We start from the raw sequence: 60,948 nt of genomic DNA, 5'->3' as shown, positions 1-60,948 counted from the left end.
TTTTTTTTTTTTTTTTTTTTGTATTTTTGCACTTGGAATGGGTTCTAAAATAAGTGAACTCGTGGAGTCTGATCCTGCAAACACTTAAGTATGGGAACAAGCCCACCCAGGCCAACTGCCCTATGGAATTATCACAGGGAACAACTCCAACCAAGCCACTCATGGGATTCCAGGCCAGATCCAGTGGCCATGGTAGCCACTGGGACTTTCCACTGACTTCCCAAATCGGGAATCATACCCTAAATATCTGCAGGATTTGGCTCAAAACGACACCACACTCTTGCTTTTTGTTGGGGTCAACAAGATCCTCCCAGCTCTGCCTGCCCCATGGCTGGGAGTGATGCAGGATATGGGATGTGGGATATGGGATGCCCCCACGCTGGGGCCCCTCAGGGGGTTCTGCCCCATTGAAGTGTTTGGAGAAGGAAGTGAGCTCCAGGTGGGAGCAAAGGTGGGGAGCAGCTCCGTGGGGTGACAGCTGGCCCTGGCCATGGAGCAGTGCTGCAGAGCAGTGCCCCAAACACATTCATAGAGTTGTTCTCTAAGTGCACAGAGGGCTGCGTGTACCCAGCTGCTTACAACTGCTTCTTTGGAAGAATTCCAAATACCTGAATCCTCTTTTATTTTTCCTTTCCCCCCCCTATTTCTTTCTTGCAGAATGGCGCTCGCGCTGTGATTTCACGCAAATCCTGGAACACCAAACCAAACCATCGTCATTGCCCTGTGGGTACGTGTAAGGAATCAACTCCTGGTTCACAGTACATAAGCACTTTTCTGACCATCAATTAACATCTTTCTTTTTGTTGGTTTTTGCTTCTTTTGGATTTGATTTGTTTTGTTTTGTTCATCACAATCTCAACCGTTCTCTGGCATTGATGTATGATCTCTGGACTGGCAGTACTGCGCCACTGTAGGGATGATCACAATAATGAAAAGAACCAGAACTGTCATCAAACAGATTTCCAAAAAATCATATACACCGGACCATGACACATTAAAGAAAGTCTTCTGTTTGAAATATCTGGAATTGGCCTATTCATAATAGCTACTCTCATATTTAAGACAGACAAAGGAATACTGTAGTTGCAAACTCCAAAAGCTTCCCTGAGAACCGTTTTTCCATTGCGCTTTCCACTGGAGATCCAGAACTGCTCTTCAGATTTCTTTCAGAAAATAAAAATAAGCTACTTTATAATACTTCAGAGTTCCCATGCCCAGTGGATATCTGAACACTTCGGGGTTGAGAGGCCCAGCACAGGTTCAGATTTACAGGTAGCTTGCAGCTCCAGCACTTGTAGCAACATAGAACATAACTCATGTGTGAGTAGGTGATCTGGACATACGACCATAGACAACATGAGGGTTTAAGCCAGTCATACACTAGTCTTGGATCAGACAAGACCCTGTTCTTATAACGTTTTAACCCTTGGATCTATTCTGCAAGAGCAAACAACTCATGGAAGATGCCTGCTCTTCACCTGCTACCAAGCCCCACAGCCTACTGGAGAATTTAACCTTCCATCCTGATCTGCCTTGTGGTCAAGGTGGAAAAAAATCCCACTTTTCTCAAGAAGGTCCAAAGTTAAGTAAACGAGAACATTGAGTTTGATCAGTTCCATGTCTCAGAAATGGCCTCTTGGTTACATTTTGGTCCTTTTTTTTTTTTTCTTTTTTTTTTTTCATTCATTAAACAAGTTTTCTGACTTGTAAACCTGAATACTTGGAGGGGAAGTTCCATCTTACAGTCTGTTTGCTTGCTGCTCTCCATCCCGCAGTGCTACACCTGGATGCCCTTGACAGCTTGCTTGATGCTCTCCAGCAGGTCCTTGTTCTCTGGGTTCTGGTAGCACTCCTGGTTGGTGTACATGTCTGTCAGCGTGTTCACATAGGCATCAAAGTTCTGCTCACTAATTGGATCCTTCAGCCAAAAAAAAAAAGTCAAATAAAAGCATTAGGAAAAGCAGGACAAGGATGAGAGTCTTTGCAATAAATCACTAGCATATTTTAGTGCTCAGAGAAGTTGTGGATTCCTTAAAGTGCTCAAGGCCAGGCTTGGAGAAACCTGATCTGGGGGAAAGTGTCCTTACCAATGGCAGAGGGCAGTGTGAGTTTTAAAGTCCCTTCTGACCATGTATCTCTGTTTGTACAGACAGCCAAAGGTCTCCATGTCAAAGCCTTTTTGTGTGCAGTGCTGCATCTACAAGAATCTCATCATCGCCCTAATCCTGCCAGATTTTAACCAGGTCCTTAATTTTATGCACTGGCCTTGTGGAGCTATTAACAGCATCAGGTAAAGTGTGTGCAGGCAGCCTGACAGGCTGGAGGCTGAATTAAGGCATGGAAATGAAGGGCTGGAGGACAACAGGACTGCTGAAACATCACTGAGGGAACCAAAGGCAAAGTCAGGTCACCTTGGGCTCACAGGTGCCCAGCACAGCTCTCTGCTGCAGTACAGCTTCTGTTTTCGAGGGGCATTGCCAGCATCTAACTTGGGCTTAATGGAGGAAAAAAGAGAGGGAGAAGGAAGAAAAAGAACAGGAATAAAATGAGCATAAAAGTCTCATGGGCATCATTTAATTAGAGTTGCCTGAAACCTTGAAAAAATATTTGCTGAACAGTTTATTTGACCTGTATGTGTCAAATACTTTACAAAAAAGCTCTCAGCGAGTGGTTTTCTGCCAGTTAGGCAGCTGGGTGAATACTATCCAAAACTGCTCTGCTGGAGGATGGCTTCTCTCCAACCAGCCTGAATTTAAATACAAACCCCAATGAAAAGGATTCCCAAAAAAAAAAAAAAAAAGAAAGAAAAGAAATGAAAAGGGAAAAAAAAAAGGATAGAAGAAAAAATAAATCAAAAGCTCATTCCTCTGATCATTGCAATGGTCTTTATGAGTTGTAAGAGGACGGCTTCCTCAACAACACGAGCCCCACCTCCACACACCTGGTTTTGACAACAGTAATTACATTCCTGGGAATAGAGAGAAGGTAATTAATAGCCTTTTGTGGTTTTACTATTTTAATGCAGTCTTTTCATTTCTCAGTAACTCTCTGGTAACATGCTGTGGGCTGTTAGACCTTGTTAAATTAAACAAAATACACTCTCTTTAAGAATGCTATTCTTTAGCTGCCAGCTATTCAAAACTGAATTGAAACTACCTGCATTGTAATAGGAGCTCTAAGATCTTTCTGACGTTGAAATCCAATCCCTCCTGATCTCTGCTTGTGCTGTCTTAGCCTAAAAGGCACTGGGTGCCCTTGATAAAGTTTCCTATTTTGTGATAGTGCTCCCAGATGTAATGAGACAGAACAATAGATAAAAAGGGAGATCAGCAGAAAATGACAACAAAAGGGAGATACAATGCAAGCTTCAGAGATAAGGGAAAAGTACTGATCTTATAAAGGACACATAGGTGTGTGGAAATAAATTCTCCCACTCTTTCATTGTGAAAAAGCCTTATCATGAATTGGGCTTGGCACAGCTCCCTCAGTGACGCCGGCTTGGGCTGAGCACTGTCAAAGTTTCTTACCATGTGCGGAAGGCGGATGTTGGCAAGACTTTGGATGAGAGCCTGGCTCAACCCTGAGAGCTCCAGGAACAGGGCTTCATTTTGCTCCTCTATGATTTTGTTTTCCTCCTCAATGTTCTTCAGGTTCTTCTCCATGGTGGAGATCTGTGGGGCAAGGAGCATGGCAGGGTTACCAACCCTCACCAGCGCACCCACCAACACCCACCACCCCTGGGCTTGAATGCATGGCCAAGGACACAAACCTGGGACTGGAGTTTCACCATGGCTGCTTCCATCTCTGAGTTGGATTCGTTCAGCTCACTGATCTCCTTGTTCAGCTGCTTGATCTCCTCATCGTTCTCCAGAACTGCAGGAGGGAAGTTCATGGGCAGTCAACAAATGCTCTTGGGAAAAGCAAAAGTGTTGGGCTTTCTGCTGAGCCCACCCTGCTGCACTGTCCTTACCTTGGCTTTTACATCCTCAAAACAGGACGTACCTCTCACCTGCCTTTTCCTTTCAGATTTTTTTATAATTAATATATTTATTATCACAGTTAAATGATACTTGAACAGGTCAATATGTAAATGCAAAAGCAAAGGACAGGAGAGCAGTTGGAGTCCAACACATGCCCACACCCGGCAAGGTTGATTGTCCAGGACAGTCAGGTCACTCTCTCTTATCCTGAGTTTGGAATGATGCCATTTAAAAAACTAATGCATATCTTGATGAGAAATTATGAGGTCCATAAAATAAAGCAATATTTCTAGAGGAGTGCAGGTATTTATAGGTTCCAAACTTTCAAGTTCAATGCTTGAACCTTGTCAAATACCACAGAAAGCTTAGTAATAGCACTGGAAATGCAAAGTGCCATTGCTAACAAAATTCCAGATCCAGAAATATCTCAGTATTAAAAGCCCTGAATAGGTGGAAATCTCTGAGTGACTGCAAGGGATTTATAAAAATGCCAGTGAATATATGGAAAAAAAAATCTGAATTTCAGCATTACTCCTTTTGGCTTCTTTATTGTTGCTCTCTTAAAATGTGTGACTCAATGAGTGAGACTGGTACCATGCCAGCACAAACACCCAGAAAACACAAGGAATGGGTCTTCAAAGTACATGATGTCCTTGAAATCTGTGCCCAGATTTCAGCTTAAACCTACCCAGTCTAAAAAGAAAAAAGATCTATGGGCTCAACACTCTGACACACCTGCAAAGCAAAGGAGTGAAAAATCTTACCATCGCTGGTCTTGAACTTTGTGTTGAGAATTTCATCCCCTGAGAGTTTTCCTTTCTTCCCAGCAAAAGTAGCTCTTGGACACCCTGACAAACTGAAAAACAAGTAAAAATGGGTTTCATAAACTCTCAGTATTTATAGGTGCTTATGTTCCCAACATAAGAATATGTGCCATTTGGTGGAATTCATGCTGTGAGACAGTTCTCCTAAAAGCTTTTTATGGTACAGAGGAAATTGCTTTATGAATAATGCCACAAAATGCCCCATTTATAAAGTGAGAGCGATTTTCTTTAAGCAAAGATTAAAAACACATTGCTTCCTAAAAGAGGAGGTGTGCCAGGTGAGAAGGGTGAGATGAGTTTTGTTTTCTTGGGCACCAAGCTCCTATTTGTGGTGCTCAAATTCTGTTCCAGCATGCAAATGGAGATTTAGATTTAAGGTTAGGAAGAAATTCTTCCCTGTGAGGGTGGTGAGGCCAGAGCTGCCCAGAGAAGCTGTGGAAGATTGCTGGAAGTATCCAATGCCAGATTGGACAGGGCTTGGAGCAACCTGGGACAGCGGAAGGTGTCCCTGCCTGTGGCAGGGGGTTGGAATGAGATGATCTTTGAGGTGCCTTCCAACACAAACCATTCTGTGATTCTGTGAATATTAAAGCAACCACACCTTTTCTCCATTCAGTAAACTTCAACTTGACTCAAGTCAGCATCAAAATCACCAGTTTTTGAGCCTCACATGAGGAGCTGAACACTGCTCAAGCAGCATCTTGAGGCAGGTAGGTTTGTCCACAGCAAAACCATCCCGCTCACGCTGACACAAACCCCAGGATTTACCTTCTGTGAGTGAGGAAGCTCCCGTTGGCGTGGCCAGAACCATCACAGCCTGGAGTGGGGCAGGTTGGGCCTTCGTTCTTCAAGGACTTCCAGGAGAAGGAGGAGCCGTTGAGCGATCCCTCCTTCTGCCTGCGGGCGGCCAGGGGGCACCCAGAGGCGCTCCGGTGAGACGCGTACTTGCCGCTGATGTGTCCCAGCCCGACACAGCCCGGAACGGGACACCTGGGCACAGGGAATCACCCAAAGTTACATCAAGGGCAAGGAACAGAAGGAAGGAATAAAGAAAGGAAGGAAATTATTGATGAGCAGGAATGAAGAAGCCTGGGAAGAGAGCGTTTGTATTTGGGTCTCGTCTGGAGTTTACAGGAGAGATACTTGGTTGATGGAAGTAGCAGATGGGATATTAAGAGCGACGAGTGCTCCTTCAAAAGAGCCACAGAGAATCAAGGAGAATTCTGCAGGAGGGAAGTCTGTGGAGGTCACGTCACATACGGCAAAAGTAGGTCCCAGTGGTGTCAGAAAGCAGGTGTCTGGTGCCTCACTGGGGACAAAAATGGCAGGTTGGGCTGCCTGACATGGGATCCTGATATACCCCAAGGCTTACACTCACACTGAAACATCACACACGTACTGCTGGCTCTGCCAAGTGTCACTGCTGATGAACCCAGGCACATCTCTTATCACCCTGTACCAGCACAGTCAACACAGCACTGGAGCCCTGTCTGTGCCCTTGGGCACACATCCCTCCCCAGGAGCCAGTCCCTGAGCCAGGAGCTGTTCAGGCTGTGCACAAACAGCTGAATCTCTGTTCCTGCCAGGAGGCCATCTGAGGGGTTTCTGAGCCTGCACCCCATCAAACAGGACAAATCACCCTGCAGCCACAGCATGGCCTCACTTGCCTCCTCCTCCTCCTCCTGGCTCACATCCTGCCTCTGTGGGGAGATCAACCCACGCTCTCAAGGGGATAAAGTGGGAATTATCATCAAGGCAGCACATGAGCCCGGCCCTTACTAGGCTTTTGCCTCTTTATGGCCAGCTGAAACACACAGTAGCTGTGAGGAGCCTTGTGGAAGCACCAACACATCTTGTGCTACTGCCAAGCACACGAGTGGCTCTCTAAAAGGCACCTCTTTCCTCCCTCCTCACCTAATGGCATTCTCCTAAATCCTGGCATCCTACAAGCCCAGTGTATTTATCAGGGTTTCTGCTGTGGGTTGCATTTGTTTTAAAAATGCTTGTCAATTACAAATACAGTTAAAAGTTTATTACTCAAGGGAGGTTACTCAAAAATAGGGGAGGTGGAAGGAGGTAAGAAATGACAAAAATAGCCCCCATGTCCTTAGTTTGGAAGCAATTAGGGACTTTGAGGCTCTCCAGCAAAAGCATTCGCGGAGCTGCTCCTGAAAATCGCAAGCTGCATTTCACTGCAGAAATTATTGCCCTGATTGTTTACATTCCACACAAAAGGGAGATGACAGCAAAAGGGGGGGCCCTACACCCAGCCTTTTCCCAAGATAATTTGAAAAATGCTGATCTCGATTTTAATCAGCTGCAAATGCAGCACAATTCACTTATAATATCCCTGCCAGCAGGATCCTCAGTAAATTCATAACATCATTGCTTTTATATGATCACGAGCAAATTACTGAATCCTCAGGAGGAAAAGGAGAAGGGGGAGGGGGGGGAAGAGCAAGAGAGGAAGAGACAAACCCCAGCATTTCATATGCAGCCGTTACAGCCCAACCAATACATATTTTACACCGTTAATTTAACTTTTATTACATTTTCATTGTTAAAAAATAAACCAGAGCCTTATTCTGCAAAACAGCTGCCTTGGACTTACTTTAATTTTTTTTAACATTATTATTATTTAATGGGAGCACCAGCAGTGTTTGATCCATTAGACACCTGTGGATGCTTCCTCTGTATGGGCTGGGCTGAAGGTTGAGGTGATCTGTTCAATCACATCTGCAGCAAATTACTTGAAGGATGAACAGCACAAACAACAGGGACTAAATGACTTTCTCCTCAGTGATGATGTGCAAAACTTGGTCGGGTTCCAAGTGGAGTTCAGTGCAGACAGAGGAAGGATTTAGAGCCAAAGCTCCTTAAGATAAACCTACACAAGGCACACCTTGCCGTGGGTGGTGGGACAAACACTGCCACAGGCTGGGGGGAGGCACCAGCCAGGGATTGTTGTACCACGTTGTTTTGCACATCTCAGATGAGCTTCTGCTTCTCCTGGGTCTACTGGAAGGGGGGGGTTGCTGTCTGGGCCATGGGATGTTAGGGAATGCCTCCTCCTCCTGGTGCTGCAGCGACCCTAACAGCCCATCTCACATTTCCTGCACCCATGTCCAGGGTTCCACCAGGACCTGTCTGGGGAGGGATGGCACCAGCTTTCCAGGAGTCAGAAAATCCAGCCCCATTTGGAGCCTGGAACCTAGAGAATCTGTGGATTCCCCCACCCCTGGAAGTGTCCAAGGCCAGACTGGATGGGTCTTTGAGAAATCTGGTCTAGTGGAAGGTGTCCCACCCCATGGCAGAGGGTTGGAATGAGGTGAGATTTAAGATGCCTTCCAACCCAAACAATTAAATTATTTCTTGCAACTTTATCCTCCCAGTGTTTGCATCTTTAGGGTGGATTAGGAGAAACCCAGCCCCTGGTGAGGATGCTGGTGGGGACCCTCACTCTGCTGGGGGTGTCCTGCCAGCCCCCACCATGTGTCCCATAACAAAACAGCCACATAGAAACTCCTTTCTCCTTACAGTGGGAAGAGAAACCGCACTGGGGAAACTGCTCTGTCCTGCCCTGAATGGGAAGGCACAAATGAGCAAAACCACAGCTTCCCCAGCCCCACAGGCACATGTTCCTGGAGGAACCATGGAGAGGGGTGACCTCCCAATTGGGAGCTCCAGCCATGGTGAGAGCAAAGGTACAGCCAACAGTTGCACATCACCAATTTGCTGCCTGCCCTTCCCTTCTCTGTGTCACTGGTTAATGGCACAGCCTTGCAACATCCCCAGCAATTCAGTGTATTTGAGCCAAAAGAGGCTTTTTTCCTGCAGATTCTCGAGTAGGTTGCTTAATTTTTAATAAACTCTGCAAACTCCTGCTAATTATCACATGGCTCATTTAACTGAGAGGCTTTCCTTCCTGTAGACTGAGGAGGAAGAACAGAGCAGATGGCTCAAATACCATCTTTTTCTGAAAGGTCCTTCCCCCCCAGCAGGCACATCCCAGCTTCCCACAGCCCCTGCAGGGTTCTTCCACCCCCACTGGGTCCTGCTTTGGCTCAGCCTCTGCTCCAGACCAAAACCTGGGCACATGGAGATACCCACCTCAACTTCTCTGGAGGGCAAGACCTGCCCTGGGAGTGAAATATTTTTTTTAAAAAAGCTCAATTTGGAGCCAGTCTGCTGAGCCAAATGGGGGGTTGGACAGATATGCCAGCACTCATGGGCAACCAGAAAGCCTTGGAAGTGGTTGATAATTTTTTCCATGTTTCTTTTTACCACCTTCCACCTGCACTTGCTGGGTGAGTATACAGGCTTCAGAAAGGCTGGAGATGTTCTGAGGTAACAAAAAACACAACCAACCAAACAAATAAAACAATAGGATCCAAGAGTCAGTGCTGCCTTTCATATCCTGTAGCTGTGTAAGGAGATACAGATCCCAGACCCCACATTCTGAGCCTGTGATGTTCATACTTGCTAAAAGTCAGGACAAATGGAATACACAGCTCATGAAAACTATAGAGGTGGATTAAGCAAATTTAAATCTCTATTCCCCACAGAAAAAAATCCCCTGGGACGTTTTGAAAATTTCAGCCAGAGGCAACAAAGAGAGGTTTTTTTCAGTTCAGTCCAGGATTTGTGCTTTCCGAGATGCTAAACCTAGGCGTAACCCTAACCCTAGCCCCAGATAGGAAAAGCAGCCGAGGGTTAGGGCTGCTTGGGAGGAAAAAGCTGTGGAGGCAGGCATGTTGGGGCAGTTTTGCACTCCCCTTGAGATGACTTTCACAGCTGCAGTGCGCCTGGGGCTCTGAGCATCGTGCTTTCTGAGATGCTAACACTAGGCGTAACCCTAACCCTAACCCTAGGCAGCCTAGGGTAAGGGCTGCTTGGGAGGAAAAAGCTGTGGATGCAGGCATGTTGGGACAGTTTTGCACTCCTCTTGGGATGCCTTTCGCAGCTGCAGTGCACCTGGAGCTCTGGGCTTTGTGCTTTCTGAGATGCTAAACCTACGTGTAACCCTAAACCTAACCCTAGTCAGCCTAGGGTTAGGGGTGGTTGCGAGGAAAAAGCTGTGGAGGCAAGCATGTTGGGGCAGTTTTGCACTCCCCTTGGGATGCCTTTTGCAGGTGCAGTGCGCCTGGAGCTCTGGGCTTTGTGCTTTCTGAGATGCTAACCCTAGGCGTAACCCTAACCCTAACCCCAGGCAGCCTAGGTTTGGGCTTCTTGGGAGGAAAAAGCTGTGGAGGCAGGCATGTTGGGGCAGTTTTGCACTCCCCTTAGGATGCCTTTCGCCGCTGCGGTGCACCTGGAGCTCTGGGCTTTGTGCTTTCTGAGATGCTAACCCTAGGCGTAACCCTAACCCTAGCCCCAGACAGGAAAAGCAGCCTAGGGTTAGGGCTGCTTGTGAGGAAAAAGCTGTGGAGGAAGGCATGTTTGAGCAGTTTGCGCTCCACTTGGGATGACATTCGAAGCTGCAGTGTGCCTGGTGCTCTGGGCTTTGTGCTTTCTGAGATGCTAACCCTAGGCGTAACCCTAACCCTAGCCCCAGACAAGAAAAGCAGCCTAGGGTTAGGGCTGCTTGGGAGGAAATAGCTGTGGAGGCAGGCATGTTGGGGCAGCTTTGCACTAACCTTGCGATGCCTTTCTCAGCTGCAGTGCACCTGGAGCTCTGGGCTTTGTGCTTTCTGAGATGCTAACACATGGCGAAACTCTAACGCTAACCCTAGGCAGCCTAGGTTTGGGCTTCTTGGGAGGAAAAAGCTGTGGAGGCAGGCATGTTGGGGCAGTTTTGCACTCCCCTTGGGATGCCTTTTGCAGCTGCAGTGCGCCTGGAGATCTGGGCTTTGTGCTTTCTGAGATGCTAACCCTAGGCGTAACCCTAACCCTAGCCCCAGACAGGAAAAGCAGCGTAGGGTTAGGGCTGCTTGCGAGGAAATAGCTGTGGAGGCAGGCATGTTGGGGAAGTTTGCGCTCCACTTGGGATGAGATTCGCAGCTGCAGTGCGCCTGGAGCTCTGGGCTTTGTGCTTTCTGAGATGCTAACCCTAGGCGTAACCCTAACCCTAACCCTAGGCAGCCTAGGGTTAGGGCTTCTTGGGAGGAAAAAGCTGTCGGGGCAGGCATGTTGGGGCAGTTTTGCACTCCACTTGGAATGAGGTTCGCAGCTGCAGTGCTCCTGAAACTCTGGGCTTTGTGCTTTCTGAGATGCTAACCCTAGGCGTAACCCTAAACTTAACCCTAGGTAGCCTAGGTTTAGGGCTGCTTAGGAGGAAAAAGCTGTGGAGGCAGGCATGTTGGGGCAGTTTTGCACTCCCCTTGGGATGCCTTTCGCAGCTGCAGTGCGCCTGGAGCTCTGGGCTTTGTGCTTTCTGAGATGCTAACTTTAGGCATAACCCTAACCCTAGCCCCAGACAGGAAAAGGAGCCTAGGGTTAGGGCTGCTTGCGAGGAAAAAGCTGTGGAGGCAGGCATGTTGGGGCACTTTTGCACTCCCCTTGGGATGCCTTTCGCAGCTGCAGTGAGCCTGGAGCTCTGGGCTTTGTGCTTTCTGAGATGCTAACCCTAGGCGTAACCCTAACCCTAGCCCCAGACAGGAAAAGAAACCTAGGGTTAGGGCTGCTTGCGAGGAACATGCTGTGGAGGCAGGCATGTTGGGGCAGTTTTACACTCCCCTTGGGATGCCTTTCGCAGCTGCAGTGCGCCTGGAGCTCTGGGCTTTGTGCCTTCTGAGATGCTAACCCTAGGCGTAACCCTAACCCTAACCCTAGGCAGCCTAGAGTTAGGGATATTTCATAGGAAAAAGCTGTGGAGGCAGGCATGTTCGGGCAGTTTTGCACTCCCCTTGGGATGCCTTTCGCAGCTGCAGTGTGCCAGGAGCTCTGAGCTTTGTGCTTTCTGAGATGCTAACCCTAGGTGTAACCCTAACCCTAACCCTCGACAGCCTAATGTTAGGGATATTAACTAGGAAAAAGCTGTGGAGGCAGGCATGTTGGGGCAGTTTTGCACTCCCCTTGGGATGCCTTTCGCAGCTGCAGAGTGCCTGGAGCTCTGGGCTTTGTGCTTTCTGAGATGCTAACCCTAGGCATAACCCTAACCCTAACCCTCGACAGCCTAATGTTAGGGATATTAACTAGGAAAAAGCTGTGGAGGCAGGCATGTTGGGGCAGTTTTACACTCCTCTTGGGATGCCTTTCGCCGCTGCAGTGCACCTGGAGCTCTGGGCTTTGTGCTTTCTGAGATGCTAACCCTATGCTTAAACCTAAACCTAGCCCCAGACAGGAAAAGCAGCCTAAGGTTAGGTCTGCTTGGGAGGAAAAAGCTGTGGAGGCAGGCATGTTGGGGCAGTTTTGCACTAACCTTGCGATGCCTTTCTCAGCTGCAGTGCGCCTGGAGCTCTGGGCTTTGTGCTTTCTGAGATGCTAACCCTAGGTGTAACCCTAACCCTAACCCTAGGCAGCCTAGGGTTAGGGCTGCTTGCGAGGAACATGCTGTGGAGGCAGGCATGTTGGGGCAGTTTTGCACTCCCATTGGGATGCCTTTCGCAGCTACCATTCGCCTGGAGCTCTGGGCTTTGTGCTTTCTGAAATGCTAACTGTAGGCGTAACCCTAACCCTAGTCCCAGACACGAAAAGCAGCCTATGGTTAGGGCTGCTTGGGAGGAAAAAGCTGTGGAGGCAGGCATGTTGGGGCAGTTTTGCACTCCCCTTGGGATGCGTTTTGCAGCTGCATTGTGCCTGGAGAATACTCTGCCATGGCAACGACTTCACAATGCACAGTTTATTCAGTGTTACCAGATCCTGACCCAACTCAGTGCATGGTAGTTTCTACTCCATCAGTCCTTGCCTGTCCATTGCTTCCCAAAAACCTTCAATGTTTTACTTGACTGTGCAGTTTTACCCTCATTTTACCACTGCTGTGGTTTTCCATAAATCATACAAAGCACATCTAGCAGAGGAACTGTTTGTGCCCTACCAACCTACCTTTCACATCTGCAATAAAACTACACTATTACCTCCCCACCACCCAATTTTTCCATCAGATATAAAAGTGCAACACCAAAACACAGCAAAGAGCTTTGGCAGAGGATGCTCAAAGCGGCACGAGCGAGGAGGGAGGTGGGGTGGGTGCTGAGTGATCCCCCATGTGAATCTGTGTGAGGTGAAGAGGAGGGAGTTACAAGCTCTGCTCAGGAGTTATTTCCAGACTTACTTCATCAGCTCTGGGTCTTCTTTATCATCCTTTGTCGGGGTGATCTTGATCCCACTTTTCTTGGCACGAGGGCAGCCTGACAGACTGTGGTTAAAAAGAGAAGAAAGGCCTGTCTCACTGGCAGAATCTCTGCATTTGCTATTCCCCCTCTTCAGTCATCTTTCCCTTGAATTTGGCACAGTGTTTTTGATCTCTCTAGCTTTGCAGCTTCACACCACGAGGAGAAGTCAGAAGGAAAAAAAATAGTAAAAAATTGAGGGAGATGGACAGTAATTAATGGTGTCTAGATAAGACGATATCTGCTAACAGCCTGCAATGTTTAATGGAATTGTTGAAACAGAAGGCTCAGATCTGTGCTATAAATGTTCTAAAGTGATAATAGAAGTCATAAATAGGTAGCAATATTAACAGGAACATTGCATCAGCTAAAATCTGACCCTTTGTCTTTTATTCTGTTGAAAGGAGCTTCTAATCAGATTCTGAAAACATCAGAAAAAAAAAAAAAGAAGTCAGATTAAAGAGATGAAAATAGGCTTCAGTTGTCAGTAACATTAATGTTTTATTCAGAACTTTACAACTCTGCCCACTGCAGGAAAAAAAAAAAAAAAAAAAAAGAAAGCAACACAGAAAGAGACTAGAGAGAAAATAATTTAAGGGAGATCTTACCTTCTATGTGATGCATAATTTCCTGTTATGTGACCAGAGCCATCACAACCAGGAGTAGGGCACCTGCAGAGGCAAGGGAGGCTTGGATTAGCCTGGGGATGTGAGCAGGGGATCAACACTTTGTGACAGCTCTTCTCAAAGAGAAATCTGGGCACTGTCAGCATGAGCAGGTTTTTCCTTCCTGCCCCTTCCCCCTCTGTAAGGACAAGATTTGGTCTGTAATATCCGTGGTACTGAACTTGGTGCACCACTGCTTGATGATTGACCACTGCTTGTGACATTGGAGAGAAACACCTTGGGATGTTGGGAGCACAGTGAGGAGCTGCTCTCCCATGAGAGGACACAGGTCCCAGCCTGTGTCCCCACCCTCGTGAAGGGGACAGCTCAGGAGCTGATAATGAGTTAAAATGCCCCTCCAGGACAATGTTTGTCATCTTTAGGAAGGCATAAGGAGACAGCAAGGGCCATCCAGGGCCAACCCGATGGACCCAAGCAGAGACCAGAAAAACAGCTGACAGCTCTGGACTGCAGGGCCACCATGGCCACCACGGCCACCACGGCCACCACCAACAGAAGGTTTTGGCTCAGTTCTGGGTGACCTGGGGAGCATAATCTCAGTGAGGGCAAGTGGGCAGCCCATGGCAGGAGGGTCCACAGAGTGCAGAACTGGCCAGTGCTTCTGATGGCAAATGATGGAGAGACAGGAGGAAAAAGGTTAGGTTGGCTCTGGGAGCCCTCCTTCCACAACACCATGGGCAGGGGACAGGGAAGTCAGCAGGGGACAGCCTGTGAGGGTCCTTAGGCTGGGGACCCCCGGGTCACCACAGTGCCTTTGGGTGCAGGCTTTGCCCCTCAGCTGCTGCCTTACAAAACAGGCACATCACTAATTTTCTGCCTGCCCTTTCCTTCTCTGTGCCACTGGTTAATGGCACAGCCTTGCAGCACCACCAGCAATTCAGTGTATCTGAGCCAAAAGAGGCTTTTTTCCTGCAGATTCTCGAGTAGGTGCCTCCGCGGCCGTGAGTTTCCAGGTGAGCATCCAGAGCTCTCCAGCAGAGGCTGGAGGTCGCTGTTGTGGTCACCCAAAGCCGCTCAAAGGCTGGCGGGGCTGCGAGCCCACCCGGCGGCACGCAGGGAACGGCCCGAGCTCAGCGCCGCATCATTAACGGCGAGGGATGGAAAGGAGCACAAAGATCGGCTCCGGGGCTGTAGGGGACGCGGCCGACATAAAAGTTGTCATGGGGACAAGGGAGAGAGGCGAGGAGTGTTTGCAGAGGATGTGCACGCCAGCCTGCCAATTAGCCAGGGCTTTTTGAGTCAAGTGATTAAGGCCGGGGGAGGGGGTGTGCCGACAGGATATTTTTCTGAAAAATCACTTTGCCAGGATTTCTGCTCCTGGGAAGCTTCATCTTCTCCCTGTTTTGCTGCTTTGGAATGTGATTTGGAGATTGTTTATCCAGCATGTGAATTGTTTTAATTTAATGACCAATGATGGTCCAGCTGTGTTGAGCTCTGAGGAGTCACGGGGTTTTCTTTTCCATTCTTGTTAGCCTTCTGCTGTATCTCTTCTCTCTTTCTTTTAGTATAGTTTTAGTATGCCATTTTTAATATGATATCATAAAATAATAAATCAGCCTTCTGAGAGCATGGAGCCAAATTCTCATCTCTCACCTCGTCCTGAGGACCCTCACAAGCACCACAGGGGTGTGCAGAGGAAATGCATGGTGCTGCCACAGGACTGGGGGAGATGCTCACTGCTACTTCTGAGCAAAACTCAGTGCACATCAAGGAGCTTGCAGAGCACCCTTTCTCCTCGGGGGAGGGGTTTTTTGGTGTCCCCACTTTATCCAGCCCTGTTTTTAAAGCCACTGGTGCCTGGTGTGGATGGCTGGTTGGTGCCTGCAGCAGGGCAGGGGTTGGTGTCTCCAGGACATGGCAGTGAAATGATGGTGATGCACGGGCAGCCCCTGAGCACAGGGCCCCTGAGAAAGGCAGGATGCTTTCCCTAAAGCTGGACAGGGCTCTGAGCAGCCTGATGTAGCTGAAGATGTCCCTGCTTACTGCAGTGGGTTTGGCTTTTAAGGTCCCTTCCAACCCAAACTATTCTGTGGTTCTGCACTGCTGCTCTGCCCCCTGAGAATCGGGGGAGGAATGGTTTCCACAGGTGACTTTAGTTTGGCAGCTTGGAAAACAGCTTTTTTTAAAATGTCTTTTCATTTTGTTCAGAAAATACCAAAATTCTCCTTTTTTCAGCAGCTCTGAGGGAAACTATGGTGTTTGCAGGTCACTGAATAACCTCTGTTGGCAAAAAAATTGGCACCTCACCTGGGATAAGAGAGCAGGGACATGGCCTGGTCCTAGAGGGATAACAGGGAAGCTCAGAGCCAGGAAAACATAAGTGCACGTGGGTCTGGTGCAGTAAGGGCAGGACACATCCAGCAGAACCTCAATGGGGGTGCAAATTCTTCAACTCGTTTAGAAATTGCAAGTTTGGGAGATGACTGGGATATTTCCCAGCTCTACACTGTTACAGTAGAAAGCAAAAATATTTCTCTGTTGTTTTAGCTTCAGGATGGGAGGAAATTATGAAAACACTAACACCAAACTCTTTCTTCCTTTCAGGATTTTTAAAGAGAAGAGAGAAGTAATTTGATTTTTATTTTTAATTATCTGGAGACAAATCATACCAACAGAGACCTTTTATTGCATGTTCCAGCCTGGAGCTATTTTTTTTATATCAGGGATATTAACCCCTGAAATAGAATTTATAATAGAAACACTGACATGGTCTTATCTGGAGTTCTGAAAAGCTGTGACTGTGCAATCTGTAATATCTCAAAATCCCTTCCTCCCTCCTCTGCTTCCATCCTCACCAGGACATAGGAAAAAAAAATCAGTTGTATTTGAGGAAATAAGATTAACAAGCCTTTTTTAGGCCAGAAATCTCCTTTTTTATACAGTATTTTGATAAAAAGTACTGACATCAGATGTCAGAGGGGAACACAGCAAGGCTGGACATGATGCTCAGTCTCAGGGATGAGCCCGTTTGCCTTTAGTCTGGCCCTTACTGGGAATGGCCATTGCTCCTGAGAGCTTTTAATATCTTTAACACTAATTGTTTGATCACTTGGCTGTTCTTTCAAACTGTTGGAGAAACACCAGATCATCACAGCTCTTTGAAGAGCTCCTTTCAGAATGTGTATGGTCTATAGTGTGTGATTAAGTGTACTTAGCACTAATCACAGCAGTCCTTGCCATCCACCAGCAAATTCTATTAATATCAGCTAATCCTGCCACTTTGTCCACCTCTGTTATGAGGAGCAGGTGGTTAACTAACACTTTTCCTGGCACCAGCCCCTCACTGGTGGTGGGGCACAGAGAAGTCCTGGAGCCACCACAGAGGATTTGGGACTTTTTCAATGGCCTTAGTGACCAGTGGGGCTGCCACTGGCTCACCTGTGGCTCCAGAAACCCCCGATGGCACACAGGGCACAGCACTTTTGGGTTTTTTCATGATCACCCTGTGCAATGTAAAGCCCTTCTTGAGGCTTTACCCTCAGTGGAGGCTCCTCAGTTAGGTCAGTGTCTAAATGGTCCAAAAACTGGATTCAGCAAGGCTGGGAACCCAGAGGAGACTCAGCCTGCAAGGATAGGCTGGGCCCATGAAAGAGATTATGAAAAAAAATTCTCAATGGACTTTTCGCCAGAGATGCAGATTGAGTGGAGAGGGTTGGGGTCTCCCCAGTGTTCCCAACTAAATACAATTTCACCTTCCTTTAGGGAAGGCAACCTAAGAGGGCGTTTGGGAAACCCACCTGTGAAGAATAAGCTCCTACTGAAAAGGAGGAGTTTGGAGCTGAATATGGGATTCAGAGGAAGATACCTGAATGAAACTGTCAAAACCAGGTTCCTCCCTTCAGAGGCAGCAATGGGAATGGGGAAGTTTGGATTTCTGTGAGCCCTTGTCCACTGACTCAGGATCTGGCCTCACCAAGCATTTGCTCACTCCTTCTTTCATTCCCTCACAAATCATGGAAATTAAGAGAAACCCCTCACACTACATCCCAAACAGCCCCTAAAATGTTGCATAAAAATAGCACCCCAGGTTCTCCAAAAGAGTTGGCTTTGCTGTGTGCTGGCAGTGAGCTACCAGCTGTGCCTCTACCCAAAAATAAATCCAGGCTTTGGATTATTTGAGATGGACAAAAATGTTAAATGAAAAGGGTTATGGCCCAAATTAGGCAACAAGAGCTTGGGAAAAAACGCCAAGTGAAAAAGAAAATAGCATGTGTACAATGCCCAGAGGAAACCTGCCAGGCATCCAGGTTATTTCCAATCATTGCCATCATCCCCCTCCCCAAAATTATCCTTCCCTCATGCCATTGCCTCTTCAACGCAGCAGCTGGAAGCTGGACTCCACCAGAGCTCCTTGCAGGCAGGTTTTGATCAGCTCTTTGAAAGGAGAAGGGAGGGGATGGAAAAGCAAAAGCAGAGCAAGAGGTGTGGGGGCAGGAAGGGAGAAGAGAGAAAAAAAGGCTGGAAACAAAGAAAAAAAAGGAGTTCCAAGTTGAGCGCAAACATACTTGAGGTCAGCAGAGTGGGCAGCCATGAGGTTTCTGAGGCTCTTGTCAGCAAGAGGACAACCAGAAAGGCTGAAAGAGAAGAGATGGAATATCTGGATAAGCAAAAAAAAAAAAAAAAAAAAAAAGAAAAAGGAAAAAGAAAAAAGGGCTGGGGCATGGGGAGGGAGAGGGGCAACAGAAGGGGGGAGGAAACAGAACCACAGAACCAAACTATCTACATGGTCACAAAACTATACCAAAAGAAAATAAAAGTTGTTTTTAAAGTTCAAACCGCACAGAAAATGTCAACCCACCTGCGGTGAGAGGCATAGTTCCCCGTTATGTGTCCACTGCCATCACAGCCTGGGGTTGGGCAACTGGGCAACAACAACAACAAAGAGCATAAGTGTGGGAAAGGAATGGATTCCCCAAGACCCATGGGTGGGCAGAGCCAGCAGCCCCCTCAGGGCCTGTCTGGGGTGTCTCAGTCCAGCCCTGCTGCCAGACCCCTGACACCAGCCCCATCCATCAGATCTTGGTGCATGTTTCTGTGTTGGCATGGATATAAACCAGCTGCTCCCCTTTCAGCTCCCCTTCCTGCCTTCTTACTTCTAAAAGATCATAAGGATCCTAAAAACACAATTAGAAAAAAAAAAAAAAAGAGAAAAAATTGTCTCAAAGGCAAAGAAAGTGTTCAAAACCTTTAGTTGATGGGAGAGCTTGGTGGCAGTGGGGGATTGACAGCCTGATGGGTGGCACAGCCTGACACACCTGGCCACCCCTGGCTGGGGCTGCCAGGTAGGATGATTCCTGCCATGCTGAAGCTCTGGCTGCAGGAATCATCTTGTTCAGATTTCAGATAAGGTGCTTCAGATTTCAGCTTTCTAAAATGATTTTTTTTTTCTCCCAGCACTTACAGCTGCAAATAAGGGACTGTTTGCTGCCAGAAGGGAATGACAGTAACCTCCGGCTGTGCCTGGTGGTGATGGACAGATACAGGTGAGGGGCACCTGCCTGGAAGTGGCACAAGAACTGCGCCCAGACACAGAGCATCAGACACAGCAGGCGAGTCTGCTCCTGAGTGAGCTACAGCTTATTCATTACAGCCCTGGGCCAGAGAGGAACAAGGATATTAAATGGAGAGGGAAGGCTCAGGGCTGCCCATGACACCATTTATTTATTCCAGGGCTGTTTCCATTTAGGAAATTTCTCTACCATCACAATAAAATTAAAGCACAGGAGGACTTCAGGGCTCTACCTCAGAAATTGCTGTTCACATCACTGGTGGGTTTTTAAAAACCCTTTAGATCTTTGTGCAAGGCAGCTGATCTGAGCTTTGCTCAATTAGGGAAGATGCTGCTGCTGCTGCTCTGCCCCCACAGATATCTTCCCTGCCTGGCTGCTCCCTCAGCCTCCTGCCTGCAGATAACGAGTGGGTTGGATGAGATCAGCAAAACAGTGCCCACCAACTCCCTGTGAGATGTGTGGGAGGGTCAGATGCACAGGAAAGAAGCCAGGAACAGCTGGGATGCCTGGGAGGGGAAATCTCCACATCACAACCTCCAGGCTGATCCTGACATGCTGTTAGACCAGAGCCAGGTCCAAGCTGCCGTGTTTGGCTCAAACCCTTAAACATTAACCATTCCTGTGGGAATTGGTGTGGATGCAGAGCCATGCTCCATCCAATAGGGCAGGTCTGGGTCTGTGCTTCCACCCACACGATGGACAGACAGATGTGAGCTGGGTCAAGGTCTCTCTCCAATGTTAAATGCAGCACAACTGCAAACTTGCTGCAGCCTCAGGTCACATTTTGTGTTCCTGCAGTATCACAGTGCTGGGACCCATTGCTCTAAGCCAGAAAATCCTGTCTTCTCAATAAGACATCTTGTGTTCAACATCCTCTTCAAGAAGGTGCTGAGTTCCCTTGGGTGCTCTTGGCTCCACAACATCAGCCAGTGTCCCAGAAAAGAGGATTAGGATATTGGGTAGGTGCCATCACCCTGCCAGAAACACTCTTGCAGGAAAATACCAGGAAAAACTGGCCCTGAAAGGAGTTTCCCACAACCCTGTCCATGAATCCAGAGCACGAAGCTCTCAGGTTCCTTTCATCACTGCAAAGTAATGTAGGAACATATTTTGCCTCATTGATCAGCAGTTGTAGGAGGATGAGTAAGATCAATCACAGCAGGAAAGGGAGCTACAGTTCTTATTTCTGTAATGTATTTTCTAATTTTGTTTCCAACCATCCTGGCTGAGTACATATTAATAGATTTTGGAGGAAGAGACAAGAAGGCAGGACTTACGTGAGCAGCTCTTTCTTGATGTCCTTGGAGAGGAATTTCAGCTTGAAGTTGGTTAAAGTAACTTCACCTGGGTATTTCCTCTCTTCAAAGTTCTCCTCTGACACTTCTTGCTCATCAGCTTCCGAGGAGGCAAAAGAGTGAGCAGCAGGCTCTGACTGCAAGGAAAAGGGCAGAGTTGTGGTGTGGTAATTGCTGCTGAGCTGTGGTGGGAAAGAATCCCAAGTTCATGGCAGCTAAGGGTTAGTGCCAGCAGTCCTGAGCTCCCTGCAAGCACTTCACAGCACCCAGCCCAGAGATCCAACAGACTGTAATTTCCTGGGTTTTTAGGAGCATTGTATTTAAACCACGTATGTAAAGGGATTTACACGTGGCTTTCCCAAGGTCTTGAAGAATGAAGATCAGTGCAGCCCTCTCACACTCTTCCTCAGCAGCCTCCCCATGGGCAGAGAGGCAGGTGATGCTCTCAGAGCCAGAACCCCTCACCCCAGCTGGAGGTCATGGCTGGATTCCCCCCGTGCAGGATTAATGTCAGTGCCACGCAGGGCTGTAGCTGCTAATGGCAGATATAAATCATTCTGAAAAAACATCACCAGAAGCAACACTGCTGCAAGGGAGCTGACAGGATTGAAAATGAAGAAAACACTGCAGACCCAGGACAAGTAAAATGGTGGGTGCTTCCTTTGCAAGGGCATCCCAACAGATCCAAGAGCAGCTGCTTCCTGCCTGGTTGATATCTGATAGCACTGACAAAGCCAGGGATATTTCTTTCCTTGGCTCAACGGACAAACTGGGGGTTCTGGGCAAAACAGGACAACTGTGCAGGCAAACAAGGCATTCAATGTCCCCTGAGCTGTTATTCAAGCATCAAGAGGCACAGCTCACCTCCTCTGGCTCCTCTTCCCGCTGGCGGTTTGGTTTAGTGTAGTCAATGGGCCCATCCCATTCGTCCTGGCGGGAGGTCTGGCTGGACTGGGGGGAGGTCATGGTGCTGCTCGTGGCACTGGTGCTGTTTTGGCGCTGGGACACGTCTGGGGACTTCATGCTGGGACTACTGCTGCAGCTGCTGCTGCTGGGGAAGGTGCTCTCCCGCTTGCGGTGTTTGTTCATACTCAAGTCCAGAGTCCCATTTTCATCCACCTCAATGTCCATGGACTGAAAGGTTGGAAGCACAACCAATGTTAGCAGCTGCCAGAAGGTCCCCATGGGGATCTTGCCCCTGTTTGTCTTTTGCAGTGCAGTGGGCAGGTATTCATGTCCCATCCTCTCCGCAGTCAAGTAGTACGAACTAAATAAAAAGGGTTGCTATTTCCTAAATATTTCAGGAACATGTCATGCAAAGGCACCCCTCTACTAGAATGGTTTGGGTTGGAAAGGACCTTAAAGCTCAACTCATTCCAACCTCCCTGCCATGAATGGGAACACCTTCCACTATCCCAGGTTGCTCCAAGTTCCATCCAACCGAGCCTTGGCGTTTTGACTCAGTTGATTGAACACAGGCATCTAGTGACACTTAGGATACCTCATGGCATCCAAAACATTTGCCCAGGGTTGGGAGTGCTCCCTGGGATTTTGGGAAAACCTATGTTCCTCTGAAAAACAGCTGGAGATCAGACTGGACACAAGAGGGGAACTTCAAATGGCATCAGATACAGATCAGGGAATGACTGAAACCAGCTCTGAGAATCATGGAATTACAGAATTGTTTGGGTTGGAAAAGCCCTCAGAGACCATCATGTCCAAAGATTCACCCAGCACTGCCAAGCCCACCACTAAACCATGTCCCCAAGTGCCACATCCACATGTCCTTTAAATCCCTCCAGGAATGGTGATTCCACCACTGCCGTGGACAGCCAGTTCCAGGGCTTGACCATCATAAATCTTAAATATTTCCTAACATCCAGTCTCAGCCCAAGACTTCTCTTGGGATTGATGCCCATCTCACACGGGTAATTTGAACCACGAGGCACCTCCACATCCCCCAAAGCGCCAAGATTCCCTCCTCCAAACCCAAAGTGGGGAGCCAAAAGGTGATTTTGCATGAGTGCCTGCATTGCCTCTATGATGCCTTTCTAAAATGAAAGGAAGGGTAAACCAAGGTGTCTCTCCCATCCTGAATTCCAAGTTTGGCCCTTGGGCAGTGGCTCCTGGCCACATTCACCCACCTTGCCAGGGGCCTCTTGCTGCTTGGTGCTGAGATTCTCAGGCATCTCCCAGCAGCGGGTGGAGAGGTTGAGGATGGCGGTGGCCGCCATATGCGCAGCCTCAGCGTCGTGGGAGTAGTCGAAGCCTGTGGAGGAAGATGAAGTGCTCTTCACGTAACTGCTGGAGGGGCTGTGGCTGGGGGAAGAGGCCTTTGGAAAAGGTTTGGCTGGAATAAAAAAGAGAAGGAACAACACAAGGCTAATGTATAAGTGGCATGAGCAGCAGGGGTGGTTAAGTCAGTGTGACACGGTTAATGTATGCACAGTTCCTGGGGTTATTCCCAATCCAGGGGCTGGTTTGTTGCCTGGGACGTGCAACAGGAGCTGTGCTGGCTGCAGCTTGTGCTTGGTGTGAAAGGTTAATTCATTAACTGACTCTGCCATAAATACCCAAAACACAAGTGCTTTTCTTCATTAGAGCTGCTCCTCGGTGGAAGCAGTTAAAGGAGAAAGCTTAGAGAAGCTTCCTGACTCATTTTTTATTGTTCTCTCTCTGTCCATAACTTTTCTGCAGGGCTGCCTTGCAGGGAGATTTCTAGTAGCGTGTTTGAAAACTTTAAATTTATAAAATTACATTAATAGAAAGAGCATGGTCATAAAATATGAGCTTCCAAGGATGACACTAGTGAAATATGGATTTTCTGACAGCTGACATATCATTTAAATATGCCAGAGTAACAGGATTTATTGCACAGCTGCACATAGCCACGCTGCTGCTCTGCTCTTGTATGTCACAGCAGCAGCAAACCGGCCTGGAGATGAAAATTTCTCTTCATGACCTGTGAAATGAAAATATTTCTCAGGGTGGTCACACAATAAAACTTTCCCTAATAATAAAAACTAAAAATTCCCAATTAATACAACTTGAAGCTGATCCCATTTAGGGCCCCTCAGTAGTTTCAGTGGGTGCAAACAGGAGATCATCTGATTTAGAACAGTCACGGGATTGTACTCTGAATCAATTATCAAAATCTTCAAATCCTCAATTCATTCCACCATCCTCTTTCTGGGGGAAGCCATCCCCACTTTAGTGGGAGGCTCACCCAGGGAAGACTCCTAAGCTTTGGCCTGAGCATATCAAAACAAAGCCAACCTCAGTTGATGCAGCCACGGAGAGAAGTGATTTCATTATTCCCATTACAAACTCGTAATATAAGACACTATAAAATACTAATCTTCCCCAGCCCTGCTTTCTTCCTCGTTGCGTGCGTATATAATGCATATTGACATTAATGGGAGTTACGCACACACATGCGGGGGAATATAAATCCCTCTGGATGAAGATCTCTTTAAAATAAGTTCTCAGTGAAAGGAGCAGATTTCCCTGCTATGATTGGCAATCATATTCATCCTGTCGCTTTGATTAACTCATTGGAGGTTTGCCCACATGGTTATTCTTGTGTCTGGCTGCTTGTTTTCCTGTCCGGTTTAATCCATGTCTTCGAGGCAGGGTGCGAGTATTTGCCAACCCAACCTGACAATATCCAGGATCGGGAGATGCCAATTTCAATTTCACACCGTAGGCTCAGCGATGCTTTTCCATTTCATAAGTATTTCTAGCACTAATAGACTCGCAATCAGCAAATTAGTGAAATAAGTGATGAGAAAAAATAGAAAGGATTATCCTAGTGGGTCTGCTGGAATTATTTTTGTCAGTACAATTACCCTGAAAATTCTTTGCTAATATTGCAAATAACACAATCTATTCAGCGAGAGAATCACTTGTACTGGGAAACAAATTACTTTTCCATCAGCCCTAACCCAGGATGACAGTGGCAGTTGTGCTCTCTGGCCTCCATCCAATTTCATTGTCTGATCCTGTACAGATTTAGTACTGTAATAAAGAGCGCTCCCATTGTAGTGCAACAACCGGGATGCTTTCAAGTACGAGCACTTTTTAGAGAGCAGCTGCATCAGGATTAAACAGGATTGTGGAAGTGGGATTAGCCAGACAGAAAGCCCTCTTGAGGCCGCTGACTTCTACAAAATGGGCTCTTAAATATTTTCTTTTGCCCCTCAAAAAATGTCTTGAGGTGCACAGTTCGTGTCAAATAGCACATTTGCAAGGGCTGTGTCCCCATGCAGTGTCCTTTGGCAGCCCAACCCCTCAGGGTTTATTCAGTCATTTTGTTTTCACCCCAAGTTATAACCAGTGCAAAGTCCTCAGAACAGAGCAGAGGTGGGTGGCTATGATAGGAAAGAGCTGGAAGAAAGAGGTGGGTGATCGATAGGTAGAGCTGGAGAGCAGAGCACAGCAGGGAAGACAAATGGGGGGAGTGGGTCATATATAAGATGGAAGAGAAGAAAACTGTAATCCATTTAGCTAGATGAGGAAAGCCAGATCAATAGATATGAGCTGCAAAGCAATGGGGACCAACTGAGGACAACTGTGTAACTTATCCTAGCTCGAGACATCACTCAGATTAATGTTCCCACCACAGTTCTTCCCAAAGCCAAAGAGACTCTCTTCCAAACAAAGATTTCCCTGCAGCCGTGGACTCCCCTCACCATCAGAAGTGCCCACCTCACCCTCCCCATCCCAGGAGGGTCCAGCAGCTCGGCCCCAAGAGTCTCCCATCACCCCAAACCACACAAGGCTCCCAAGAGCATTGCAACATGCTGAGAAAGGCAGAAAATGCAAAGACCAAGTCCACCCCTGCTCCCAACTTACATTTAAAGGCTTTAGGTGAGGTTTCGCTAGTCTGAATCTTTGGGGCAAGCATGCGTTTGCCAAAAACCTGAGCATCAAAACTTGCATAATCGAAGGTGACCTTGGAGTACTTCTCCAGCTCCTTGGCCAAGTTGGCCCGGGGGGTTGCTGGGACCATGTTGGGCCTGTAGCTTCCATACTGAGGGATCTCCAGTTGCTTCACAAAGCACATAGGCCTGAGGATGAAACAATGAACAGCAATTATTTCTCTTTACCTTGACGAGGTGAGAGGGGACCAGACACAATGGGCGCACGGCTGCACCTTCTTCCTAAAGGCTTCCTGGGGACAAGGAGGCAGTGACAGCCCATCTGCTCTCCCTCAACAAGTCTACATCTGATCTGGATCTCTCAGACTCCAGTTTTATTTTTCTATTCTTTTCTACCATCATTTTTTCCCCATCTTTTTAAGCAAAACATCAAGTTGTCAACCTCATCCAGCACTTGCAGGCTGTCATGGTGTGGCAGCATTTTCCAGAAGAGAACAAACTTGGGCAATAACTCCCTCATTGGACCCCATGACACAGGGTGGCACACAAAGGCATAAGGACCCCAGTTCAGCTCAGCTCCCTGCTGCAGGTTCACTGCAGAGGCACCAGGGCCTCTCCCCTGCCTCAGCTCCTCCTAGAGACCCGCTGCTACGGGGCTGCCTATCATGAATCAATTTGTCTTGCATATAAATTGTATATAAATGGCCTATTGTTATTCTCCTTCCCGTGACCTCTTTCCACCAGAGAGTCCTCGGAGCGGGAGCTCCTTGGAGCATGGACTGTCCTCGTGACGCGCTCAGAGCGCTCTGCGCGGGCTCCGCTGCAAATAAATAAGTAATCGCTCTAAATGGCCTTTCCAAAGTAGCTAGAGCTGGAGCACCAGGGTGCCCAGCAGTCCTGGGGAGCAAAGAAATAAATGAATCAGAGCTCGATGCCTTTGTGGGAGGGCTGCTTGGGGCTCACACTGCGGTTTTTATCCTGCTCTCGTTGCAAAATAACCAACCATATTCCAATCCATCTGTAGCCTCGTGAATCACATCAGCTACGGAAGCCAGCATCTATCAGGGACATCCTTAATGGGAGACAGCCCTTTCTCTTGGGAAGAGAGAGATGGGCAAAGTATCAAAATTAATGTGACTGGTTTGGAAACGAGCGGCAGGTTCCTCTCCTCTGAAACCTGCGGGCTAAGGAAGAAAAGCAGGTGGACTTTAATGCACAACTGCCATGGAGTGATTTGTGTGTAGCCTAAATCTCCTCCTCCTCCTCTTCCTCCCCCCTCCCAGAGCCCACCCTTCTTATAATGCTGATATAATAACCAGCCCTTGCTGGCAGTTTGTGCTGCGGAGCAATCGGCACAAGTGCCTTCTGCTGCACTGCTAAAACCCTTTGGCCTGTAGCCTCAGCATTAATTGATGCTACAGAAGCAATTCATTGTCCTCAATGCTCTCCCTGGGATCATCAATTAAATATCTCCCCACCTTGGCGAGACCTATGATCATAATAACAGGACTCAGCAGTATCAAAATACAGCTGGAGCTATGGCTGCTGTTCCTGGGAGCAAGGCAGGGCAGGGAGGGCTGGGGCAGGGTGGGAACATGGAGCTGAGCCTTCCTGTCCCCCTTACCTGAGTATCCGGTCAGAATTGGAGCTGGTCTTCGCAGGATCACCAGACTGGGTTTGTTGCTTTTCATGTGATTTGGCTAATTTCTCAGCAGCAGCAATGGGGCACCCAGATAAACTGCAGGAGTTGGTTGGGTTTTGGTTTTTATTTGAAGGAGAATAAAAAGAGAGAAGGAAACCAAGCATGAAGAATGAGCATAAAACCCTTCACTTCACGGACCCATAGCTACACCAAGCCTGTGAGAAAAGTGTTTGCTTCCTCTACACTGAGCAAGTTCTATAAACAAGACAAATTCACCTTGTACCTCATCAACACAGAATCATGGAATGATATAAAATGTTTTGGGTTGGAAAGGACCTTAAAGCCCAACTCATTCCCTGCCATGAACAGGAACACCTTCCACTATCCCAGGTTGCTCCAAGCCCCATCCAACCCAGCCTTGAACATTTCCAGGAAGGAGCAACCTGTGCCAGAGCCTCACCACTGTCATAGGGAAGAATTTCTTCCAATTTAACCCTGTCCTCTGTCATTTTGAAGCCATTTTCCCCCCTGCCACCCCGTGCCTGTGAAAGAAGAAGCCAAATCCGGTACCTCCTGTGCGTGTTGCGGTTGCTGTTGACGTGACCCTGTCCAGTGCACCCAGGCGTGGGGCATTTCAACACGTTCTCGTGCATCGCCAGGACTTGGGAGCAAGAAGGGGAAGGGGAGAAGGGAAGGGAAAGAAAAACAACTTAATAAAAATCAGAGAGGAAAAAAAGAAAAAAAAAGAGAAAATCATCAAGCCTTGTACACTGGTTTCCTAGAAATCGGGGAATGTGAAATGCTGTAATTACAGTTTGCAGAGGAAAAAAGAAAAGATTTACAAGGCAGCAGTGCCCAGGTCAGCACTAAGTTAGCATCTCTGTGCACAGCCTGGGCTTTCTCCCCATTTTCTGATTGCAATCCAGTTTCCCCCATCCAGCCCCTTCTCCCCACCCCTGTTTTGGAACCAGGTCTTCAGTTTCAGGTAGTTTTAAGTGATTGAAGTTGTAGCTCTGCTTTTATCCTTAGAACTAGTCTTTGTTTGATTTTTTTTTATTTTTAATCTTCAGGATTATTGCTTCCTGCAGTGCTGACCTTAAAAGTAAAGAAAATAATTTGATCTGCAAGCTTTTGTAAAGCCCACAGCTTGTGCTAGTTATTTATTAATATTTTTGCTTGCATTCCAGACTGCGAAGATAACTGTCCTTTCTCCTTGTTTCTTCCAGTTCTGTGTTTATGTCAGGTCTGCAACCTTTGAAATTACTGCTAAGGAAGGGCTCCTCTTTCTTTTGGTCTATTATGCCATTATCGTAAACATACAACATTGATTTTTATGTATCTATACAGGGAAAGTTATTTAGGATGCTGGTAGAGAGGTGGAAATACAATCTCTCTCTGTGCATATGTATATACAAAAATCTGTTATGAGGATGATAAATATTTTCTGTAGAATAAGTGAATCTTGGTATAGCCCTTTGGGAATTCTGGAGAGATTAGGACACAGGAGACTCAGCAATCCTGCACATCCTGAATCACTCATCACTCCTCTTCTTTCCCGCATGGCAACATATTTGCACAGCAAGGCAGAATAATATCCATTTTTTCCCAACATGATGTCCCAAGTAGGGAAAAATGTGCAACTTCCAGTGTAAAGATGGGCACTGCTTAACACACCTCTGGAGATGGGCAGGCGTTTTTAAAGCCCCTCTTTGATTTTCAGAGAAGGGATCTCATTCTCCACAGGATGGTGCTAAAAATCCTCTAAGAAGGACAGGACTTCCAAGTAAATCCCCATCATGTTTCCTGTGATTAGCAATAACACTTTGGTGGATGCTTTGGTGGATAACAGCATCCAGGGTCAACTTGGAAAAGCACCATGCCACGCCAAAAACTTCTGTTATACTCCAAGGAATAACATCAGACTTGATGCCATAAAACTCATAACGTTTGAGAAATTCCCCCAAGAAAATTAGGCTCCAGACTAATTGAAGCAGCCCTTGGTGTGCCACCATGTACTCACTCTCGGGGGGGATCCTGTCTTTGTGCGGACAGCCGGAGAGGCTGCGATGGTGGGGGTAAAGTCCCGTGACGTGGCCGGTCCCATCACAGCCAGGAGTTGGACATTTGATTTCTCTCTTCTCGGGCCTCGAAGGATCTAAGAATTGTGAGGAAAGGGCAGAGGGAAGAAGGTTAGTGGATTTGGAGGGTAAGAAGTGAAAAGTGCTGAGAATTGTTCTCACTGCCTTTCCAGTCAAGCAGGGGGAAACCTTTGGGTTTGGAGGTTTTTTTCCTGGAGTGGGAAAAGTAACACTGGAAGTTTCAAAAATTGAAATCAGTAAAGTGATTTTAGGAACTAACACAGCTCAGAGCATGGAGACACTCACAGCGACTGAGCAGGCAGCCTGGCTCTGAGCTAGGGGATGCTGAAGTTCCTGCCCTCGCGTTTCTGTGGCCAGACTCCTACCACTACTTTAAAACCCACTTGGATTTTCAACCAGCCCTTCTGCTCAGGCTGAAATTTTCAAGGTTAACTGACAGTTTAGCCAAGCAATTCCTCTACTCAGAGGAATGAGAGGGATGAACCCTTGTGACGGTGTAGAGGACACCATCATCTTATGCATTCATTGTTGACCTCAAGGATGTCCCCATCCCTTTGGGCATTGAGGATTTGTGGGCTGTGAACTGCCCCCACATTGGCCTAATGGTCCATGCTGAGCAGACAAGTTCAGCTCTTCCACCAGGGATGGGAAGGAGGGAGACACACAAAGGTTCTTCCCGTACCTTTGCCGTAGTAGCTCTTCCGGATGCTGTCCAGCGGTTTGTTCTGTTTGTCCTCCATCTGGAAGTGCTTCACATGCTCTCCTGGCAGCCGGCTGGGCTCCCGCACGATTTTCACCTGCTCGGCTTTCAGGGCAATGGCTTGCTCCAGCAGCCCCAGGTTGCCCCTGGTCATCATGTCGTACATCTCCGACTCATCCGTCACGGCTGATTTCTGGGAGCGGGCATCATCGTCCTTGTCGTCATCCGACCGGACCTCCACGATGACTGAGTACTCGGGCTTGGGGCTGAACTGCCCTTCACAGTGGCTTTTCTGGGGGTCCTGAGAAGTGTGAGGAGCTTCCTCGCAAATCACTTCAGGAGCCATCTCCTCCTCCTCTTCCTCCTCCTCTTCTTCCTCTTCCTCCTCCTCCTCCTCATCCTCTTCCTCCTCTTCCTCTTCCTCATCATCCTCCTCATCATCATCCTCCTCATCCTCTTCTTCTGCTTCAGCCTTTTCCAGTTTGCAGGACTCCTCCCCGTTCGTGTCGTCCCGGGGCTCTGGACACAACTCGCTGCTGCGCTCGCTGGTGACCTCGATGACCTCCTCCGCGTCCTCCGTCTGGATGATGATCTCCTTGTCACACTCCTCCTCCACCAACTCCTCTCCTGCATCCTCATGGACCAAATGCACAACGTTGGATGCTGGCTTGGAGCCCTGCAGCTCCGCTTCGGGCAGCTGCCCTTCGATGGCGAGGGTTTCCTCTGCTATTTGGCCTAAGTTTAGGAGAGAGTTGGCGATTATTTCTTGGTAGCTGCTGTAGTTGGCCTTGCTGGGCCCAGATGTACTTGTGGCTGTGTTTTGTCCGTAGTGGGTTGATTTTACTGGGCTTCTCTCTGAAGGGTGGAAAGAAGGAATAGAAAGAAGAGGGGGAAAAGAAAGAAAAGATGGAAAAAAAAAAGTGAGGAAATGAGAAAAGGAGGAAAAGAGGAAAGGAGTAAAAGAGAAAAGGAGGGGAAAGAGAAAAGAAGAGGGAATAAAAAAGGAGGCAAAGAAAGTAATTATATAAACTCATTAAATACAACTTTTGTTTTGCTTAAACTTAATTAAAAGCAGAGCCTGGAAATTGCACCTCTGAAGCTTCCTAATTTATTGAATTTGGGGATGGCAGGTGGAAAGAGGATTTCCACATGCAACTCAGGTGCACCATCTGCCCACTGCCACCCCTAATGTCTGTGCTCCCCAGGCCAGGGCTCCAAACCAGTGAGGAAGGCAGTGTCAGGACCCCAGCTGAAAATCCATGTCCTTCTCCATATCTTTTTCCTTCCACTCCTCTGCTCTTGGATAGTGGCCAGATCTGTCCAGGGAGGAGGGTCCTGCTGAGCCTCTCATGGCACCTGTGTGGGACCCCCATCACACAGCTCTGTGCTTTCCGTGGGTCTGTCCCTAGGGAGCATCCCTGAAGGAAAAGCTCTTATTTTTAAGACACTGGAGGCACTGTGCCTTCTCAGCTTAACTCGAGCATTGTCATTGTGCTTCTACCCAACAATGGGTCCCCCAGTAACTGAGGCACCCATCCTGCACATAATCCAGAGGAGCTACAACTTCTGGCTGTTAACCCTTCCTGCTCTTTCTTCATCTGCAGAACACAGCTCTGCATCAATAATGATGAAGCACCTTCTGCTGCCTCGGGGCTGTGGGTCTCCTCCTGCTCCATGGCCTCTGCCTCGTCCTCCTCCAGCATCCCTTCTGACTCATCAGAGCCAGACTCCTCCTTGGCCTCGGCCTCCTCGCTGCCGTCGCTGTCGACGTTGTAGCCTTCATCCAAGGCCAGTTTGAGTGGGTGGGATTTCCTCTTGGACACCAGATGTTCCGCCTCAGCATCCTGAAGTTTCCTCTTCTTGGCTAGAGGGCAGCTTTGTAAACTGCAGATGGGATCAAGGAGCAGAGAGGAGGCATTGCTGAGTGAGAGAGGCCTGGATACCTCATACCAACCAGTTAGGCAAATGTAAGTGGAACAAATATACAAAAAATGCTACCAAAAAAATCATCCAGTACCCCAGATTTTTAGCTGGTTTAACCTCTGTGGCCACATGTGCTCTTGCACAAGGTCTTGAATTTGTGCAACTACATCAACATTTTTTCACACACAAATGCTGGGATGTGGCATCCCAGGACTAATGCTGGTGGTGGGCACCATGAAACCAGCCATAGGGTGTAGAACGAGCCCCTGGGACACATTCACCAACTGCTCCAATTTCACAATTCATGGGGTGATGAAAACCCTCAGTTAAGGCTTGCGTGACCTCCAAGGCAGCCAGTGTGTTCTCATTTGCCTTCCCAATCCATAGAGACACCAGGCAGACCAAAATCTCTGCCCATCAGCAGCTCCCACCAACCCCAGACAGCTGAGTCCAGCACTTCTGGGCAATCTTGTGGTCTATAGGAAGGCTGCTATGAGTCTGGAGAGCCAGATCTCCCCAAGATCCCTTAGGGACTAATGGAGAGCCAGAAACAAGAAAATTTGGAACAGACACGTTAGACTGCTGCTCTGAACCAGATTTTCTCCAGTGGACACCTGTCTTTGGCTCTGTTGCTCACATTTTTCCATCCCCACTACCTCGAACCCCACCTCACCTTCTGTGTCTCGCATACTTCCCACGGATATGTCCTGAGCCATTACAGCCTGGGGTTGGACAGCTGGGGAGGGAAACAAACAACCATCAGGAACAGCAAGAGAGCTCAGAGAATTAATGAGGATTGTATCACCTACAGTCAGTTAAACAAGTCCTGTGCCCAAGGAACAAGCTAACTGCAAGCAGGAAGTTAATTTCCTTCAAATGGTTCTGTTTGTCCCTTGGAATTCAAAGGGAGGAGGGCAAGACAGCAGTCTTGCAGTTTGCTAAAAATTAATGAAATTACTCACCCCATTTAATTAGATGAACAGTTTGCTATAGTTTTATGAGTGTGTTTAATTAAAGATTTGCATGTGTGAGAGCAAGCTTTTAAAGGCAGTCAGCTACTGCACTCTGCCTCCCTGCTGCTACTCTCCAGTTTTCTTTTTCTCAGGAGGAAAACATGGGATTTTCCCTTATCTGGTGGCTTGTCAGGGAACTGGGGCCACTTACAGTAAGAAATGTGTGTGTTTTGGGGAAGAGCAGACTGGGACTTCCTCAAAGAGGTTTTAGCCAGACACGTTGGATGGAGATCCCCAGGACTAAAATCCTCAAAACCTCACTTTTGGGGGGAATGGATGGGATTTAGGTGACAATATCTCCCAAATCCCTGCAATTCTTTCTTGCTGTTCTGCAGAAGAGGATGAGTTAAAGGCTTGCAGGGAGTTCTGAGCCTGCTGCTTCCACTGCTGCCTTCACTTGAGCATCCCTCACACGGGACCACAAGCCTCCCCTGCAGGGGTAATTAGTCCCAGCGTCAGGAGCTGCAAGGGCTCCAGATAAGAGGCATTAAAGCAAACATTTTCTGGCAAAACCAGATTATGACATTGATTATAGGATGCCCAAGTGACTTGCCTGATGTCTGAGGAATTCTGGAGTTGTGTAGGATTAATAACCTCATTTAGCAGTGTATCACCCTCAGCCTGGGAAGCTGGAAGAGCTAATGAAATCTCTTGATGACAGTGCAAAGGGAGAAGGCATCACCAGCCCAGAGGGGATCTCGCCAGGCTGTTACTCTCAGACTAAAAACATGGGATAACATTAAATAGTACCAAGTGCCAAGTCAGGCTTTAGGGACTGGGAGCTTTGCTCTCAGCAGAGCTCAGCCCTTGCAGAAAGCTGAGGACACAGAGGGTCTGGCTGCACTAATGGGTGCAGCAGCTCTGGGAGCACTGGCAGGTTATTTATTAATGGTTTAACTCCCTAGAATACAAGTCAGATCTTTGTGTTCAAAAACCACAATTCAACCCAAAACCAGTCAGGACAGCACTGCTGAGCTGCCAGGAAAGTAAGAATCCTTCCTTCAGGGAGACTGACTGGCTTTAGGTTAGCAAAGCAAATGCTGAGAGGGCAATTGGTGGCACCACATCCCCTAAGGGGACACAGTGCTCTGGGGAGGTGGAAGCTGCCCCTTGTGGCTCCTCCAGATAAGTCCCCCCTTCCTGCTGTCCCCTTTGCTTGTGACCTGGCTTGAACCCATGCTGCTGCACATCCTCCAGTGTCATCTCTTGTGGGATGGCTCCCAGCTCTTCCGGCATCCACACACAGCCCCAGCCCCACCACACCTGGGGCCTGGCCTGACAGCCATGGTGTCCCTTCTCCAGCAGGACACTCGAGGTCATAGAAAACAAGATCTCATCCCACTAACATGTGCAACTGGAAGGAGAAGCTTCCCTCTTTGCTGCTCATGATCTGAAAGTCTATTTAATTTTAATTGTCCTCAGGCCTGACTGAAGCTGCTCTGTCCCAAGCAGCCCCAGCCACAGTTTCAGTGACTGCACACCAAAAGACAGAGCAGTGTTTATGTCACCAGTGACTTGCCTTAAAAAGGCCTTTTTCAGTGGCAAACAGGAGCAGCTCTGATGAAGATGTTACAGGCTTTTGTAAGTTTTCCTGTATCAACTAAAGCACATTACCCATCACCCCATTTTTAATGTGGTTTAATGAAGCCTGCATTAAAAAGTTTGTAGGAAAGAGACAAGTGGTTCAGCATCGAGGTTTGCTGAAGCAGGTGTCGATTTGGGATGTTTCTGGCTTCACTTTGTTGATTTAATGCCTTTAAAAAGCACCAGCACAAAGGTGATGCTCTACACGCTCTGGGCCAGGCTTTCCCTCCCCACTCTCCTTTGGGGAGTTTTCGTGTATTTTGGCACGAGTCCCGAAAGGGGAAACGGGCTTCGAGGTCTATTAAAGCTGCTCTCCATCTCTCAAGAGCCACCACACCGAACAGCTCCCCCCCTCTCCGCTGCCTTCATCTGCTTGACAAAAGGGCTTCTTATTGTTATGCAGACGATGCCCTGCTTCCAATTAGTCGATTAATCGTCCAGTTATTCAGGCAATTAGGTGACAGCTGCAGAGATGGCTTTGTGGAGCACTCTGTCCTGCCCCTTAGATATGTCACCTGCTCCAATTACCACCTCCACTCAAGTGTTCAGCAATAAAAGTTGGAGAAGGGGCATGCCCAGTGCTGGCTCCTCCCGGCTCTCCAGAGTAATCTGAGAGTGGAGGAGCAAACTGCTCTGAAATTGGGTCGGTTTAGGTGCAATTACTCTTAGACACACGCGGGAGGCTGCAAGGAGGGGCAGCGCCTGCTCTTAGTGCCTGCCCAGGTTAAAGGCTCCTACCTCTGACATAGGTCCCTGTGCAAGGTTTAGTGGGAGCTTGCAGGTGGGGGAGGCTGTTACATCTAACAAGAAGCTCTGGAGGCTGCACAGGCTCTGCTCCTGCTCTTTTGGCTGCTGCTGTTGGCTGCTGTTGGCATCCCAGCACTGCTAAATGAGTGACAACAGGAGCTCGGTGACTGAGCAGAGGACGGGGGGCTGAAGGAGCATCCAGCACCAGAAGTGATGTGACAATATGTGGAGAAAACCTCTGGTTAGTAGGATGGTGTCCCCAATGATCCTGAAACACAAGCCCTGGGCATTAGGTTTGCCTGGGGTTTAGATCTGGGGTGGGACAGTGGGTAGCTGGAGGGTCTCCAGTGTAATGTCATCCATCCAGAGCTGCAGTTTATTTCTTTAACTCCTGTGATTCCCCTGATTTGTAGTCTAGTGGTACCCTGAGGACTTGGACACAACCACAAGCAGAAGCCCCCCAGCAAGACCCCATTAGTCCCATGGGTTTGCTGCCCTCACCCAGGTTTCCCAGCTGAGGGGCTTTTCTCAAGCCAGCCCCACCATGTGCCTCCCTCATCCCTCCCTTGGCTAAGGAGGAGCAGGGTCCTTACCTCACCTCCTGGCCGATGAGCTCCGTGGGCACTGGGCAGAGGGCAGGATGCAGCAATGGAAACAAACACAAAGTCAGAAACAAACCAGGGGTGCCTGGCCCCCCAAGACTGAAACTCTCCTGCCAGCAGCTGGGTTTCTGTTTCCTCCCTGGATATCCCATTTGGAAAAGAAAGGGCCAATGTCTCCTGTTGTCCTTTGTTGCATGCCAGCCTGTAGCAAATCATAATCCTGCCTTGTAAATCCTCACGCCTGTGCTGATGTTCAAGCAGGTGAGTGCACACTGGCAGCATCAGGGACTGCCTCTGTTCTTTGAATCCGTGATGACTTTGAAGTCAGTGGAACTATTCTGACACACATACATGTAACTCAAACACTTCTAAATAAAGACTGAGTTTTCTAATGCCTCCATCTCTCTTTCTGCCCTTTAAAGCTGCTCATCAATTTCTTCTTTCACACTTCACAGCTGTTTTCCTGCAATGGCCACATTCACCTCTATAACACCAGCATCTTTCTCCTCTCCCTGTCCTATCAGACTGATGCCAATGCTCAGATGCATGGTGGGGTTTTGTTACTTGGGGTATAGGGTAAACAAGAGTTTGTAGGACTTTTTAGGGATTATTCCCCACTTGTGAATAAAAGGGCTTCTCACTGCTCACCACAAGAGCATACAACAACCTCACATTGCAGCTGAAACCTTACCTCCAGCCAGGAATCCAAATAATCAAGAGGGGAAAAAAAAATAAATCCCTCAGCACATGTCTAAATTTGCCCAGGCTAAAAACCATAACATGTTTGCTCAATTTGTTTGAGCTAATTGGGTTTCCTGGGATCCAGCTCCCAGTGGGATGACTCACAAGCTTCAACAAACTGGAGGCAGTCAGTCCCAGGGTGCAGGCAATAAATTACCTTTTCACATCGAGAAACCCAGATTCAAGTGTGGAAAAGGCAGGGTGTGAGAAAACAAATAGAATCAGGGCAGTCTCATTTGCAACCTGAACGAGCACCTTTGTGTATGTGCAACAAAGCAATGAAATCCAAATATTCGAGCTCAGCTCAACACAGCTGGCGACATCTGGGTTTGGTTTTGTTTTTAAAAGGTGCAGATGTTGTAAAGAGCAAGGAAGAAGGAAGGTGAGGACAAAAGGAAGGTGGCCCAGCCCAACTGTAGGATGAAGCTTAAGTCCCTGCAGCCATCACACCTTTCCAGCCTTGTTGGTTCCTCACTTCCAGCCACCTTTGTCACTCATCACATCTACAGCCACAAAAATGAACCAAAAAATAGAGAGGCTGGTCAGTAACCATCACCCATGGCTAGGGGACTACCTGAGGTGACACCCTGGGCTCTATCAGAGCCTATCACCTTCTCCCAGAGAGAAAACATGCACATAATTTCAGTTCTTCTTCTTCTTTTTTTTTTAAACACAGAAATAAATCACACTCAACCTTTGCATTAACCAGTTGTTTGTCCTCCCATCCCTGCCAGGGCATGGCCCATTTGCTTCTGCAGCATGAGCTACTTCTGCCAGGCACTCTCAGATGTGTGACTTCAAAGCCACTGGCAGAATGAGCCTGATGAAAGCCCTGGGAGCTGATCTGAAGCTCCAGTGATTGCCATCCCCTACAGCAAAGCAGGCACGGGGGCTTTTATTCCTTATTTGCTTGTTATTTTCCTCAGCTGAGTGTAGTGGATGAGGGTTAAATATCATAAGGACCTATAAAGTTTTGTGGTTGGGACTTTTCCAGGTTTTTTTAGACAAATTTCATTGGGGTTAGAGCAGGGGTAGTGACCAGTTAAGAGTTAAGTCTGGACTTGGAAAACCAAAGCCTGTGTGGAGCAAGGGAAGTGCAGGGAGCTGAGGATGGCACAGCCCAGGGCTCCCACTCACCTCGGATAGACTTGGATCGTGTGCGTGCTCTCTTATCATCATTTTCTAAACTCATCTGCAACAGAAAGAGAAAAATCATTACTGGAAGATAGCCAGAAAATCATCATTAAAGGACAAGCTCGTATGTGGTTGTGGCTTTGTGGGTGGCTGGGAAAGATTTCCCGGGTTTTTGAGATGGAGGCTTCTTACCTTAATGCTGTTGTTCAACCCACAGTGCCCAGATTTAGCAATTTTAAATTAATTTCCACATCCTGGGACACAGGAAGGACTTTGTCTGTTGAGTAGCACAGAGGAACAAACACCCAGATGTGTTGGCTGTGCATGAGATAGCCCTTGTTAGGGGCAGAGCTGATTTCTCTGGATTTACAGCACAGAACTGCTGTGAGCACCTGGGTGGAATGCCAACACAGAATCACAAATCTCTGAATATGTGTCTGAGCTGATCTCCTGACTGAAAAAGGGCAATTTTTCACAAGTGCCCCAAAGAACAACCTCTCCTCTCTGCTTAAATTTGCCACAAAGATGACTGCATCTAAATAACTCACAACATGGACATCAAACACAAGGTCTGCAGGGAACACGGGCATGAATAAGTAACATCGGGGACTTCAAAGTTCTGGATATTAATTAAACATCACCACATGCCACAAGGTAGCAGAAGTCTGAAGTGCAGCCACCTCTGGGGTACAGCACCTTTGAAACCAGGCAGTGCCTGGAGGTGGGAACAGGAAGGCAGGGACCTCCATGGCATGGCTGGAATTATATAAGTGGGATTTCATTAATGGTGTCAGAGGAGCTGCTGAAGTGGTCAAAGAACTGCTTTCTGTTTCACCCTTGACAGAGATGCTCTCTCTGCAGGCAGGAGTGTTTGGCTGTAAATGCCAAGGGGGAATGGCAAGATCAGGGTGTGAGCAGGGCAGGGCATCAGAGCCTGCTAGGTTGGGAAGACAATTTGGGTTTTACTGCAGCATTATCATGTGGGACATTTCTTCCAGAGATTACAAGGACAGAGAAAAGGAGGTGAAAGAGCCATTTAGGAGTGGGGTTTGACATAATAAAAACCAACTCTCTTTGGAATATCCTCTACAGGCCCAGTTAGGGAAGGCACAGGCCATCTCCTTATTATTCCTAAATGAGGAGTTTCCATTGCTCCAGCACCCCTGACAGAGCAGGGACACCACCTCTGCTCTCTCTGGGCCAGGGGCAGGAAGGGACATGCACATAGAGCATGTGTTGCTCCACTGGCAGTAGGGGTGGTGCAGGTAGGGTAAGTGCTGCTGAATCCCCAAACACACCCTAAAAAGGTCTTGATGAATGCTGCTCCCAGTTCCCAGGGGCTCCTCACCCTCAAAGCAGGCACTGCTTGGTCCTTTCCCTGAGGTTTAGGAGCAACAAAGAGGGAGGGAGGCTGTTGGGGCAGGCAGGGAGAGGAGACCAAGGTCTCCAGCCCTTGGGGCATCACAGCTAAAAACCCCTCAGAGGAGGGATGAAGTTTTCCCCAGGCACCTCTCTCCTTCACACTGCCAACTTCCAGAAATTCAATGTGAACGTGCAATGATTTGTTAGATGGGGGGATGGGAGAGGAAAAAAGAAAAAAAAAAAAGGGGCTGGGTGAGGGGAATCAAAACCTGGAGCAATTTATGCACCCTGTCAGCATTCAGCTCATGGCACGGCGGTGTTGTGCTCCACGTTTATTACAATCTCCCCAATAACACAGCAGACAATTACTATAATTTGTATTTTTAAAGCCCTACTTCCCTGTGGACCAATGGCTCTGGTTTAAAGAGTGGAGAGGAGCAGGTGTCACAGGGACTTCATTACATTTATGAGCCTCCCAGCGCCGGCGCGCGGAGCTCGCTCCCTAATGCCGCCGCATGCCACCAACACCGCGGCACCCTGCTCTGCTGGGAGCCTCCACCAGCAGCAAGGCCACAGAGGGCTCTCTCTTTCTTTTTCCTCTCTCTTTTATTTCCTTTTTTGACATTTCTCACTGGGAATTGTTGTGTGATGGGGCAATATGGGTTTCCTGCAGATCAAAGGGGCAGAGGAGGTCAGGCTGTGGGAAGGGCGATGGGCAGTGCCTGTGAGGAGGCAGGACCAGCACAGACAGCAGGGAAAAGCAAAGCAAAATTTCATTTTTCTTAGCCAGACAGGTGGGACAGGCTCAAGCTGCCTATCTATAAATAGGGGAGATCCCATTTCAGGTCACATTTTACTTTGGGAGTTAAATATCATGTGAGCTGGCATGCAGGCTCCTCACTGCTCCACAGCACCTCAGAGCAATCCCTCCCACTGCCTCCCATTCCTCTTTCAAGCTAGGATCAAACACCCTGGGAAGGCAGGAGCAGATTCAGTCACCACATGGGCAAAGGGGACAGGAGCCACCTAAGGCAGGGACAGACCCAGAGAGTCACAGAATTCTCAGGGCTGGAAGGGACATCTGGTGACCCAGCCTTGCTAAGGACCAAGGAATGGAAAAGCCAAATAGGCTGCCTTGATGCCTATTCTACAAAAAAAAAAAAAAAGAAAAAGAACCAAAAAAAAAAAACCTCACCACCACCACCAAAAACCCAAAACAATACAACTCCAAATTTCTAGATTATTGTGAGTTTTCTCCATAAGAAACACCCCATTTCTTGTTTAGAGACACCCTGACACAGCCCCACTGCTGTGTTTTTATAATGTTTCACTTACATCACCATCGGGATGGGAAGGGCTCTGTGCTCCCAGATTCTGTTTTCTACCATCAAGCTCCTTTTTTTAGCTTAAACCAACATCAGGATCATCCTCAAAAACCCTCATTTCCCTCCAAAGGGCAGAAACACAAGGAATAAGATCCATTATGGAGCTCGGCCCCTGCTCCTCCCAGGCAACCTAAAAAACTGGCAGAGCCCTGACTGTGCTTCTGGAGCCTCTGTGATATCAGGCTCAGATGCAGGAAGGTTACATGAAACCATTGTCCTTTATTGTTGCCTTCTCAGCCAGAAGCCCTCTAGACAGATCATTTTAATGTGAAATTTCAGGTCACACAGTGCATGTTTGCAGTCCTGGAGACCGACAGGCTATTTTCATTAGGTCTCTCTCTTGTTCACATAACAGCCAGGCTGAGGAGCTGTCTGGATTTCAGTCTTATTGCTTTAACTCTGAATGAAAACAAAGCAGCCCAAAAGGAAACCTGCAAATAAATTATTGCTGCCAGATGCCAGTCACAAGCACATTAGTCTGGCTGGAAAAGACAGAGGTTTACTCCACACCTCCTCACCTTATGCATGAGTTATCTCTAAGATTAAACCAAAATCAGCATCTAGCAAGTTTCCTAACCTAACACTACAGGAAAGGACTCTATGCTGGGTCTCAGGGTACTCCCTTCAGGATTCAGATCAGTGGTAGTCAGGGTAACCTTGGGAATGGGACTGCATCTCTGTGCTCCCCTTTCCCCTCTCTTTTCTCTCTAAAAGCAAGAAATGTCCCCTATCCTGTTTACCGTCACTAAGGACCTCCCTGACATGAACAGAATACAAGTTTTAATGATAATTTGTCAATGATGCAGACTTAAATCAATGATGTTCAGACAGAAAAACTTGAAAAAGAGTTTAACCTGAGCACAGTGTGAATTTTAACAGCCAGATTCTACAGCCCAGCTCTTGTTCTGCTGCCAAGAGACAGCAATACAGCACGGATCTGAAGTTTCATTTTCTAGAGTACCTACAGGGTTGACATTTTCTTCTTCCTTCTTGTCTTAATACACATTTCCTTTGCATTGGAAGCCCAAGGAACATAACAGAACACAAACCCACTGGGAGCCCAGCACGTGCTGAAGCCCAGGTGTGCCTGGGCTTCGACAGCTCTATGCAAATCTGCCATTAAAGGCCCTGCTGAAATTCCCCCCGGTCAGCAGTAATACTTTATATGTATTCAAGAGCACCACGGAGCTCAGAGAAAATAAACATGCTGGAAAACCCTTCAGCTGGACAAAGGGAGGTGAGGATTCAGCAGGAATATTTATTTTACACTGAAAGCAGCAGAGCTTCCATCGGTGCTCATTTGTAGATGTAGCAAAATGCCAAATGCAAGAAGCAGCATCTGAGCTTTAGAGGGACAGACAGACACACAGTGCCTCTATTTTTAGTTTTTAAAACCCCCCAACTTACATTTGCCTAGCAGCAGAAGGAAAATTCCAGAAGTAATGGCATTTTTTCCTACAGAATTGTTGAAAAGGGGTTTTCTGCTTGGTCCTTCCCCTCTTGACGATCCAAAGAGTCCCTTCTTTAGCTCCTCAAGGGAAAAGGCAGCAAAACTGCCTCTCAGTGAGGATGGGTTTGAATGGCCTATCCTGATTTCTCCTCCCTTTTTTTCCTATGAGGAATTCCTCCTTGGCTGTTGCAGGCTGAACACAGGTGGAGAGACCCGGATCTAGGTCTCCAAATTTCTCCCCTTTCCTGTCTATAAAGCACTGTGGCATCTTTGTTCATTGCAGAAAATGAGGAGGACTTTGTCCTGCTGGATCTTCTCTAGCTGTGAATTTTAAAATAAATAAATATGGGGTGATAGAGGAAGAAATACTCTTGATCAACAGTGTGCCTCTACTTTTAATAAAAGGCTCAGTAGTAGCTCCCAGCTGCTATTTTGTAACCACACTCTGAGATTAGATGGATTTTTTCCCCCTCTCCTTCCTTTAGGGTCTTCCTAGCTGCTTGATTTAAATCTTCCTGACGTTCCACCTATTGTGAGTCCTGTTCTCAGCTGAATAAGCTCCCGTCTGCCTTTTGCTCTGACTGCTTCCAGGAAAGGACACCCTGCACGGTGTTCCCAGCTCCGAGTCAGGGAGGGGGGAGGATTTTGCCTTGACATGTCGAGATGCAAACCCACAGCTTGTACCCACCTCGAATCTGACACTCCAGCTGTGTCACAAACATCCTCCTGAAGCCGTGCTGTCACTTTGCATTTGCAGAAAGGGTCCAGCCCCCCCCAAAATCACCCAGTGCTGCGAGTGAAGCGCTTCCCGAGCGCTGCCTCTGTGGCAGCAGCATCCTCCACACTCGGGGGAAGCGGAGCAGAAAAGCTGCTCCTGAACATCACATCTGACACAGGTGCAGCTGCACCGCTGCCTCCACAGTGCTGACAGCCCAGCATTAGGCTGGCTGATTGCAGAGGCCGTGGTTGGAGTTGACACACACCTTCCTCTCCACTCCTGGGAAGCGCTACAGCGCGCAATCCCAATGCCGGCGAGACCCAAGTGGCTCCGTACGTGCCGACGGCTCTCGTGCCAGAAGAGGAGGGGTAGGGAAGAGGGGGGGAAATAATTGTACTTCTTCAATCTCATTGTTTTCCAGCTCTGTGATAAGCCAGCTGCCTTTTCCATGAGATGATCCTTGGGTGGCACAATGTGAGGGGATTTCTGAGATCTCTGCGAAGGGGACAGCAGGGATGGGCTCTGGTGGCACCACCACCATCCACCCTACCTGACCTGACAGCAGTCAGCCCTCACCAACAACCCACCTGCTACTCAGCTGCCTCCCACCTAGATCCCAATGGCACAGGAAAATAGAGATTTGGGAGGCAAAAGTTCATTTTTGCCACCAGACACCGTTGTCCAGGATGAGCCCTGGCAGCAGTGTCTGGGCTCAGCTGGCTCCATGCAGAGATCAGCTCTCCCCAGCACTGCAGAGATCTCATTTCAAACCTGTCATGGGAAATTTTATCCCATGCCTGGACTTCTTTAAAGGCAAAAATAAATAAGTAAACGTGCCCACATCCCATTGTCCTTCACTGCTGCACATCCTCTGGATTACGAGCTGTGACTGGCATGAAAAACTACATTTAAATACAATATATATTTATGAGCTCACAGAGAAGTGCAAGCATGTGCACACAATGCAGATCCAAAGGTTAGAGGGTGATCAGGACCTCTCCCCATGAGGTAAAAGGGCTGCACACTCGCACAATATCCAGGCTCCCTTCAGACTCCCCCTCCCCATCCCCTCCTCTCACCCCTGAGCCAGACACTCAGATAAACACAGATAAGCAGAGCTGAGGATTGCAAGAAATGGTTAATATTTGTGATGTGCTTGTTAGAGACAGAGCACCAGATGAGCACCAGGTACTGGGAATGTTACCTTTTGTAATCATTACTTTATTAACATACGACAATCTTATTAAATCTAACCTAAGTGCTTATTTGGCAGGTTCAATAGAAAAGCCTTAATTGAGCTCATTTTAAATATAGCAACAACTGCTTACTCTGCTTTCTAAGAAGGTGTGAGATTCCCTGGCGACACCTGCGTGCAGCTGACAGCTTGTTAGGGAAGAAGGATGTTTTTAAGTGTGGATTTTTGCTGGTTTGGAATTTTCCCAGGGATTGGTTTATCTAGGGGTACAGGAAGAGTTGGGAACATCAGTCACCTAAGGAAGCTTCCTCATCACCCAGGTGGGTCCATCCACTCACTGGAGACGGTGCCTGACTGCTGAGAGGCCAAAATAGGACAGGAAGCACCATTTGTGCAGTGAACAGCCCAGTTCTCTGCTTAATTAAAGCTTCCTAATCTGCTGGCAGTGAATCTGCCGGGAGGTTTGACAGCCTTGGCTGTATCTCTTTCATCAGCCACAGCTGCAGCAGTAAATGAGTGGCTGTGTTGAGCCCCAGGAGCTGTCCAGGGTCCCGGTGGGGATGAATGACTCGCTTGTCCCCTCTAGAGGCACCACAGTTTCACCTGGTGTTCAAGGGGCTCCTTCCGACCAGCCGGCGCCTGGGAGAAAGAGCCTCTTTTAACAGGGCTGGGAGTGACCTAAATACCCAGATCTGAGCCACCCTTGAAGGATGGCACCAGAGAGGAAGGCAAGGATTTAAATATCTGGACTCCAAGCCAAACGTTGACAGCTGGAAGCACTCCCTGCCCGGATTCACTACACAGGAGGTTTGGCTGGAGCGAGGAGACAGAGATTTCCAAGTGCTGCCCATCACTTTGTGGGCTCCGGAAAGGCTCCGTTCCCCCAGGAGCAGCTGGTCCAGAAGGAGCTGGAGCCATGGCCAGCTCATGGGGTGGAGGGTCACTGTCCTAAAAATGTCCTTTCTTGTGTGCCCACCTTGATGCGTGTGCCGTGCAGGCCGGCGGCTCCCTCGCAGCTGCTGATCTTCTCTCCACAGGTCCACCTCTGGCTCAGCAGCTCACCCCGAAACTCATTTTCTGGGCAGGGAAAGAGGAAAACAGGGTCAGGATCCAGAGCCAGCCCAGCCCCCCTCAGCAGCACCAACCAGAGGTAGAAATGCAGTGTTTATTCCCTGCCTGATTTCTTTAATGGCCATACAGATCCTGAGGATCTCCATGCCCTGAGCAGGACCCCAGGGTGCTGTGCCATGGCCAAGAGCCCAAACCATAATTTCCACCCTCAGCCTACCCCAAACACTGCAGCTCTGCTCTGCTCAGTCCTCAGTTGAAAAGCACACTGTTAACAGTTGGAAATTAATGCTGAAAGACTGGGATAATTCAATCTTAGAGTGATGTACATCCAAGATGGTTCTTAAGATAGGTGGCTGTCAAAGTCCCCTTGATGTATTTGTCCTAAAACAGCTGTTCTGAAGCCAAGAGGGCAGCTGGGGAGACTTTTCTAGGTGTCACAGGAGAATCATTTGTGTTAGAGACTCCAAACCACATTCAAAGCACTTTGCTCTGGCCTGGACCTTCAGAAAAGGCTCAGGGCTTGCAGAAAAAAAATCCAAGAGTTGCTGAAATGCTATTCTGCTTTGGAGAATCTCTGAGGAAAGGGAGTGGGGAGGCACAGATGGCCAAGCAGATGATGAAAACTAAAGAAAATGAGGGGGAAAAGCTAGAAATGGACAGAAGAAAGGAGAACAGAGGAGGAAATATAAAATCAGAAGAAATAAAGATGTTTCAACAGCACATTCATAGGTCAGCACTGCCTGCCTGCTTATCTAAAGCAATTCCTTCAGCATCCTTCTCCCAGCTCCACATTTTAAAACAGGAGCATCCTCTATGGGATGCAGTAGGGGCAGGAGCAAAGAGAGGGTTAAGCTGTGCAAACAATGGATCCTGGATAACCTGAAAGATAGCTTAGAAGACTTTTGAAAGGATGAGATGTCATGAGACTCAACCACAAGGAGAAAAATTAGCAGCACGTGCAGATTCATTCTCTCTGGGCCTGTTTTCTCACATGAGCCCAAGTAAAGGGTGAATCCTGGAAGCTGCTGTGGTTAAATCTGGCTCAAAGTGCCATCTTATCCTTGCCAAAGGCCCCATCCTCATGTCCCATGACTTCAACCCTTTAAGCAAGAGGTGAGAAAGAACTGAGTATTGGGGCAAGGAGCCTCGGCCTGGCTGAGGATGTGTTGGCCACAGCAGCTCAGAGCCTTCCAGCCTGCCCCAGTCCCTCTGCCCAGCCCAGTTGGAATGGCCAAGGAAGCTCTGTCAACACTGGAATCAGATTTCCTCTATTCCGTGCTGCTTAAATGCATCTGGTCTCTGGGGAGGATCAGCTTGCACTGCTGGCTCTGCCCTTTCCACCTCCCTCTGGATCCTGGCTTCAGCAGAAACGAAGCTCTCTGGTTGTATGAAGGACATGTCTGTTAACCCCTGCCTGGGCCACCCACCAGCAGCTGTGGGATAATATTTTAAATATGTTTTTTAGCCCATGGGAAGCAGATCCCAGAGGGAATGGCACATTCTGGGGTCCCTCCTGGCACTGAGGTTGGACAGTGAGAGCTCAGAGCCTGCAGCACTTGCATCCACAACCCCTTGGAAAATTACTGAGATGCTCAGCTGGTCTGATGGATCAATCCCAAAGGAAACTAGCAGCTTTCCCCACCACCTCCCTCCTCAGTGCCAGGACCCAGGCAGGACTGGAGCACAGACTGGAGTCTTAGGCTGCTTTTCCCCATCAACATTCATGACAAGCCACCACCATGCTCTGCCAATGAGGTTCTTCCCAAACCTTCAATCTATCTGTCCCCCTCTGGGATATCTACAGCTGTGAACCAAAGCATTCCCAGTTGTGTGGAATCCTGGTACAAAAGAACAAGTTCCTTGAAAGGTTTGAGTCACCACCATCTGACCCCAAACAAGATGATGTGGAACCTTGGGAGGGAGACCACAGCAATTTGGAGTGTTAATCAGACTCATGTATGTTTTGCTTCACATTTCCAAAGAGAGAAGAAAGCATTAATTTGGCAGAAAAAAAAATTTAACCCTCTAAGCAATCACAGAAAAGTCTCCCAAAAATAAACACAAGAAACCTCATAGGAAGCTTTGGGGTGAGGATGAATAGAAAATGAGGAGGAGGGTGCCTGGTGGCAGTCAGCTCTCACACATGTCCTCACAGTGCCAGGGGAGCCCCAGCTGCAGCCCCACCCCACCCCCAAATCTCTGCAGAGGTTACACCTGCTATAACAAAGTGATGGGTGAAGGCTTCCTTTCCTTGTAAGATCCATCACTGCATATTCAAACTGAAAGACTAGAGGAAAAACATATCAATCTTCATTTGTTCCTCCAAGAGTAAGAAAAGAAAAAGGAAGGGAGGAAAATTTTTCTTCATTTTTGTTCAGGTGCATTTTTCACGGGAAAGGTGAGTCCTGAGTTAAGGAGGCAGCAGCATCTGAGAGCAGGCTGGTCCTTCAGCATCCCACCAGACAATGTGAGCTCTCTTCTCAGAGCAGACACTGCAGCCATATAAGGGATCAGAGGGAGCATTTTGTGGCCCCAACTTTTACATGAATTTAAAAAAAAATCTCAAAACCAAATTTTACACCTCCTCTAATCTGGAGAAGGCACTCCTGGGCTGCTGCACCCTCTGCACTGCTGGCTGCCTGACACCCCTGCATTTTACACAAAACAGGGAAAGCAACTTTTTACATGGGTGAACAGTGATGGGATCAGGAGCAGCAGCTTCAAACTAAACCAGAGACGTAGGTTCAAGGTTAGGAAGAAGTTCTTTATTCAGAGGGTGGGGAGTCCCTGGCACAGGCTGCCCAGAGGAGCTGTGGCTGCCCCTGGATCCCCAGAAGTAGTTTGGACAGGGTTTGGAGCAGCCTGCAATGATGGGAGGGGTCCCTGAATGTAGAGAACTGGAGCAGGATGACCTTTAAGGAGCCAATCCAGCCCCTTCTGTGTTTCTTGTTGCCCACACACGCAGCTCTGTGGCCACTGCCTGGAGAACACCAGCAAGTGAATTTACTGCCCTGCAGGGCCCAAGCCCTTGGTGCAATGAGAGCTTTCCTGCTGGCAGGTAGCATGAGCCTTATCTGTGATTTAAGGCCTCAGTCTCAGCTCCAAACTGCAGCACTGAACACCCTCACACAGCCCCAGGACTCAGCACAATTAATTGCCCCACGCTCCTGCCCAACATTTACCAAGTAAAAACCCCTCTGAGCCAGCACCCCACGCACCTCAACCTTCCCACTTGCAGGAACAGCAGCTCTGCATCAGGGTGCTTTTTTCCAAAGGAAAGGAATTAAAACCTCTGTAGGAATTGAAATACAGTGAACAAGTAGAACCCAGCTTCCTCAGCAATTCTCCTCCATTCATCTCCGATGCCAGGAGGGTTGGTTAGCCCCCTCTCAGGGCACAGGAATGCTGCATATTTCAGGCAATTATCTCTGTTTACTGCAGCAGGGCTGTGTTCAGTGCTGCAAAGCATTTAGCTTCCCAAACACACATTTAATTTAAGATCTAATACCAGATGATCTAATACCGGATGTTAATTGTATATTGCACAGTAAACGACTGATCATTAAAACATATTAATTGAGGTTTAACAGCTGTGTAATAGATATTACATCTCATACTTATCAGCAAATATGATTTAATAATTAGTTAAGATGGGATGTATGGATGGGAGATCTAGCATGTCTGGCTGGATTGTAGATTACTTTGTTCATTTGCTAAACTGAAGATAGTTTTCCTTATCACGTTTAGAGAGGAGCTGGGCAATCACCAGGGAGGTCCTCAAATGTTTTGGGTTGGAAAGGACAAAGCTCATCTCATTCCAACCCCCTGCCATGGGCAGGGACACCTTCCACTATCCCAGGGTGCTCCAAGTCCCATCCAACTGGACTTGGACACTTCCAGGGATGGGGATGTTGAGCTTTGATGTTCTCCCCTGGAAGAAGTCCCAATGTGTTTGTAATCTCCATAAAAAGAAAAATTAAGGAGTCACATGCAGTTTCCTCCCAAAATCTGGGGCTGAGCTGTGGGAACCTGACCCTGTCACTGTGTTTGCTCAGCTCACAGCGTTTGCTCATGGGCTCTCTGCTCCTCAGCCCCACATCATTCCCAGCTGTGGCTCCTTCCACGGCAGCACAGAGCCAGAGGGTGCCTTGCAGCACTACATGGCTGTCCAGAGACCCAACAACTCACTGCACCAGTGAACTGCATTTGTGATTCCACTGCCCCAACAAACACACAGTGCTTAGCCTACCCTGCCACCAAACCACATGCTGTGACATCATGAAATCTGTGATGCACACTCTGACCTTTTATTTATTATAAGGAAGGGCTTGATTTCAGTGGGAACGAGCTTTTCTATAGTGCTTTCCCTGCCAAGCAGCCCCTGCAGCCTGTGCCTTGCTGACACACTGAGCCACTGGCTCAGCACCAGCACAGCTCCGAGGTGTTCAGTGCTGACAGCCAGGTACAGCCTGCTCAGCTCTGCAGGTCCTGGGACACAGGACAAAGGAGGGGAGCACCAGACAATGCCAAGGTCACCATCAGCAGTGTGGCTGCATTTCCAGCCACAAGAAACTGCTGCTCTCCTTCCAGCCATTCCTGCAGCCCAGGGAGCATCCCCTGGTCTCTCTCCTCCAGCATTGCCTGAAGCACAAGTGACTCACATCCTCCTTCCCAGTCCCTGCCACCTCACCTCTTGGCTCATCCTGCTTCTGATGCTGGCAGCTGTGTCAGCCCCTGTGCTCACCTCAGCTCTGCCAGCTCATGCTTTTTCTTGTCATACCTGGCACCTTTGCATGCTCTTGAACTCTTTGTCAGGTCCTTGATGGGAACAGGGAATCACCCCTTCCCCACGGATCCAGGACAGGACAGTGAGCAACTAATTGAATCACAAAAAGATTCAGATTCCCCAAACACAAAAACATGTTGCAATTGGAAGAAGCATGGAAAACTGCTCCTTGGAGAGGGAGCAAAACCCTCAGTGGTGGGGTTCATTAACCAGCTCAAAATCCACCAGAGGCAGGGTACAGACATCACCCTGCCATGGGACCTGCCATGCCCAGACCCTGCTGATGGCTGTGCCACCCTTCATCTGGGGTCCTCTTTCCACCCCTGCCCAGCACCTCTGCACAGCAAATTGTGCTCTAGGGAAGGACCAACATTCCCTCCTGTTTCTCTGTGTCACCCAGGGCAGCAGCAGCTGAAGCCCTGTGCACCTACAATGCAAGGGAAGCAAATGAGGCTGCGGTGTCTCCTCATTAGGAGCAATATTCATGCTCCAGTGTTCACGGCCAGTTAATAAGAGTTTTATTAGAGCCTTTTTTATTTTCCTACCAAGTGGCAGCAGCACAGCACACAGCAGCAGGACACAGCAGAAGGTATAAAAGGAGCTGTTTTTCACTTTCCATCCTTGAAGCACTTGTGTACTCTTCAGAGAGGAACAAAAGCTGCGTGCCCACAGCACCGCTGCTGCCTGCACGGTGTTCTTAGGTATTGATCAAAAAGATTAAAGAGTGAACATTGTTCAACATCCGATTTTCCCCCAGCTCCGTGGGGGAGCTCTCAGAGCACAAAGCTGCTCAGAGTGTGGCGAGGGAGGCCACCAACAAGAGGGGAAACAAAGCACTGGGGTTCTCCACCACAGAATCCTTCTGGTGTTTCCAAGGCTCAGGGCAGCAGCAGGGTCTGGAAAATCCCTCAGCCAATGTGGACCCCTTCAGGGCAAGAGCAAGACCTGAGTTGTGGATTTCTCTGCCTCCTGCCTTTGCCCTGCCAGCCTCAAAGTGTGAATGTTCCTACTGCAATTGAAGGAACCTCATTGAGATGGCTGGTAATTCCTCCCCAAACATACCTGAGCCTGATGAAAATAGAAAAGAACAATATTAAAAAAAAAAAAACAACATGAAAACCCCAGCATAACCCTTCCAAATGATGAGCACCATCATCCTCCTTTCTGCCAAGCTTATTCACAGCAGGGACCCCTCCCCAGCATCCCCCCTTTTGTACATGCAAAGGGAGCCCCTCTCAGCCACACTCATCCACGCGTGCCCAGTGCGTGTGCAAGCAGGCGTCTGAGGTGTCAGGCATGCAGGAGAGCATCCCTCAGAAACAGGATGCTGCTTCTTTCTTCTTGCACATCTCCCTCATTATTTTGTTCTAATTTGCCTTTCCTGGTACCTTCTCTATTCAACAAAAGCCAAATGCAAACGGCGTCCCTTAATCTCCAGAACAGCAGCTCACTGCTGAGAAAATAATATAGATGTAACTTCCAGCATCACACACTTTCTTTTCCATTTATATGCAAATGCTGACCTTTCACCCAAGCTGTCTCAAAGAAGTATTTCCTTAAAAATGCAAATAGCATGTTGCAGGCAGTTACTCTGGCTGAGTCTTTCTTGTATTATTATTATTATTTCTTTTAACCTTACCAGCACTGTAAAACACAACAGCTAAACTGCACCCTGGCAATAATTACTTTTCATACCAAATTGAAAGCCTCTGTGGAGCCAACGTGTCGAAACATCAGCAGGAGAATTCAGTGTGGATAAATTCTTGGAGATGCTTTTGGACAAGCATGTCTTGGACCAGTGGGAAGGAAGCAGCCCCAAGAAGTTGCTGCTGAAGGAAACCACCTGATGGCTCAGGGTGAGGTGACAAGGGTCTTGTAAAACCCTTCCTGGGGTGCTGCTGATCAGGAGCCCTCAGGAGTGGGAAAACAGGCTGTGTAAGCCAGGGTGAGAACAGGAACAAGGAGTGTGGCCACCAGCAGTGCAGGTGTTGGGCAAGGATGTCCTTCCCCACCTGAGGAGGTCTGGGACAACCTTCAGGGCTGTGTGTGCTCCTTGTGCTGCACAAAGGGGCCCCAGGGCAGCATTAGGACTGTGGACCTGAAGATGAACAGGGAGAAGAGTGGTTGAAGAAGGGGCCGGTGAGGAAGGAGCCACAAGGATTCAGAGGAACAAATGAGTCAGGGATTTCAGCTCCAAGACTTCCTTAATTCATCTCCCTTTCTCCCAGCTGTTGGGACACCTCTGGTGGAAAGCAGCTTCCACCTCCACCACGACAGCAGTCACAGCACCAGCCCCCTGTGCATCTCCTCACCCGTGGGCATGGGGACAGGGCTGTCCCCAAGCTGGTAACACAAGCCCACCCCAACAAGCTGAGAGGGGAAAGGAGGCATCAGCAACTGCTGAAACCAAAGTTCCTTTCCCCACAGCTGCTGTAAGCCTGCACAGGGAAGTACTCCCAGCAGGGATGGACATCAAACAGACTGAGCTGGAGGTGTTGATCCAGCTCGAGTATCTGACACACTGCACCCAAACCACTCCATCATCACTTTGGAAACCAAGGGATGAGAGAAGAGAGCATGGAGCTTGCACAAGGCTGAGCACTGAGGGGAAGCCAAATGTAAAAAGCCAACTACAGACAACCTCCCTGGGAGGAGGCAGCACAGGGTTCAGCACCAGCTTCTGAGCAGCAAATAGAGATTTCCCCAGTGTGTAGGGAAAGAGTAGAAGAAATGGAAAATATGAACTGGTCTTTCCTCTGCCACTTTAGCCATCCACAGATTTATCTGTCAATTATTCTTGGCTTCCTTCTGAGCTCCAAACCTCCTGAGACACTCCAGAGCTGATTGCCACAGCCCAAGTTATTTTGAATCTGCTGTGACACTTCACCCTCAGCCCTGTAGGTTCTGGCTAAAAACAACTGCAAAACTCCAAAAGCTTAAAAAAACCCACATTGTTTCTGCCCAAATTTGGCCTGAGCTGGACACACAGATGAGTTTGTGGAACACAAACTGCCTTGGCCCAGCACAGGACTGGGGTCTAACCACAGTGTTTGCTCAGGGAGGTGCTTTCCTGACAGAGATTTCTAGCACATGTGAGTGACACCAGGTCAAGCAGAGGAGGGAGAAGCTGCCTGGCAGAGCCAGGCAAGGGGCTGGCAGTGCCTCTGACGCAAAGGTAGATGACTAAATGGGCTCCTTCCCAGCTGCCAGCTTGTCTTTACGATATTAAGCCTTTTCTCTCTACTGCCATATAAGAAGTGAAAAGTTGACACGTAAGCGTGTGTCATATGGAGTCAGGGAGACAGAAGCAATAAGGCATAAAAGGAGGTGAGATCATCGTGCAGCAACAGCTCCCCAGGGGTACGAGGCAGCTCTGCTCAGTGCCCGCTGGCTCTCAGCCCCCCCACCCCTCCCAGCCTTGGCACATTCAAACCAAACCATTCCCTCGGCAGAACACCCAGATCAGGGGCAGGCACAGGGTGCCACGCTGCCCACCACAAAATGAGGCAATTAATGCCCTCTGAAGGGTCAGCTCATTAAACAGCAGTCACCACTGCAGCACGAGTGTCACAGCCCCCCAGGATTATTGCTGCTGAATGGGGTGGCTGCTGTGCACCATTTGCCTGAGAAAAAAGAGAATCATCAGATATGTGGAGTTTATAGCCCTGCTGGTACTGCTCTGAGCTCTCCTGCAGGCTCTGTGTAATTGAAATTAAACAGAGGCGAGTGATACCTTTCTGTCCTTCCTGCAGCCTTCACTTGCTTGGGAATTCAATGCAGGGACTGCAAGGAGGAGGGTGGGGCAGCAGCTAGATGCCCATGGGCAGTGCTCCTGGAGCAGCTCTCACCCCCACTTCCAGCCTCTTTCATGGAGTGAGCTCACTGTGCTGCATCAGTTTTGTCCCAGAACTGAGCCAGGAGCAGGGGGAGCCCACAGTCCCCAGCAGGGCAGTAATCCCCAGACTCCACAGCCAAGCTCCAGCTCATATCCCACAAGCTGCAAGTTTCTCTCCTCTCCAAATCATTTTCTCCCAATCCCCCCCTTTCTGGCAGGGTGTCCTTGCAGTGGGTGAGTGCAGCAGGAGCAGCCAACCTGCCTCCCTGGGAGCCAGGAAAGCTGCTCCATGATGAGAGGGAGATGAAAGTTTCTAGGGAATGTGGGAGAGGAGCTGACAACTCTGTGCTCCGCTGAGACACCACAGGCAGAGTTAACCATTTCAAATGTCATTTTTTTTAAAGCAACAACATTGCTCCCAGGCACATTTTTTTCCCCTTTTTTATTAAATAAAAAACAGAGCAGCTCTCTCCAGAAGGCTATTAATCCTCTCCTGTCACTTGTGTTCTTGGAGAGCGCGTTTCTCTGGGCAAAAGCAGTGAGTTGCTCACTGACTAATTACATCAAAATATTGAGGGCAACAAACAAACCTTTAACTCCACTTGCCAGAAGCTTGCTAGATGCAAAGCTTCAGAACTATGGAAGAGAAATGTAGCAAATGCAGGAGAAGCTGGGACTCCAGACATGCTCGCAGCCACGTCAGCATTTAGGGGGTGAATCCTTTCCTCTCTGCAGAGCCACTCAAGTTGGGCTAACTTCACCCACCCTCACTTCACCCAGAACCTCACCCACCCACCCAAAGATTTTGATTTACTACAAATAAAAAATATTTTTTCCTTTGCCATGGAAGTGAATTCATTTCTTTTCCTCTCATTCCTACACAGGTATTTGGGAGCAAGGACTAAACTCATGTCCCTCAGGAAGGCTCAATTTAGGCTTCAAGCCCCACTAGAATTCAGTTTTAGGCTAAAATCAGAAAACTTCTCTCAAAGTCCACCTTCACTTATCCCAGCAGCTCACCATAGCAGCCTTTCTCTAGGACACAGTATTGCAGATTTAACCCTTCCTTATCATAAAACTTTTGCCAAACATTCAGCCAGCAGCGTTTTGGCACTGACTTAATTCCCATTCCATCACCCTTCATTGCCCACACAGCCACAATGGGAAGAGCCAGTGCTAAAAGGAAAGCCTTATTCTGCATTTAGGTGCTAAACCTGATGTGCTTCCAGAGGGTTTGGATGTCCAAGAGCTGAAACAAGTGACTCAAATGCAAGCTTTGGCTCCAACCTATGGCTGCCAGAGAGCCAGTGCCTTCCAAGCCCCAGACCTACATCTCCCAGGCTGCAGAAACACCAGGAGCAGGGAAAGGCTCCAGCTCTGGAATGTGGGTTAGCCAAAGGCAGCTGCTGGGGAGCTTTCTCTGCACTCTGTAGGTGTTCAGGTGCTCACCACAATCCTTAACCAGCCACACTCAGGGAGCCCAGTGACAAGCACAAGCTGTTCAATTTCAAATTGCTGGTTTCCATGGATTGTTTGAAAGAGAGAAGATTTCAAAAGTCCTCAGACTGTCACCTATAGATTTCACCAGCAATAACTAGTTTTTTAATACTGTGTGCATGAAAGCTCCCCTGAGCCATCTCTTGTCTCTTATAATACTATTCACCAAGGGAATGCTCCTAATGCTGGGTTTGAACCTTTTGCTGCTGAATACACCTGACCCTGGGCTTGCAGAGAGGGCTCAGATAAACGTGCCTGGCAGCTGCTGCTCAGAGAGACAATTACAGCCCCCAGCATTGATCAGAGAGGTTCTGATTGCACCCACAAGGAGCAAGAGGCTTCCCCAAAACTGGCACCAGCCTCACTTGCAGATGCTGTCCTAGGGAGAGCCACATGCTTGCCAAACAATTTCAAGCAGAGGAACGAAGAAAGGCGAGTCTCTGCTGCAGTTTATATTTAATTAGAGGGAAGGCAGCTTACGCAGCAGTTTCAGAAACATATTGTCTTACAGCATATTGGATATTTGTATCTTAACAGCTCGACATCGATTTCTTTTATGTAAAGGAAGAGGGGGGAAGAGCACAGCGTGCCCTAAGTTGTGTAAGCTCCAAAGAGACTCCTGCACCACTTGGACTAATGTTTGGAGTAATCAAAGGCGTGAACTCATGTATTATGGATGGGAACGAGAGTTTTCAGGCTTCTGCAAAAAGGAATCTCCAGCGTTTGGTATTTTGTTAGCAGCCTGGCACCATATGGCTCTCCCCTGCTGATATTCTTTCACACCAGAACTTTATGTTCAGATGCTTTAGTTAATATTTTACCCAGCAAGCATAAACAAGATGCAAAGATTGCAGTCGACAGCAACCTTCTCTTAAACCATACATGCACGTTAGTGCTGAAGGCTTCTTTCAGCGAGTGCTTTGCCCAACACAAGCCTGGCTTTATTTTTTCCTTAGGGGTCTAAGCTAGGCCATTTACTTTAACTGCCTTCCCATTCAGCAAAAAACAAGCAGCAAGCCCATGAAGGACATTTTCACTCCCTCTCTGCTCTGCTTCCTGGCTAGTCCAAAGCAGCACTGGGTGAGTGCAGGTGACACACGCATGCTAGTTTTGTTTGTGTACAATTTAAGACTGTATCTCTGCTTCTGCACCATTTCAGCCTAAATTTTATCTTGGAAAGACAGAGGTTCCCCTTCTCCTCTCCCTAAACAGGAATGGGGCCCCAGGCAGAGCTCCCAGCCCAAGAGGAGGGCTTATACCAGCACCATCAGCCTAAATAGATCACAAACAACAACATGGAGCATCCAAAGTCCAAGATTTCTGTTTCCCTCTGCCCTGCACCAAGTTAGACCCAAAACCACTTTGGAAAACTGCATATCTGAGATTTGGCTCTAAATATTACACTTAGACTACCCCCGGCCCCCACACCCCCACTCTCCAATATTCTTATTAGCCTTTAATATTCTTAAAACAAATAGGACCTAACAGATGTCTTTTCAGCCTGCACTCTTATTAATGAGAATATTGTAAGAATGGAAATCAGGTCACAAATGTTTAATACTTTGTTTAAAAAGTCTGCAGCTTCTTTAAAGAGTTCCACTAATCCCAACATGACAGATGTACAAGGCAGTTTTGCTTGGGGCAGATTAAAATTCTCGCTCTGATTTGCTCTTTCATTTGGTCTGATTAAAATAACATTGCGATTTTTTTTTTCCTTTTTAACGTGCTGACTTCAAAATAAAATAGCAAAGAATAAAACATGACCAGTAAAGGCCAGCATGATCACAATAAAAGCAAAGTTATTGTTGTTAAGATTAAAAAAAAAAGCGAGGGAAAAGAAATGGGGGAACAGCCTACTCAAACTCTGGTTAGCATTAAAGCTCTGTGTTAAAGATGAAAGGGGAACCTTTCCAAACTATGTTTTTCCATTTGAAAGTGTTTATTAATCTATTCTCTCTGAAGCAAAAAGTTCAATGAAAGACAAAGATCAAAAGTATTTTAATTTAGGTGAAATTTTTTCTTTCCCTTTATTTTTTTCCCTAAACCAAACCAAACTGAAAATCAGAGGATTGTAGAGCACAGCACTTCAGCATTCTGCTCTAAGACTGACATTTTCTGGGAATAGCCCAACTAGGTGATCCCAGCCACTTCTTCCTCAACCAAACTATGCCTGGGAATTCCCTGTTTCCCTTTCCTGACATCCTTTCACACCAGACCAACCTTCCCTGGGCAAACCTTCCCAGCTAATCCATTTCCTTGCTGCTACAAAACACACCTGGGATCAGTCACACATGAATGTGTGTGTGGCACTGGGTACCAAGGATGCTCTGATGGGAGCAGCAGAGGAGCAGGGCAGTGGGATGGAGCTCCAACCCATGTCCCTAAAAAGCCACATTTGCCTTTTCCCTCTTGGTTCTGCCCAAAAGCAGTGGCAGCTCCCACTGCTGGGTCCATGCAGGGCACTGCTGGACCAGTTTCCTACAGGCACTGCTTCCCCAAAGGCTGCTCTGGCATGGAGGGGTGCATGGTAGTAAAAAGCAGCCAGAGCTGTTCCAATTACAGCCTCTCAAAGGGCAAACTCTGCTTCAAGAGACCAGCATTTCATAGAAAGAGGTCAGGGTGTTTGTCTGGACTTCTCCAGCCCAGAAATCTTCTCTGCCTCCCCACCCAGTCCTACAAACCCACAGCAAGGGTCACAGCAGCATTGCAGGGGTGAATCACCTCAACAAGAGAAAGCTATCCATTTTGGGATGTGTATTTGCCATTTTTTCCTTAAAACTCCAACTTGTGCCTTCTATGAAACAGTCCTTAGAAAATCCAGAGTGCTTAAAGTTTTTGAGGGTCTGCTCCACTCTGGTGATTTTTAATGTTTACAGACTTTAAACATAATTGTTCAGTACATGTTTGTGCCCCTGAGATGTCCTCACCTCAGTGCCCAACTTCAGCTGTTCCCAAATCAGAAACAATCTCCCTTCCAGGCAAGATACTGTGGGAAGGCAGCTCAGGGAAGCCAAGGGATGCCCTCCTGTGCTGCTGCTCCCAGGGCACCTGCATGAGGAGGAGATGCTTGGAAACTGCTCTTCACCTTGTGCATGTCAGCCCCATCCCAAAGGGCAAGGGCACCTCCCAGCTGCTCCTAGAGAAGCAGCTCCTGAGCTCTGCAAGGGCAAACTGCACTTCCAGAAATCCCCTTTGACAGATTAACCTGCCAAGAGGGGAAACTCCAAATATAACCCCACAAAGCCCTTTTCTCCTTGATGAAAATATTGGTGGGGAGTGGGAGGGCACAGATTTCCCTCCCAGCTCTGAAGGGAGCAGAAGGGATGTCCCAGCCCTGCTCTCTGCCATTACTCAAGACCTGGCTCCCAGATTCCAGAGAAGAAACTCTCACATAATTTCATTTCATTCTAGGAGCAAAGTATTTGGGGCCTTTCTCCACTCCTGAAACTTATCTCTCCACTTCTCTACTCACACCATGATTCTCCTCTCTAAGACCTGGGCTGTAGATCAGACTTCTACTTTGCAAAGGTAAACAGCTTCAGAAGTGGTAACAATATTTTAAGATGGGAAGTTTCATACAATCCCACCCTAAGGTTGTCAGAGACACCAGTGGCCTCTGCACCACACACCCAGGAAGACCAGCATGGGAGCATGGGTGGAATTATTCTTTGTAGAAACCAGTAAAACACAGGAGAAAGAAGGAAAAGGCAGAGAGAAAGGTGGGAAAACTTTCTTGACAGCAACTTCCATCCTGCCAAAACTCCACAAATGCCTGGGAACTGAGAGGCAGTTAACCCCAGGCTGATAAACATTTCACAGCTGCTGCAGGACAGTAAAGCCATATAAACCTGGAGTGTGGGACACCTCAGCCTCCCTCCTTGCCCACACAGCCAGGGAGCAAACAGCATCTGCACAATAAATATCCCAAAAGGAGATTTGTTGGGGAAAGAAGAGTAACACACAGTGGCACAGTAACACAGCTCTGGAAGCCTGAAGTGTGGATCCTCCATGCTCAGCTCCCCTGTGTGAGAAGGAGGAACAGCTATAAAGTGACAGCAGGAGATGCACTTTGTCATTAAGGAAAGGGCTCTAACAACTCAGTTTACAGCTGGAAAAATAAGCCCTTCCATTTACAAACTCACAAAGCAAAGGAAAGAGCGGGTCCTGTACCCCACTCTGCCTCTAAAGTTCCACATCTGACTTCCCCGTGGTGAGGCGATGCTTCCCCGCCTCTCCCTCCCCTCCACAGCCTCATTTCGTGTCTTCTGGGAAGCCCAGCCCAGCCCTGGCTCCAGCCTTTACTGTAAATCCTCCCCTTCCCCTGCCACGCTCTGCTCTTGGAGGGCAGAGGGTCCCGGTCCCCCCAACCCTTGAGCTGGGGGCAGCAGCACCCCTGGCAAAACCAGCCCCCCCGAGGCTGCAAAAGGAGGGCTCTGCCCCTGGCCGGGCAGGGAGGGGGAGACCATTTTACAGACTGATTTTGGGGGTTCAGGAGTGTAACCTCACCTGTCCTCCTCAAGCCCTGATACAAATCTACAGTGGGATTTCAGGAAGGGAAAAGAGTTTCTATTTCCTGAGCTCTAAAGCTGTGTCATTCAGCCTCTCCTTAGAGTATTGCTGACTTCGGGAGCACTGCTCCCCCTAAAGCCCCAAAAGAGCAGCCTGTCCCGTCCAGAACCCAAGTTTGGAGGCAGCACCCCAAAGCCGAGCCTTCCGGGGGGTGGAGGGGGGGTTTAGTACCGTCTGCTAAAATGGCAGCTGCTCTGACGCCGAGCTACGTCTTGCGAAGTCAGCCCTGCCCTCATCACCATCATCATCATCATCATCATCTGACTGCCGGGAACTGCTCCGGCTCCCGGGGCTCTGCGGGACGGGGCGGGGGAGGCGCGGAACAGGGGGGGCTTCTCCTGTCCCTGCCCACCCCAGCCCCCAGTTTGTCACTCCGGGCTGTTGGGGACAGCCCGGCCCCTCTGGGCAGTCACAGGCCAGAAGGTTCCTGTGCCCCCCTTCTCTCCCAGCCACTCGCGGCTGTAGCCCGGCTCTCCAAACCACGGGAAATGCAGGGGTCGCAGCCGTCCCGACCCCCGGCTGCTGTCCCCCTGCTTCCTGTCCCTCCTGCCTCGGGGACGAGAAGGTTTCTGGGGGCAAAGAGACCGAGGAGATCAGACAGACAGGGAGTGGAGGTGGGGGGAGAATGAGAGAGTTTTGGGATCTTCAGGAAAGGGGGTTCTCGCCCACTTCCAGCCCAGGATTTGCCAAAAGGGGAGGGAGCACCCCGGTCCCAAAGTCACCAAGGCCACCCTTGGCAGTGACCTTAAGCACCGTCCCGCAGCGGGACACCCCTCCAGCCGGGCCAAGCCCCAGGACTCCCAGGGCGTGGAGAAGGGGCCGAATTTCTGTCCCTCCGACAGCTCGAGGTGCCCCCGCTGCCCCCTGACTCCCCGAGAGCTGCGCGGGACAGCGGTGACCCAGCGGGGCAAAGGGATGCCCGCTCCTCATGGGGACAGAGCAGGGCACAAGCGGCGCTGCCAGCCCAGACCCCTCCTCGACGGGACCCCCGGGACATCGCCAACCCCGAGAGCGTCCACCCCGCCCGGGGGAGCCGGGACTGCTCGGTGACAGCACCCGGGACAGAGCCGGGCGCGCCGCTCCGGACCTCAATTCCAGCGGGACGCGGGACAGCTCCCGTCTGCTTTCTGGGAAGGGAAAATCCCAACTTTCCAGAGTTTTCCTACTCTTTCTGTTGCGGGGATCCCAGGGACACACAACATCACTTGGAGGGGGAAAAAAAAATCACAAAAAGAAACTAAAATAGGAAAACAAGGAAAAAAATAAAAAGAGGTGGGGGGGGAGAAAGGAAAACCAAGTTCTCCTTGTTCTTCCCGAGGCAGGTGAAGGAGGGGAGAGAAGGGGGAAGGGCAGGCAGGTCTGAAAGAGCCGAAGGGGACAAGTTGTGCCCGGGTTTCGCGGCGGTAGCAGCCGGCGCTGGTTTGTGCTTTACAACACGCGCCTGCTCCAA

General features: G+C 48.5%; 1 protein-coding gene across 1 annotated transcript; it reads right to left on the bottom strand.

Annotated features, from left to right (window-relative positions):
- Positions 1-1,777: 1,777 nt before the first annotated feature.
- Positions 1,778-37,688, bottom strand: MYT1 (myelin transcription factor 1). The gene is made up of 21 exons (XM_050982117.1): positions 37,634-37,688; positions 35,747-35,777; positions 32,483-32,545; positions 31,521-31,770; positions 29,869-30,739; positions 29,108-29,242; positions 27,658-27,748; positions 27,070-27,183; positions 25,420-25,634; positions 22,710-22,834; positions 21,430-21,699; positions 20,548-20,702; positions 18,559-18,621; positions 18,266-18,334; positions 13,683-13,745; positions 13,017-13,100; positions 5,573-5,794; positions 4,745-4,836; positions 3,770-3,873; positions 3,528-3,671; positions 1,778-1,918 (listed from the first exon to the last, which is right to left on the bottom strand). Exons 1-21 carry the CDS (start codon positions 37,686-37,688, stop codon positions 1,778-1,780), a joined length of 3,357 nt encoding a protein of 1,118 aa, XP_050838074.1.
- Between the last annotated feature and the right edge of the window lie 23,260 nt (positions 37,689-60,948).

The sequence above is a fragment of the Serinus canaria genome, chromosome 20 (assembly GCF_022539315.1).
Source record: "Serinus canaria isolate serCan28SL12 chromosome 20, serCan2020, whole genome shotgun sequence".
Classification (NCBI taxonomy): Eukaryota; Metazoa; Chordata; class Aves; order Passeriformes; family Fringillidae; genus Serinus; species Serinus canaria.
This window is presented reverse-complemented; position numbering and strand designations above follow the sequence as displayed.

What these genes read in the sequence shown, in the direction of transcription:
- MYT1 (XM_050982117.1), bottom strand. Translation starts at nt 37,688, where the DNA reads ATGAGTTTAGAAAATGATGATAAGAGAGCACGCACACGATCCAAGTCT. An exon ending in GCCCACTCTGCTGACCTCAA is followed by an intron (nt 13,746 to 18,265) that starts GTATGTTTGCGC and finishes TTGCCTCTGCAG; the next exon opens with GTGCCCTACTCCTGGTTGTG. An exon ending in TGGTGAAACTCCAGTCCCAG is followed by an intron (nt 3,672 to 3,769) that starts GTTTGTGTCCTT and finishes CTTGCCCCACAG; the next exon opens with ATCTCCACCATGGAGAAGAA.